Source organism: Mustelus asterias, chromosome 21 (genome assembly GCF_964213995.1).
Source record: "Mustelus asterias chromosome 21, sMusAst1.hap1.1, whole genome shotgun sequence".
In the NCBI taxonomy this organism is placed as follows: Eukaryota; Metazoa; Chordata; class Chondrichthyes; order Carcharhiniformes; family Triakidae; genus Mustelus; species Mustelus asterias.
This window is the reverse complement of record NC_135821.1, coordinates 56675421-56747509: the sequence shown is the minus strand read 5'-3', so window position 1 is coordinate 56747509 and position 72089 is coordinate 56675421. Positions and strand designations below refer to the sequence as shown.

General features: G+C 43.3%; 1 protein-coding gene across 1 annotated transcript; it reads right to left on the bottom strand.

The window, feature by feature from the left end:
- Positions 1-30145: 30145 nt before the first annotated feature.
- Positions 30146-50123, bottom strand: syf2 (SYF2 pre-mRNA-splicing factor). The gene is made up of 7 exons (XM_078237928.1): positions 50056-50123; positions 47524-47616; positions 45393-45518; positions 42645-42762; positions 40274-40364; positions 32358-32456; positions 30146-30955 (listed from the first exon to the last, which is right to left on the bottom strand). Exons 1-7 carry the CDS (start codon positions 50071-50073, stop codon positions 30790-30792), a joined length of 711 nt encoding a protein of 236 aa, XP_078094054.1. The 5' UTR covers positions 50074-50123; the 3' UTR covers positions 30146-30789.
- Between the last annotated feature and the right edge of the window lie 21966 nt (positions 50124-72089).

Sequence of the window (72089 nt, the reverse complement as noted above, 5' to 3'; positions counted from 1 at the left end):
CTGTTGGGGCGGTGGCACAATGGTTAGCACTGCTGCCTCACAGCGCCAGGGACCCAGGTTCAATTCTGGCCTCGGGTCACTGTCTGTGTGGAGTTTGCACTTTCTCCCTGTGTCTGCGTGGGTTTCCTCCGGGTGCTCCAGTTTCTTCCCACACTCCAAAGATATGTGGGTTAGGTGCATTGGCCATGCCAAAAATTGACCCTAGTTTCAGGGGGATTAGCAGGGTAAATGTGTGGGATTACAGGAATAGGGCCTGGGTAGGATGTGGTTGGTACAGACTCGATGGGCTGAATGGCCTTCTGTACTGTATGAGGTACATGGACTTTCAGAAGGCATTTAATACCATGGGAATAAAAGGGATATAAAATTGGCTGAATAATAGGAAGCAGAGTGTAATTATCGGTGGATATTTTTTGGGCTGGTTGGTAGTGGTGTTCCCCAGGTGTTGGTATTGAGACTCTTGTTTTTCCTGATCAGTATCAATGATCTCGATCTTGGTGTGCAGTCGGCAATTTCAAAGTTTGCAGATGGTGCAAAACTTGGAAATATTGTAAACTGTGAGGAGAACTTGAAAAGGACATAGACAAGTTGGTGTGGGCAGAAAGGTTGCAGATAAAGTTCAATGCGGAGAAGTAAGAGGTGATGCATTTTGTTAGGAAGAACATGGAGAGACAATGCAAAATAAGGGGTAAAATTCTTAAAGGGGGTGCTGGACAGAGGGATATGTACATAGATATATGAAGGTGGCAGGACAGCGGAGGGAGCAGTTAATACATCATATAATATTCTGGGCTTTATTAATGGGGCATAGAGTACAAGGGCAAGGAGGTTATGCTGAACATATACAATGCACTAATTGGACTTTAGATGGAATATTATGCACAGTTCTGGGCGCCACAATATAGCAAAGATGTGAAGGCATTGGAGAGTGTGCAGAAGAGGGTTTATCAGAATGTTTCCAGAGATGAGAAACTTTAGTTATGAGGATAGACTGGAGAGATTGGGACTGTTCTCCTTGGAGAGAAGAAGGCTAAGAGATGTTCAAGATCAGGAGGGGGCTGGCCTGAGTAGATAGGGAGAAACTGCTCTTTCTCATAATAGGATCAAGAACGAGAGGGCGCAGATTTAAAATGATTTGCAAAATAAGCAAGAAAAATAAAATAAAGAAAACTTTTTCACACGAGTGGTTGGAGTCTGGAATGCACTGCCTGGAATTGCAGTGGTGGCAGGTTCAATTGAAGCATTCAAGAGGGCATTAGATGATCGTTTCACTTGAAACAATATGCGGGGGCACAGGGAAAGGATGTTCGTTTGGAGAGCTAGTGCAGATTCGATGGGCCAAATGGCCACCCTTTGGTGTAACAATTCTGTGATCTGTTGCTAATCAGTGACTGCTTTGTAATACTGTTTTAGGTTAGTTTGTTGTAAAAGGTTAACAATGACGAAAATCTTTCTTATCTCAGTGTTAGCACAAAATGACATTTTAGCCATTCATTACAATTAATATAACTTAAATTAACCTGAAAATGGTTGGGTTACTTTAAAACCTAGTATCCAGACTTGGGCCAGGATTTTTCAGCCCTTCATAACGATGGGATCTTTTGATTCCGCCGATGTGAATGGAGATTTCAATGACTCTCCAGCCCCACCGCAGGGAAACCTGCCTTACTTGAAATACAGTAAGGAGTCTAACAACACCAGGTTAAAGTCCAACAGGTTTATTTGGTAGCAAACACCACTCGTGGCGTTTGCTACCAAATAAACCTGTTGGACTTTAACCTGGTGTTGTTAGACGCCTTATTGTGTTTACCCCAGTCCAACGCCGGCATCTCCACATCATTACTTGAAATACCCAGGCTTATTTGCACTTTATCTATGCCTTTATTACCTCTGGGCTTGATTATTCCAATGCTCTTTTGGCTGGCTTCCCATCTTCTACCCTACGTAAACTTGTGCTCATCCAATATACCTGTTCTGCATTATCTTAGCGCATTCCAATTCTCTTTTACCCAGCCTCACCAACTACCTGTCTGACATTGCGTCAATCCTCATCCTTCTTTTCAAAACTCCTCACTGCTTTATCTGTCCCCATCGGCATTGTCTTTTCCAGCCCTACAAGCCTTTACGCTCCACATTCCATTGATTCCAGCCTCCTGAGCATCCCTGATTGAATGGCTCATTGGCACCCATGCTTTTAGCCTCATTGACCTGAAGGACTCAATTGTCCCACCCTAAACCCCCTTACTGTTCTCTTCTTTTGAGACCTCCTTCTTTGATCAAACATTTGGCCATTTTGCCCGATTCCTCCGGTGTCACAAAATATCCAAATTGTATTCTTCTTGATAATGTTCTTGTTCAGTTGCTTGGACCATTTCACTACTTTAAATGCACTTTATAAATGTATAAGAGGTCTGTGCAATATCTTTAACTTGACCATTAATCAAGATCTTAATAGGCTAGGTAATAGCAAATGAGTTTGACTTGCTACCTTTCTGAGAAATACAAGCCTCTTTACCCTAATACATCTTGTAGCTGACATATACATGCCAAAAAAATCATTAACTTTATCCATCTACTCTCACAGCTTCTAATGAGGAACAAGGATCAAAACTCCCTGGTCACTGATGAAAAACCTTCCCTTGAGCATTTTCCTATTTATTACAATCCAATTGCACACTGGGGTGGCACAGTGGTTAGCACTGCTGCCTCACAGCGCCAGGGACCCGGGCTCAATTCCAGCCTCGGGTGACTGTTTGTGTGAAGTTTGCACATTCTCCCCATGTCTACGTGGGTTTTCTCTGGGTGCTCTGGTTTCCTCCTAAATTCCAAAGATGTGCGTGTTATGTTGATTGGCCATGCTAAATTGCCCCTTAAGGTCAGGAGGATTAGAAGGATAAATATCTGGGGTTATGGGAATAATGTCGGATTATTGTCAATGCGGGCTCGATGGGCCAAATGGCCTCTTTCTGCACTTGTAGGGATTCTATGATTCACATTCACATTATGCAGCATGCAGACTGATTATTTTTGGTATTCCTTCACTTTGCAAAGGGTTTGATCTGTATACTACAGAGCTGCACCTGTCAGTGACATTGCCCAGTGGTTTTCAGGCTCTTTAAGGATTCCCACTCTGCTCCTGGGCAGAAAGTACAACTCCATTCAAATATCATTGGCCTCAATTAGAATCCCATTCACCTGCCTCATGAGAACAGCGTTAGGCTGCTTGAGATTCCTGCCACTATTCTCTTACTCCACTGCTTTTCCTCACCCCTCACTCAGAACAGTTTTTAGTAATTTAACACAAATACCATCCACCCTGTCATTAGATTGGCAAAGCTGTGCGGAATCCATTATAAGTTGCATCTTTGTACAGTACACTGCAATCTATGCAGATGGTCCTAACAGCAGGTAACTAGGTCAATTACCAGATTAGCACAGTGGTCTCTGTAGATTTTTGGACATGGCACCAAGTTTGTCAGCTATTGATATAAGCCCAAGGGAACTCTTTTGGCTTTGATTTGATAACAGAACCTGCCTCATGGAAAAGCAATTTTAAATATCTCTGTGTTAGTTGCAAGGCTTTGTGGATGACCTTATCCAGCAGCACCCCTTTGTCTCCCCAATGGCTCTTCTAGCTTCATCATAATCTATTTTTATAATATATCCTTATTTCCCTGACAGGGTTTCAAGTGCTGTTTTAATGGTTCTTTGCTTTTGCCTGACAGCTTGCCTTCACTTTGCAGTGCGTTAGATAGGTTATTAAACTAACTTCAGTTGTAAAGACAAGTTAATAATTTGCCTTTGAATTTGTTCTTTCCGCAGTGACAAAGACCCAGATCCTGATATCAGGGTTGGCAAGAAATAGCTCCTTGTAGTTGATTAGCCCAATTGGACGGTGACCATCAGCTTATCTCACTTGGCAGCCTTTGTCATGAGGCTGCCATTGACTTGATTTGGTTTGATTTTATTGTCATGTACTGGGATAGTGAAAAGTATTGTTTCTTACGCACTATGCGGGCAAAATATACTACTCATGAAGTACATAGGGGAAAAGAAAAAGGAGAGGGTGCAGAATATAGTATTGCAGTTACAGGTAGGGTGAAGAGAAAGATTAGCTTTTCCTACTGTTCAAAATCTGGTGACAGCAGGGAAGGAGCTGTTCTTGAGTTAGTTGGTACATGTTTTCAGACTTCTGTATCTTTTTCCCGATGGAAGAAGGTGGAAGAGAGTCTGTCCGGGGTGCGTGGGGTCCTTGATTATGCTGGCTGCTTTTCCAAGGCAATGGGAAGTGGAGATGGAGTCAATGGATGGGAGGCTGGTTTGCGTGCTGGTCTGGGCTTCATTCACAACATTTTGTAGTTTCTTGCGGTCTTGGTCAGAGCAGGAGCCATACCAAGCTGTGATACAACCAGATATGAAATTCTGCCCTCTTGACGAAGCAGATAACCACAGTGGTGTGAAGTTTACAAACTGGATGTCAAATTGATGCAAATTTTACTGAAAAGGAGGTTGTGCAACATTACCACTAGGTGGCAGCAATACAACATTATAATATAACTATCAAAGCACAGCATCTGCAGCCACCTATCCCTCATAAACCTGCAGTCAGGCTGGGCTACCCTCTCCCTCCCATCCTATGTGTGTGTCATATACAACCCTTTCCATTGGGAAGGATTCGGGAATATGAGGAGTGACGATCCCAGGTCTGACCAAGACCGCAAGAAACTACAAAATGTTTGGCACGTAGGGCATAGGGGAGCAGTCTGGTTTTAAACCTGACAATTTGGTAAGTCTCTGTGGGGATTATAAATTGATGATCAACAGAGCCTCCCCCTTGGACAGATACCCTACGCCACGCATAGAAGACTTGTATTGTGAAGTTGGCTCTGGGGTCACATATTTTCCAAAGTAGACATGAGCCAAGCCTACCTCCAACTGGAGCTTGAAGTTTCATCCAGGTGGTATGTCACTGTAAACACTCACAAAGGACAGTGTGAATATACTCATTTGCTCTTCGGGGTGTCATTGGCTTGTGCCATTTTCCAAAGGGTGATGGAGAACATCCTTCAAGGGGTGCCCAGAGTGGAAGTCTATCTGGATGATGTTTTAATCTCAGCAGCTACTGCAAAGTTTCATTTGGAGAGAGTTTGGAGGAAGTCCAGAAGCTTCTTTCTGGCGTCCGACTAAAACGGGAAAATGTGTGTTCCAGGTTAACGAGGTAATGCATCTCGGGTACAGAGTCAACAAGGATGGATTACAACCTGTCCAAGAGAAGGTGAAGGCCATAAAAGGGGCTGCGACCCAACGAACACAACAGTGTTGAAATCTTTCCTAGGTCTCATATATTACTCTGGAAAATTCCTATCAAACTTGGTGACCTTGCTGGCACCTCTCCATGTACTGTCATAAAAACAAAATCAGAAATGGTCCTGGCAAATGCCACAAGAAAAAGCAGAAAGCCTTTGCAAATGTCAAACAACAGTTAGCAAATATACAAACCCATTGTGAGCCACTGAGACTATTCATTGTAACCTGCAACACCTCCCCCTATGGGATAGGAATGGTATTATCACACTGTTAGGATGATGGGGCAGAGCGTACACGTACACATCACAAACTCTGACGGATGCAGAGAGGAAGTATGCCCAGATCGAAAAAGAGGGTTTGGCCATGGTGTTCGTGGTGAAAAAGTTCCACTGGTACGTCCACGGTCGGCATTTCACTGTAGTAACCGATCACAAACTTCTGTTGGACCTCCTCAAGGAAGACAGGGCGATTCCTCTCATCGCATCAGCCTGGATCCAACATTGGGCACTGCTATTATGTGCCCATGAATACATATTAGAACATCGTCCAGGGAGACATGGAGTCAACGCAGACGCCTTGAGTCGCCTGCCACTACTCACCAGCCTATCTTCTCCTCTGAAGGTGGATGAAGTCTTCATGACTCTGAACTTCATGGACACTCTGGCAGTATCTGCCAAGCAAATCCAGGCATGGACCCAAAAGGACTCTATGTTGGCAAAACTAAGCCAACATCATGTCATCCTAAGTGGTCGACCACAAGTGTGTCCGACGGAGGATTTGGAACTTATCTCTCTAAATATTAGGAGTTGAGTATAGAAGATGGCATCATCTCATGGGGAGCCCAGGTGGTTGTCCTGCATCCAGGCCAGTGACCAATACTTCAAGAATTGCACAATGGCTACCCAGGAATTTCTAAGAGGAAGATGCTCGCAAGGAGCTAGGTCTGGTGACTTGGCATAGACAGTGATATCGAAAACCTGGCCAAGTGGTGCAAAAGTTGCCAGGAAAACCAGGAGGTCCCACCAACAGCCTGGTTGCAGACTTCCAGGGCCATTTAAATCACGGATAGATGGATTCCTGATCGGTAAGGGAATTAGGGGTTATAGGGATCAGGTGGGTAAGTGGAACTGATCCACTTCAGATCAGCCATGATCTTATTGAATGGCGGGGCAGGCTCGAGGGGCTCCTATTTCTTATGTTCTTATTTATGGACTCCATGTTCTTAATTCTCAATGACTCCCATTCAAAATGGATCGAAGTGCACTGGATGGCGATGGCGCGTCTGCAGAAACAGTTGCCTCTGTGGAAGAAATCTTTTAGTACATATGGTATAGCCGAGGTTCTTGTGACAGACAGCGAGACCCTGTTTACCAGCAGGGAGTTCCAGACCTTCATGAGTACAAATGGAATATGGCACATCCTCAAACGGCCTGGCTGAACAGGTGGTCTAGACATTCAAAGTTGTCGTGAAGAAACAAATCATATGTTCTTTGGAACAAAGCTCGCACTTCTCCTTTTTAACTATAGGACTATAGGAAATAGCCTCAGTGGAGTTATTGATGGGTCGCCTTCTTTGAACTAGGCTTAGCCTGTCATTACCAAAGTTGGCCGGCAACTTTGAGTTAAAACAAGAAGCCCAGAAAAGGGGCCTGATGGTCAGATATCAGATAGAGACTTCAAACCTGGAGATATGATCCACATGAGGAACTTCAGCGATGGCTCTCCATGGATTCCGGGAGTTATTCTCGAGAAAACAGGACCGGCGTCTTATAAGGTAAAAACCAGGGAGAGGACCTTAAAGAAGCACAAAGATCATCTCCATCACAGGGAACCCTCCGCAGAGGTAACTGTTTCTACGGACATGCCACTGTCAGCGTCCTTCATGCCGACCTGTGGATGGGAAACTTCACCCTCTAAAAACTCAAGAGCCAGTCATCTGGACGATAAAGATTCTGGCTCGGACATGGAGACAGAGGCGGCAGACACCTAGTCAGAGGTCGCTATGGATGATGGTCCCTATAGTGGCTCTTCGACGCTCTTCACAGAAGAGGCATTCACCTATCTGTTACATACCTCCCTCCCCCACCTCATTTCCTCCCCACGCCTACCAGACCCTAGAAGCAATGGAGATGAGGCAACTGGCAAAGAGACAAAGGGTCCATTGTCGTGGTGGGGGGGGGGATCCCTCGAAATCAGGGGGGAGGGGTATGATAACCCCCATGATGTTGATGGAGAATCGCTGATTTATCTCCCTGTGGGGCTCATTGAGTATGAGTTCCCCTGGTAACAGGCAATGGCCGGCTCTTCTAACTGAAACTCTTTACCTGAGCCTTTTATAAGGCAGGCCCTCCGTATTAAGCATCCCCTAGGTGTTGGGCAGAGGCAAATTGTGTGGGAGAATGGCACAGATCCTGTCCAATTTTCCTTCATTAATTTGCATGGAAGGAAAATCCGACGACATTTTTATGATAAATGTGGAATTCCCATGTGGGATTTCTGTGCTCGCTCAGGTGATGCTTAACATTTAGGCTATAAGCAAATCCCATTGTAACAGCTTTGAGCCTGCAATAACTCTTCAGAAGCAGAAGTCCCTTCACCAAAATCCTTTATTTACAATTCCAACAGCAGTATACAGAGTGCTATCTGTCAGCAGCCTACCTTCAGGGGTGCCAGAGGAACTGACACTCCTAGTTAAATACAAGGAAAAGACTCGCTGATTGGCCCATCAATTGACTCCTTAATCAGGGAGTTCATATTCCAATAAGCCAACCTCAATGGCCTGATTGAAGTCATTACAGACCCCATGCAGTTGTCTGACTCTTCTGTACAGCACGGAGGGAGAGCTGCACTGTTAGTGGAGCCATCTTTTGAGTGAGCCATTAAATTGGAAATGGTCTGTCCACAGAGAATCTCATGGCATTGTTTGAAAGTTGAGGGGGTTCTCCTGATGTCCTGGCTTATGTTGATCCCTCAGCCAAAGTTACTCAGAAAAAATAGATTATCGGGTTATTATTTTGTCTTTGTTTGTGGGATCTTGCTGTGCACACTTGGTTGCAGTGTTTGCTGCAACAGTCACTACATTTCATAGAAAATTCTGAGATCATGAAAGGTGAGATGAAAATGCCAAAACTCCACTTACTGCAGCGCGACTGGAGAATCCCAGCCACGGACGAGGTCGGAGAATTCCAGCTAATCTCAGCCATAATCACCAACAAATGATGACAGATCTCAACTTTTTTAAGATAAAGATTTAACTTCTGTTGTAGAGCGTTGCTTATCGTTCGGTAGGCCTTAATGAAGTTGTTGTAGTCTTAAGTAGGTTAACTGCACGTATTATCTAAAGCCATAGGAAAATTACAGCACGGAAAAAGGCCACTCTGCCCATTGAGTCTATGCCGGCCCAAAACAAAATAAACTAGCCATTCATTTTAATCTCACTTTCCAGCAACTGGCCCGTGGCCTTGCAGATTGTAACACTTCAGCTGCAGATCCAGGTACCTTCCCAATGAGTTAGTGCTTCAGCCTCAATTCCAGAGGGCCATCACCCTCTGGGTGGAAAAGTTTTTCTTCATGACTCTTCTAATCCTTCTCCCAATCACCTTAGATCTATGCCCCCTGCTAATTGAACCTCGCAGCTAGGTGAAGCAGGTCTTTCCTGTCTACTTTATCTAGGCCCTCATCATTTTGTGTACCTCAATTAGATCACCCATCAGCCTCTTCTGTTCTGAGGAACTATAGGGACTGTGTACATTTGATTTGATTTGATTTATTATTATCACATGTATTAGTATGCAGTGAAAAGTATTACTTCTTGCATGCTATACAGCCAAAGCATACCGTTCATAGAGAAGGAAAGGAGAGGGTGCAGAATGTAGTGTTATAGCTAGGGTGTAGAGAAAGATCAACTTAATGCGAGGGAGGTCCATTCAAAAGTCTGATGGCAGCAGGGAAGAAGCTGTTCTTGCGTCAGTTGGTATGTGTCCTCAGACTGTTGTATCTTTTTCCTGACAGAAGAAGGTGGAAGAGAGAATGTCCAGGGTGTGTGAGGTCCTTGATTATGCTGGTTGCTTTTCTGAGGCAGCAGGAAGTTTAGACAGAGTCAATGGATGGGAGGCTGGTTTGCGTTCATGACCCTTTGTAGTTTCATACGGTCTTGGGCAGAGCAGGAGCCATACCAAGCTGTGATACAACCAGAAAAAATTCTTTCTATGGTGCATCTGTAAATGTTGGTGAGATTCGTAGCAGACATGCCAAATTTCCTTAGCCTCCTGAGGAAGTAGAGGTGTTGGTGGGCTTTCTTAACTATAGCTTGGAGGGACCAAGACAGGTTGTTGGTGATCCGGACACCTAGAAACTTGAAACTCTCGATCATTTCCACTTCATCCCTATTGATGTAGACAGGGGCATGTCCTCCAGCACACTTCCTGAAGTCGATGACTGTCTTCTTCGTTTCACTGACATTGAGGTCGAGATTATTGTCATTGCACCAGTTCACCAGATTCTCTACGGGTGGGGAGTTGGTTGGCTGGATTGCTGGTTAAGTGATTCAGAGCAATGCCAACAGCGTGGGTTCAGTTCCTGTACCCATTATTCATGAAGCGTTCTCAACCTTTCCCCTCACCTGAGGGGTGGTGATCATAAGAACATAAGAAATAGGAGCAGGAGTAGGCCATCTAGCCCCTCGAGCCTGCCCCGCCATTCAATAAGATCATGGCTGATCTGACGTGGATCAGTACCACTTACCCGCCTGATCCCCATAACCCTTAATTCCCTTACCGATCAGGAATCCATCCATCCGCGTTTTAAACATATTCAGCGAGGTAGCCTCCACCACCTCAGTGGGCAGAGAATTCCAGAGATTCACCACCCTCTGGGAGAAGAAGTTCCTCCTCAACTCTGTCTTAAACCGACCCCCCTTTATTTTGAGGCTGTGTCCTCTAGTTTTAACTTCCTTACTAAGTGGAAAGAATCTCTCCGCCTCCACCCTATCCAGCCCCCGCATTATCTTATAAGTCTCCATAAGATCCCCCCTCATCCTTCTAAACTCCAACGAGTACAAACCCAATCTCCTCAGCCTCTCCTCATAATCCAAACCCCTCATCTCCGGTATCAACCTGGTGAACCTTCTCTGCACTCCCTCCAATGCCAATATATCCTTCCTCATATAAGGGGACCAATACTGCACACAGTATTCCAGCTGCGGCCTCACCAATGCCCTGTACAGGTGCATCAAGACATCCCTGCTTTTATATTCTATCCCCTTCGCAATATAGGCCAACATCCCATTTGCCTTCTTGATCACCTGTTGTACCTGCAGACTGGGCTTTTGCGTCTCATGCACAAGGACCCCCAGGTCCCTTTGCACGGTAGCATGTTTTAATTTGTTTCCATTGAGATAGTAATCCCATTTGTTATTATTTCCTCCAAAGTGTATAACCTCGCATTTATCAACGTTATACTCCATTTGCCATATCCTCGCCCACTCACTCAGCCTGTCCAAATCTCTCTGCAGATCTTCTCCGTCCTCCACACGATTCACTTTTCCACTTATCTTTGTGTCGTCTGCAAATTTCGTTACCCTACACTCCGTCCCCTCCTCCAGATCATCTATATAAATGGTAAATAGTTGCGGCCCGAGTACCGATCCCTGCGGCACGCCACTAGTCACCTTCCTCCAACCGGAAAAACACCCATTTATTCCGACTCTTTGCTTCCTGTCGGATAGCCAGTCCCCAATCCACTTTAACACACTACCCCCAACTCCGTGTGCCCTAATCTTCTTCAGTAGCCTTTTATGGGGCACCTTATCAAACGCCTTTTGGAAATCCAAAAACACCGCATCCACCGGTTCTCCTCCATCAACCGCCCTAGTCACATCTTCATAAAAATCCAACATGTTCGTCAAGCACGACTTTCCCCTCATGAATCCATGCTGCGTCTGATTGATCGAACCATTTCTATCCAGATGCCCTGCTATCTCCTCTTTAATAATGGATTCCAGCATTTTCCCTACTACAGACGTTAAGCTGACCGGCCTATAGTTACCCGCCTTTTGTCTCCTTCCTTTTTTAAACAGCGGCGTAACATTAGCCGTTTTCCAATCAACCGGCACTACCCCAGAATGCAACGAGTTTTGATAAATAATCACTAACGCATCCACTATTACCTCTGACATTTCTTTCAATACCCTGGGATGCATTCCATCCGGACCCGGGGACTTATCCACCTTCAGTCCCATTAGTCTACCCAGCACTGCCTCTCTGGTAACATTAATGGTATTAAGTATTTCTCCTGCTGCCAACCCTCTATCGTTAATATTTGGCAAACTATTTGTGTCCTCCACCGTGAAGACCGACACAAAAAACTTATTTAAAGACTCAGCCATATCCTCATTTCCCACTATTAACTCCCCCCTCTCGTCCTCCAAGGGTCCAACATTCACTCTAGCCACTCTATTCCTTTTTATATATTTATAAAAACTTTTACTATCATTTTTTATATTAATTGCTAGCCGAGCTTCATAGTCTATCCTTCCTTTCTTTATCGCTTTCTTAGTCTCTCTTTGTTGTTTCTTAAATTTTTCCCAATCACTTGTTTCTCCACTATTTTTGGCCACTCTGTACGCAGCTGTTTTTATTTTAATACTCTCCTTTATTTCCTTCGTTATCCACGGCTGGTTCTCCCTTTTCTTACAATCCTTGTTTTTTGCTGGAATATATTTTTGCTGAGAACTGAAAAGGATCTCCTTAAAAATCCTCCACTGTTCCTCAGCTATCCTACCTGCCAGCCTGCTCTCCCAGTCTACCTTAGCCAATTCATCCCTCATCCTATCATATTTCCCTCTGTTCAAACAGAGGACACTGGTTTGGGACCAAACTTTCTCCTCTTCCATCTGAATCAGAAATTCGACCATATTGTGGTCACTAGACCCAAGAGGGTCCTTCACAATAAGATCCTTAATTCTACCTACCTCGTTACACAATACCAGATCCAAAATAGCTCGTTCCCTCGTCGGTTCCGTAACATGCTGTTCAAGGAAACTATCCCGACAGCATTCTAAGAACTCTTCCTCCATTCCACCCTTACCGACTTGAGTCTGCCAGTCAATGTGCATGTTGAAGTCCCCCATGATTATTGCCGTTCCGTTTTTACACGCATCCCTTATCTGCTTGTTTATAGCCCTCCCTACCTCAACATTATTATTTGGGGGCCTATATACCACACCTACTAGTGTCTTTCTCCCTCTACTATTCCTCATCTCTACCCATAATGATTCCACGTTTTGTTCCTCAGAGCCTATGTCATCCCTCAGTACTACCCTGATATTATCTCTTATTAATAGCGCGACCCCACCACCTTTTCCTTCCTGTCTATTCTTCCTAAACGCCTGATACCCCTGGATATTCATCTCCCAGTCCTGGTCACCTTTCAGCCACGTTTCTGTAATGGCCACTAGATCGTACCCACTTGTGCTGATTTGCACCATCAACTCATTTACCTTGTTCCGAATGCTTCGTGCATTCAGGCAAAGTGTCCTTATTCCAGCTTTTATCTGGACCCGCTTTGATGAGTCGCGAACACCCTCTCCCTCTACTCCCTTATCTAAATTACCGCCTTCATTCACTTGCACCCTCTCCTCTACCATTAATTTTGTAATTCCCCTTACCCCTGCATCCTCCACCCCATCAATTAGTTCCTTGATCCTAGTCAACTCTTCTAGCTCCCCTCCCCCCAACCTATCTAGTTTAAATTCTCCCCAGTAACCTTAGCCAACCTACCGGCCAGGATATTGGTCCCCGTGTGATTCAAGTTCCACCCGTTTTTTGTATACAGATCACCCCTGCCCCTAAAGAGGTCCCAATGGTCCAGGAACCTGAATCCCTGCCCCCTGCACCAGTCCCTCAGCCACACATTCATCTTCCACCTCACTCCATTCCTGCCCTCACCTTCCCGTGGCACAGGCAGTAATCCTGAGATTACTACCTTTGCTTTCCTCTTTCTCAGCTGTCTCCCTAATTCCCTGTACTCCCTTTTCATGACCCCTTCTCCCTTCCTACCCACATCAGCGGTACCAATATGTACCGCTACCTCAGGCTCCTCTCCCTCCCACCTCAGGATTTCCGGGACGCGACTAGCGACATCCTGGATCCCGGCCCCAGGGAGGCAGACCACCATGCGAGAATCCCGCCTACCTCCGCAGAAACGCCTGTCACTCCCCTTCACCATCGAGTCCCCGATTAATACCGCCTTCCTCCTCTTTTCCTTAGCCCTCTGAGTTACAGGGCTGGACTCCACTGCGGAGACACGGCCACTGCTGCTTCCCCCAGGCGGGCTGTCCCCCCCCAGCAGTACTCAAGCAGGAGTACTTGTTGTGCAGGGGCAAATCCACTGGGGTGCTCTCAACCACCCTAGCCTTACCCTTCCTGGCCATCACCCACTTGGCCTCCTCCCGTTGCCCTGGTGTGACCACCTGATGATAGCTCTTGTCTATCACCTCCTCATTCTCCCTCATCAGCCTAAGATCCTCGAGCTGCAGTTCCAGCTCCCTAATACGGTCCCTCAGGAACCGCAGCTCGACACACCCCTCACAGATGTGGATGTCCGGGAGGCCAGATGCCTCCAGGACCTCCCACATCCTACACTGGGAACAACACACTGGTTTCACACTCATACTGGACACTTTATGTCAAGTAAGACAGTGAAAAGTTAATAAGAGTGTAAGGAAACAAAAACTCACCCCTGCTCGTCCAAGCCCTGTGAGCCAAAGCCCTGACAGCTCACTCAACTTCCCACTCACTCTGCTGCCCGCTACGATGCTGCCCGCTGTATACTTTGGTGCGCTTTTAAACCCTCCAAAAACTTCCCCAGGCCTCTCCTGGCCCGACTTCCGGTTTTGAAAAAAACCTCCGATTTTAAACCCAAAATTAACTGAAAAAATAAATAATTAATTAAAGTCAGAAAACCCACTCTCTTACCCTCAGCCTGCTCCTGGGAACAAATCCCTGATATTAACAACTGATATTAAACCCAAACAACTGAGATTAAACCCAAACAACTGGGATTAAACCCGAACAACTGAGATTAAACCCAGAACAACTGAGATTAAACCCAGAACAACTGAGATTAAACCCAGAACAACTGAGATTAAACCCAAACAACTGAGATTAAACCCAAACAACTGAGATTAAACCCAGAACAACTGATATTAAACCCAAACAACTGATATTAAACCCAAACAACTGAGATTAAATCCAAACAACTGAGATTAAATCCAAACAACTGAGATTAAACCCAAACAACTGAGATTAAACCCAAACAACTGAGATTAAACCCAAACAACTGAGATTAAATCCAAACAACTGAGATTAAATCCAAACAACTGATATTAAACCCAAACCACTGAGATTAAACCCAAACAACTGAGATTAAACCCAAATAACGGAGAGTAAACCCAAACAACTGAGATTAAATCCAAACCACTGAGATTAAATCCAAACAACTGAGATTAAACCCACAACAACTGGGATTAAACCCAAACAACTGAGATTCAACCCAAACAACTGAGATTAAACCCAAACAACTGAGATTAAACCCAAACAACTGAGATTAAACCCAAACAACTGAGATTAAACCCAAACAACTGAGATTAAATCCAAACAACTGACATTAAATCCAAACAACTGACATTAAATCCAAACAACTGAGATTAAACCCAAACAACTGAGATTAAACCCAAACAACTGAGATTAAACCCAAACAACTGAGATTAAACCCAAACAACTGAGATTAAACCCAAACAACTGAGATTAAACCCAAAACAACTGAGATTAAACCTAAACAACTGATATTAAACCCAAACAACTGAGATTAAACCCAGAACAACTGATATTAAACCCAAACAACTGAGATTAAACCCAAACAACTGAGATTAAACCTAAACAACTGAGATTAAACCCAAACAACTGAGATTAAACCAAAACAACTGAGATTAAACCCAAAACAACTGAGATTAAACCTAAACAACTGATATTAAACCCAAACAACTGAGATTAAACCCAGAACAACTGATATTAAACCCAAACAACTGAGATTAAACCCAAACAACTGAGATTAAACCTAAACAACTGAGATTAAACCCAAACAACTGAGATTAAACCCAGAACAACTGATATTAAACCCAAACAACTGAGATTAAACCCAAACAACTGAGATTAAACCCAAACAACTGATATTAAACCCAAACAACTGAGATTAAACCCAAACAACTGAGATTAAACCCAAACAACTGAGATTAAACCCAAACAACTGATATTAAATCCAAACAACTGATATTAAACCCAAACAACTGAGATTAAACCCAAACAACTGAGATTAAATCCACAACAACTGAGATTAAATCCACAACAACTGAGATTAAACCCAAACAACTGACATTAAACCCAAACAACTGATATTAAACCCAAACAACTGAGATTAAACCCAAACAACTGAGATTAAATCCACAACAACTGATATTAAATCCAAACAACTGAGATTAAATCCAAACAACTGATATTAAATCCAAACAACTGAGATTAAACCCAAACGACTGATATTAAATCCACAACAACTGAGATTAAACCCAAACAACTGACATTAAACCCAAACAACTGATATTAAACCCAAACAACTGAGATTAAACCCAAACAACTGAGATTAAATCCACAACAACTGATATTAAATCCAAACAACTGAGATTAAATCCAAACAACTGATATTAAATCCAAACAACAAAGATCCTCAGGTTAAATCACCACCAGTCATCTGGAACTATGCCAACTTTACCTTTACATGTATACAGTAAAGGGTTCAAGCTAGGAACTGCTTGCTTGCTTGTGCACATGGCTCTGATCAACAGCAGGCTGACACCCTAGGTGCGGGTCATCTATTCTCTTACATCACTCTGTGGGCAGTACTGTGTTCAGTCCCATGTTAACTATGTGTGTGCCAGGTCCTTGTGCTACAAATTCGGATACCAACCTGTCCTGTTTTTACTTAAATGGAATCGACTGAAGAACCTGTTTTGATGTCTTAGTTACATGCTCTTGATTTAAATCCAGACATTAAAGGAAATGATTCTGGATTGAGTTAAACCTGATCAGAGTTCTCACAGTTGGACAAAGATCTGCTGCTCTTTTACCAAATAATGTGACGATGGTTTGATGTTGGTTTTGGCTCCTGCACAAGAATCTGTCACAAGAGCCGTTTTTATGTCTGTTCAACAACAGCAATTCGTTCCTTTGAACAAGTCCCTTCCTGATCTCTTGGTGAACAGGTGTGATGTGGAACAGCCAAGATCGGTCTTTATATGAAAGTGCTAATCTCATGTAATTTCTACTGATAAAAAAACCCCTAAAATCAGCTTAAGACCAAATAGATATTTCATATCATTGGACTGAATGTTTTGCTTATATGTGAGGCCAAGTTGCAGTTTGGTAATTGAACACTTAATACTATCCTTCTCTTCTTAAAGAGCTTTGGCTGAGAAAGGTATGATATTGAAATTGAAGAACGCTGATGCAATTCACATTAATTTTTCAGAGCTTTCGCTATTTCCCTACAAATTAAACCAACAACTATAGTAAGTAATGGAAATGCCTAAAGTACTTAGGCGTAAGAGTTGTAGTAATGCAGTCCTCAAAGGATTATACAGGCTATTAGTTATAACCCTCTTTATCTTAACCTTATCTAAAGGTTAACCCTCATTGCCAATTCTTCTGTATTACAGCAGTAACGCTGTTCTCAAAGCGAGCGACACTACATCTTTGAGATATTGTTTTACATGATTATCTGACATCAGTCATTTATTTATTAAAAATTATAAATCAGGATACTACGCGTAATTATTTTGTGCAGTTTAATTCCAACTCTTGACGTCTAAAAGGCACCACCCAAAAAAGACCACGGTATACCACTAAGCAGGCAATTACTCCCGGAGACGGCATAGAGTGGAGTGGTTTAACAAGGTTAAGGTTTAATGAATGTTGACAAAGAATTGGACAGAGTGAGCAAACTCTGAATTGCATCCAACTCATATTACAGCAATCCCTGTAACTGATACTTGGTGACTCTCCGTCTGAAATGATGTGAAGGTGCAGACTAAAAGTTACTGAATGTAGGAATAAACATATTCAGAGAACATCATGTTTTTGGGAAATGTACCAACCAGCATCTAATCATTTAGATCATTTTCACCTGCTTGTAGCTTATTTGTATTAATATTGTTTGTATTCATCAGTGTCTTGGCTTGATGGTATTATTGGATCCGAATTGGATGGTCATGATGTGAAATGCCACCCTGGTAGGACTATCTCATATAGTCAAAGCAGGATGCCATGTGGCGCAGTGGTAGTGTCCCTACCTCTGGATCGACCAGAAGCTCTGGGTTCAAGTCCAACTCCAGGACTTGTTGGCCACGGAAGGAGGGTTCAACATGGTTCAATGGGATGATAATCAGCTCAGGAATCCTTCCACTGCCGCCCCCCCCCCCCCCCCCCCCCCCGCCCCCGCCGCCCCCCCCCCCACCTACCACCACCCCATTATTCCCCAAAGGGTAAAAAAACAACATGGGGTGTGAAGATGCACGGCAAAAAAGTAGGCCAACACTATGTTATGCATTGGGAGGAGCTGCCATTTGGATGAAATGTCCTGTCTACGGTGGTGACTGCCGGAGGCCGCTAATACTAGAAATTTAGAACATAGAACATAGAACAGTAAAGCACAGAACAGGCCCTTCGGCCCACGATGTTGTGCCGAGCTTTATCTGAAACCAAGATCAAGCTATCCCACTCCCTATCATCCTGGTGTGCTCCATGTGCCTATCCAATAACCGCTTAAATGTTCCTAAAGTGTCTGACTCCACTATCACTGCAGGCAGTCCATTCCACACCCCAACCACTCTCTGCGTAAAGAACCTACCTCTGATATCCTTCCTGTATCTCCCACCACGAACCCTATAGTTATGCCCCCTTGTAATAGCTCCATCCACCTGAGGAAATAGTCTTTGAACGTTCACTCTATCTATCCCCTTCATCATTTTATAAACCTCTATTAAGTCTCCCCTCAGCCTCCTCCGCTCCAGAGAGAACAGCCCTAGCTCCCTCAACCTTTCCTCATAAGACCTACCCTCCAAACCAGGCAGCATCCTGGTAAATCTCTGTGATGTGTGGGCATAACATCATTCCGTATGGAAATCTGTTGCGGTTTGAGATAGAAAAGACCTAATTAGTCACTTACTTAAGTGAGAAACAACAAGTCTGGAGCTGGTGAGAAAAAAAAATATGAAAACCAAGGACTGTTTTCTGTGCCCAGTCAGTTTGAGAAATGTCTTTTGTAAAAAAAGCAATTGAGAGGTTATATACTATATTTAAATTATGAAGAGAGGTTGAATAGGCTTGGGTTGTTTTCGCTGGAGTAGAGAAGACTGAGGGGCGACCTGATCGAGATGTACAAGATTATGAGGAATCTTGACAGAGCGGATAAAGAGCAGCTATTCCCCTTTATTGCAGGCTCAGTCATGATGGGGCATAGGCTCAAGGTGAGGGGCAGGAGGTCTAGGGAGGATGTGAGGGAGAATTATTTTATCCAGAGATGGTGACCGTGTGGAATGCGCTGCCTCGGAGGATGGTAGAGAAATCTTTTAAAAAGTATCTGGATGAGCACTTGGCACATCATACGGATCTTACGGATGTATGTTTTAATTAGGTTTTCAAAGTACGACATGGCACAGTGGTTAGCACTGCTGCCTCATGGTGCCAGGGACCCGGGTTCAATTCCGGCCTTGGCTCATTCAGGGCTATGGCCCAAGTGCTGGCAGATGGGATTAGGTGTGGGGTCAGGTGTTTCTTGCGTGTTGGTGCAGACTCAAAGGGCCGAAGGGCCTCTTCTGCACTGTGTGCTTCTATGATTCTATGATTCTATGTCATTTTAAAGTGTAGTCAATCTGAAACTCTCAAATGCTATGACAAAACGCAACTTGACAAAGTAATTGAAATCAAAGTGCAACTTTTGAAAACAGATTAGCCAAGGCATTGTATATGAATGTGTTTTGTTTGAATTTTTGTGTTTCTGGGTATTTTCCATTATTCCAGGTAAGCGTTACCTCTTGCACACTGATACACCCACAGCCGAAAGTGTGAAGAGTTGACAGGCTCCCAGTCCATTGCCAGCTCACCCCTCATCCACCTACTAGGTGAGGTTGACTGAGGATGACTCTCCCTTCCTATTTTCTCTACTGCCCTGGCAGTCACGCACCTCAGCTTTTGCTCAGTAGGTCCTCAGTTAATTTAGCTGAGATCAAAGACAGAATCTGATCCGGGCCAATAATGTTCGGTTGTTCTACCCCACCCCATGCATGGTTTATACTTTGAAAGCATAAGCGCAAGAAATTCAAAGTGCTCTTGGCAACTGTCTTACATGTTATTGGGTCATGTTCCCTTTCAGAAGTTCTACATGAAGCTTGATTGATTGATTGCAGTTTAGTAATTACACTTGCAAAGAAATCAAAGTACTGCAGGCAATTTATGCAGTTTTGAATAATACGATGCCGATGGAAGATATTTTTCCTGAAATTTGCTTTCGGCAAGCGTGCTTACTTTGCAAGTGCTATCTTACACGTTTTCTCTTTATCTCCTCTCGTTCTTCTCCTCCACTTCCTTGCTGAGCGGCAATTCTGAATGTTTGAGACGAGGCAGGCTATTTTATAAACATGTTATTAAATTCAATACATCCATTACTATATCCATTACAAAGTTCCATTGAAAACACAGATGTTATGGCTTTTTGCCATGTTAAATGTGTCTACAGCTACCTTGTATCATCTGAATATTATCCTTTTCCTCGTGACACCTGTAGGCAGCGCAGGTTGTACTTGTGGCGTGTTTTGGATATTGTAAAAATCTCTGACGGCAGTACAATTAATTTCTGTGAATTTGTACCTTGAAGATTTCCAGTTGCTGTTTAGCTTTACATTTAAGTATCCGAGTTTCAGTTATAAACTTTAATTTATTCAGATGCTGTAGAGAAATACACAGAACTTCATCCAAATGTTGTTGCTTTTCTATACTCATGCTTTGCATGTGTGGCACTGGTATTTTTAAGTTTAATTTTAAGCCTATTTATTAGTGTCACAAGTAGGCTTACATTAACAATGCAATGAAGTTATGTGAAAACCCCCTAGCCACCACACTCCGGAGCCTGTTTAGGTACACTGAGGGAGAATTTAGCATGGCCAATGCATCTAACCAATGCACCTTTCCTGAGCTTTACACTGAAATACAAAATATTCTGGTGTACTCCTGTACTATTTCTAAGGCTTTAGCTTGTCCTAACTCACTCTCGCAATTGTACTTCCCTCCCTACAGTTTTCTGCTGCTGATATTTTTGTGGTGACTTACGGATGTATGTTTTAATTAGGTTTTCAAAGTACGACATGGCACAGTGGTTAGCACTGCTGCCTCATGGTGCCAGGGACCCGGGTTCAATTCTGGCCTTGGCTCATTGTCTGCGTGGAGTTTGCACATTCCCCCTGTGTCTGTGTGGGTTTCCTTTGGGTGCTCCGGTTTCCTCCCACAGTCCAAAGATGTGTGGGTTAGGTTGATTGCCCCCAGTGTCAGGGGGATTAGCAGGATAAATATATGGGGTTACGGGAATAGGGCCTGGGTGGGATTGTGGCCTCCTTCTTCACTGTAAGGATTCTATGATTCTAATTCTATGACATGCTGCTGGTAGTCTGTCTCTGTTGGCTGTTGAATAGACTGATTCAGAAGTTACAAACTGGCTTTACCTCTCGACTTAGCCATCTCCCATTTTCTGCTTTAAATATTCTATCCACTCCTTTAGCTGCTCTCCAGTGCTTCTGTGTTTCTTGCTTCCTGCTGTTTAAGAGATGGCATTAGCATTGAGATCCAAATTGGCAGCACTGACATTTTGGCTCTCACCAAAATAGCATTTAACTCAGTGGTGGCAACCTGCATTCTGGGGGCCACATGGAGTTTAGAAGGTTGAGGGGAGATCTTATAGAGACATATAAGATAATGAAGGGGCTAGACAGGGTAGAAGCAGTGAGGTTATTTCCACTTACAATGGAAACAAGAACTAAGGGGCACAGCCTCAAAATACGGGGGAGTCAATTTAGAACAGAGTTGAAGAGGAACTTCTTCTCCCAGAGGGTAGTGAATCTTTGGAATTCTCTGCCCAATGAAGCAGTAGAGGCTACCTCGTTAAATGTGTTTAAGTCACAGATAGATAGATTTTTAACCATTAAGGGAATTAAGGGTTATGGGGAGCGGGCGGGTAAGTGGAACTGAACCCACTATCAGATCAGCCATGATCTTATTGAATGGTGGAGCAGGCTTGAGGGGCTAGATGGCCTACTCCTGCTCCTATTTCTTATGTTCTTATGGCCCATCTGGGTTCTGAATGTGGCCAGAAGAAATCCTGTTGACTGTTGCCCATGTGAGAGTTGCCACATTCCACTGATTTCCATCCGCGTAGTTTGCTCCGAGCGGTATGATTGAAGTGATACGCATGTAAAGCAAGGGCAAGTGAAGTGAGATGCGGACTGATTGCTCATAGCATTGACTGTGAGAGCTGTACGCTCCATCCGCGTCCAAAGTGTAAATATTTCTTTTGTTTTTACCATTTGAAGTTGACAGCTCTGTTAATATATGAATGATTAATCATTTTCTATAATTTGTAATAAAATATCTGACATCTATTAAATGTATTCAATCTTATTCATGGGGTCATAGTTAATCAACACGTCTGATTACAATCTTGCGGCCCACTGAGATGACGGAGGGCTATTCATGCGACCCACTCACTAGCCTAGCTTGCCTATCACTGACCTAGCTCCTTCGTGTTGTTGTTGTCCATTGCACTCCCTTCCAGACCCACGACCATTTCCATCTAGAAGGACAAGGGTAGTAGATACATGGGAACACCACCACTTGCAAGTACCCCTCCAAGCTACTCACCGTCCTGACTTGGAAATATATCGCCGTTCCTTCGCAGTTGTTGGGTCAAAATCCTGGAATTCCCTCCCTAACGGCATTGTGGGTCAACCCACAGCATGTGGACTGCAGCGATTCAAGAAGGCAGCTCACCACTACCTTCTCAAGGGCAACTAGAGATGGGCAATTAATGCTGCCCAGCCAGTGACGCCCATGTCCCACGAATGAATTATAAAAACAGTAACTACACTTCAAAAAGCACTTCATTGACTTCATGACTGTAAAGCATCTTGAGACATCTGGTATTCATGAAAAGTGCCATATGAATGTACTTCATTCTTTTAATTTTATGCAACATTTGTGTAGTGTCATGACATTTCTAATCAGCTATCACATTGTACGTCTTTACAATAAGAAATTATTGTCTAGCATTACAATTACTTCAGTCCCTAATATGTGCAAGAGGTGGAAACATAACAGTCACCTCCCTGTCCAAGGGCTGGGGAAATCATTGGGGATTGCTTAGTGATTCCATAATGCACGTCTGGTGATAAAGGGCACAATTACTCTCCAAGATCATCAAAGAACCTACCAACACTCACTGTGCGGGCTCATGCACGAACAGTTCCCTGGGTAAGGATCCATAAATCCATGCTCCTACGCAACTCATTCCCTTCAGAAAATGCAGCGAGAAACTTAGGGTGCAAAAAAAAAACCTAGAAAGAAAGCTATTTTTCTGGGCAATGTCTTCTGTGAGGTGCATTCCTGTTAAACAGGTTGATGATTCTGTGGCACATACTGAGGTGGATATTTCTCTTTGCTTTTATAGCCAAACCATGAGAAAACTGGCTATATGTACCAGTTGTCGGGTGTTCCTGGAATTACAGGACTGTGAATCAAACCATTTCCCCTGAAACAAATTAGAAGATACTTTTAGTTAATCATTTGCCTGAAGCAACTAACAACTAATTTTGCAGATCATAATTTATTGGATGGTGTACGAGGATAGAATTGGGGTAGTGGCATGGGCTATTAATATTATGCTTTAATTTGTCCCCAGATGTACCTGTAGATAGAGATGAAAACAACTGGCCAGGAAATGGTTGTCTTAAAAATTTCATTTGCGGTCTCAGGGCATCTTGACTGTTCAGTGAAGAATCATAGTGAGCAGTGTTAGGTAACAGGAGGAGTCATAATTTTCAAGTTTGGTGTGATGAGTACTGCTAGGTAGATAGATATTCAACAGCAAAATGTTGCTTAACAGAAACAAAAATATTTAACTGTGATCACTTGTGCCAAATTATATAGTTTTACTGCAATTGTATAGGGTGTTGGTAAGGCCACACCTGGAGTATTGTGTGCAGCTTTGGTGTCCTTATCTGAGGGTGGATGTCCTTGCTATAGAGGGAGTGCAGTGAAGGTTTACCAGGCTGATCCCTGGGATGGCAGGTCTGTCATATGAGGAGAGACTAAATCGGTTAGGATTGTATTCATTGGAGTTTAGAAGAGTAAGAGGCGATCTCATAGAAACTTATTGAAGGAGTGCAGCGAAGGTTTACCAGGCTGAGCCCTGGGATGGTAGGTCTGTCATATGAGAAGAGTTAAGGGTTAGGATTATATTCACTGGAGTTTAGAAGAGTCAGAGGGAATCTCATAGAAACTTATAAAATTCTAACAGGGTTAGACAGGGTAGATTCAGAAAAAACGTTCCCAATGGTGGGGAGTCCAGAACTAGGGGTCATAGTTTGAGGATAAGGGGTAAACCTTTTAGAACTGAGGTGAGGAGAAATTTCTTCACCCAGAGAATGGTGAATGTGTGGAATTCACTACCACAGGAAGTAGTAGAGGCCAAAACGTTGTCTGATTTCAAGAAGAAATTAGATATAGCTCTTGGGGCTAAAGGGGTCAAGGGATATGGGGGTAAGGGGGGGATCAAAATATTGAATTTGATAATCAGCCATGATCATAATGAACGGCAGAGCAGGCTTGAAGGGCCGAATGGCCTACTCCTGCTTCTAGTTTCTATGTTTTTATATAGAGGTTGGTGTGCCATGCCCAGTGACATCATGTACCATTTGTAACTTTGCAGATGGAGTGCGTTCAATAAATAATTTTCTGGAACTATCTTTCATTTTAAAATGGGCACTAACAATAGCTATCAGAGGTTAGATGATGTTTCCATTTCTACCTTAAGCCTCCAGAAAGTTCCAGATTAAATAACCATGGGCGGGAGTCTCCGCCCTTGAATGGACATACTGAGACAAAACCCATCTGTGGGATTTACACCTGCTTTTGCCTGCGATCCACCTGAAACTCAGAACTCAATTCACTCGGAGACCCATTTGATATTGAACAGAAAGATACAGGAACCAATAATCATAAGTAAATGAGCATAACTATAATTCATCCCACATTGTATAGCAATGGCTTCTGACTCCCAAACCATTCTGGGTGCATATTAGCAGTTGATCATATAACCAAAATTGAATTTAGCTCCCAAATTATTTTATTCCAAAAATACAGAGAAAAACTGGCCTGTCCGCAAAGAACACAGCAAGAAACAGTAGCTACAGGAAAAAATCATTAGCATCCATGCCCTTTAACAAACTTGTGACTTCTTCATCTTAAACTCTCCCAGCCATTCCTTTTCAGTGTCCACTGGCACAGAAACATGACCTCCTGGTAAGGTAACTAGAAATAACTAATTTTGTCATCTGCTGAAAGAAGCCATCTCCTTTAGGGAACTCTGCACAAAGTTGATATCTGTACAACTCCAGCTATTGAAGCCACCTAGATTACCTTTTCAGAATGAACCATCTACTTCAATGGGCCCGCAACGACTGGTTTTCCAAATGCAAGTCGAACGTGAATTATGAAACTATTCTTTTGTTTGCAACTTGTAAAAGTGCACTATCCTCTTGAACTGTAACTTTCACAAGTGTGCGAGTGAGTGATCTAGCATTTAAACTGTCAGGGTGAGTGCATGATTATATACCCCTCTTTATTTAAACCCACAAAAGCTTGCTGCTGAATATTTTGAAATTGACCACGTACTCAGGGGTTGAAAATCGAACCGATTTCCCTTTCCAAGAACACACTGATTACGGACAATAAGGGAAAAGGGGAAAAGGTTTCAGTTCTCTCCTGCCCTTGTCTGTAATAGTACTCAAAAAACAATTTGACTAGTTGTTCACCTCATTTGCTGTTTTGAGGAACTTGTTGGTGTTCAATTTGTTACATTAGTCTTGTGAAACACTCGGCAGCATTCTAAAGAATATGATACAGTGAATTCAGTGCAATACTGAAGGAGTCCTGCACTGTTGGAGGTTTCGTCTTCAGATGAAATGTAAAAATCAAAGTGTTTTTTGGCCTCTCAAGTGAACTAGAGATCACAATGGCACTTTTTGAAGATGGGCAGGGGATTCCCCTCATGTCCTGATTAACATCACCAAAACAGACTATCTGGTCATTTACTCCTTTTCTGTTTCTGCGACTTTGCTGTGTGTAAATTGCCTGCCATGTTTTCTATATTACAGCACTTCAACAAAGTACTTGGGATCTGAAAGGTGCTGGACACACTCAAGTTTGTTCTTCCTCAGTAGTTGTCCGTAAAGTACTTCCTAATTGATATTAGCAGAATATGACCTGGATGTTTGCAGCTAAATGACAGCAAAAGCTGTCAGTATATGCCGACATTATGACTGTGGAATTGACAGCAACTTCTAATGTCCACACCTGTGCATTTAAACACAGAAATTAATAAATTGCTGTCTGTAATTCCCTCCTCCCCAACAGAGTGTGCTGTTGCAGTTTACAGATGGAGATCTGAGAAATCACTTGATTTGACGTGACCTTCCACTTTTTACGCTATTAGCCTCCCTGTCTTCTTTTTGTCACGTCGCTACACGTTCCCTAGTCACTGACCCATGCAGGTTCTGGCTTGAGACAGAAGGTCGGGTATAGTGTTGCAGGCCAAACAAAGCCTGATAGAAACTGTGGCATGAATGCACCCTCTGTGGCCCTGCAGTCTCCCTGTGAAAGTCCTCAGAAAATGTTTTTAACCGTGTACTAATTCATAAAAAATTGGAAAACGTTTTGGAAAAATTGAAAAAAACTATTTCTATTCTTGTGGAATATCAAGTTTCTACATTATGATACAATGGCCGGAATTTTACCGGCCCGCCTGCCACGGGAACGTAGCAGGCGAGGGGCAGAACATGGAAAGGTCTGTTGACCTCAGGTGGGATTCCACAGTTTTGGGATGAGCAAAGCCGTAAAGTCCAGCCTAATATTTCACTATTTAGAAATAATCAAAATTTTCTCAAAGTTTATGATATTTCATTTTCTACCTTAGTGTCTGGTATAAAATGGTGAAAAAATGCAGGAAAATCTATGGGACTGTTTCATTGTGATTGACGGCTTTGCCTGCTTCATAAGATTAATGTTGCTCGTGTTATGGACATGAGCGGGATTCATTTAAACAATGCTGATTTCTCCTTTTTTTCATTCATTCGTTGGACACGGGCGTCTGGCCAGAATTTATGACCCATCCCAATTGCTCTCATTCAGTGGGCAGTTGAGAGTCAACCACATTGCTGTGGCTCTGAAGTCAGATATAGGTCAAACCAGGTAAGGAGGGTAGATTTCCTTCCCTAAAGACATTGGCGCGCCAGATGGGTTTTTACAACATTTGACAATAGTTTCATGGTCATCATTAGATTCTTCATTCCGGATATTTTTTATTGAATTCAAATTCCACCACCTGTAATGGTGAGATTCCAAACCCGGGTCCCCAGAACATTAGCTGAGTTTTTGGATTAATAGTCAAGCGATAATACCACTCAGCCATTGTCTCCTCACGACTTGTCCATTTCATTAGCTAGCCCGGGGAAGTATTCTCCGGGCTTGCTAATGTCTCCCCTGATGCTGAGAGAGGTTCCCACCAGCGGGCATTAAAGCTGGTTCCCATTAACAGGGACCAGGCATGATCACCTCGCTGGTGGGGACGGAGGCCATTGAGGCCTCCCCGTGAGGTCAGCGACAGGGGGGGTGCCCCGTGGACAGTGCCAGCCAGAGAGCCTGGCAATGCCCACTGGGCACCCTGGCTATGCCCACTGGGCACACTGGCATTGCCCACCAGGCAGTGGCAAGGGGTTGGGGCCAGAGAGTGGTGGGGCATACTGGGGGGGCTGATTGGTGTTAATGGGGGGGGGGGGGGGTCCTGCTGCATACCTTGCATTAGGGATCAGTGGGAAAGGGAGGGTGGAAGGTGATCGAGGCTGCACATGGGAAGGGGGCAATTGGGGCTGGACATGGTGGGGGATCGGGACTGCACATGGGGGTGGATTGGGGCTGGCCATGGGTGGGGAAGTGGGTCAGGTCTGGCTAAGGTGGGATGATGATTGGGACTGACCTGGTGGGCGGGCTCAGGGAGGCCAGTGATCTGGGGGGTGGGGGTGGGGTTGGTGTTGGGAAGCTGAAGATCAGGAGGGGGGTCTGGGAAGCAATTGGAAGACCAGTGATTGGGAGGCCAGCAATGGGGAGTGGGGTGAGAGGAGGAGGAAGGGGGGGGGGAGCAGTGCGCATGCATTGGTCTCCCCATTGACAGATTGGCGTGTGCATAGTGGCCTGCTCAGCGGTTTGATTCCAGCCTAGCAGGTTCAGGCCCTGTCCCCCCACTTAGGGCATGGATTCCCCTGTGGCACTTATGATGCACAAAGTGTCGGAGATTCATTAAACTAATGAAAACAGGTACCCACCCGTTTAGGCACTTTGATTTTGTTTGGGAGAATCACACCCTTATTTTTCCAGGTCTGGAATTTTGAGATGTTTAATAGAGGAGTCAGGGTTCCTTTCATCCTTACAGATAAACTGTCTCCATAGCCAGAGCTCTGCCGTAGAAATGTAAAGGGCGATGGGATAATCCTTTGGAATTTGATTGTCTGTAGTCACAGAGGCCATTAGCATCTTTTTAAATGTAATGAGTTCCCTCCTGGTTTCTGAATGTTAGATATTCCTCTGCTATAAGTCATGGCTAGTCAGGCATGTTAGGGTAAAGCTTTTGTCATTTGAAAAATAAATAATCTTGTAAAGTAGGTAAGTTAACGTAGTTATGTATTTTTTTCTTGTCTTTTCGATGAACAGCAGACACCAGAGATTCCCTATAGCAGACGCAGAATAAAATTATCACTGAGAAAGATCAAATACACATCACAGATCACTATTTCTGTAGGCAGCTTTTTCAACAATCACTGTTGGACCACCACTTCACTACTGACCACAATCTGGGACCAGTTTTTACTACTTAGAAATTTCTCTGGGACATATTTTTAACATGGGCATATGAAGATGGTTGGGGTTTTTGGAGGCGAATGATCTCAGCCCTAGAACATCACTATAAGAATCCCTCAGGGCTGTTTCCTAGTGTAGATCATTTTGAGTTTCCCTCCAACACAAGTTCAGGGGTGTTTATTGATGAATGCACAATGTTCAATACTATTTGCAAATACTTTCACACATTCATATAATTCTGTTCATAAACAGTCCATATCAGCATGCCTCAGGATCAGGACAACATTCCAGTTCACACCACACAATGCCAGGCAATGACCCTCTTCAAAAAGAGACAATCTGGCCATCTGCCCATGACATTCAACTGCTTTACCGTTACAGAATTGCCCATCAGAGTTGTTAACCAGAAATGTGCCATATACTGTGGCTACAACAGGTCAGACATTGGGAATTTAACACTCAAGCTTGACATCATGCAGGACAAAGCAGCCTGCTTAATCAACATCCCATGTGGCACCTTAAACTTTCACTTCAGTCACCTCTAGGGCACAGAAACAGCAGTGTGCATCTACAAAATGCACTGCAGCAACTTGCCAAGACTCCTTTGACAGCCCCTTGCAAAGACTCTTTGACCCCCACCACCTAGAACAAAGGTTGACAACCTGTAGTTCAGGAGTTGCATGTGTCTCTTTAACATCTCAGTTGTAGCTCCCAACCTTTATCAGCCAGTTTTCATTTCACGTAATTTATAGAGAATGCCAAATGAAAAGAACTAGAAGATAATCTTTGATTCCCACAGGGAAAATAGTATTAAATAATTTCGATGAATTTCATGGTCTCTTAACAAAAATAATACCCTAATTGAAATAATGGGTTGTATGCCTACATAATAGTTACAGATAAATCCTTGTGTTCAAGGATGAGGTTTTATGGTTGCAATATTAATGTTTCTAATGTAGCTGAAAACAATGAATTATTTTGAATGTTATTAGACACCACTTTTGTACAAGAATCTATAGGCTGGGAAATTGTCTTCTGAATGCTTTAGAGAGAAGTTCTGCTTCAAATATGATTTTATTGACAATTTAAAAAAAAATTCATTAATACACACATGAAAGCAAAAAGCATTCTATCATTTTTATAAGTATATTTTTTACTGATGCTTTATTCAGAGTAGAAAACTGATGCATTGTTGAATTTAATCTTTTTTTGTTGTGGTCCTGAACAGTTTGTCCTTTCAGCAGATTTCTTTAAAGAAAGGCTCTTTATGATTTAAAAAAAACTGACCTCCAATTTAGGACAAGGGAAGCACACACACGGTGACACTACGTCATGCAAGTTACATATCATCCTGACTTGGAATTATATCACTGCTCGTTCAGTGTTGCTGGTGGGTACCAATATGGGTATACCCATACCGCATAGACTAGACTACTTTTTGAAGGATGATTAAGGATATACCATGAACGAATGAAAGAAAAAGTCTCCTTCAAGGAATTATAGATAGGAAATTCATTACAACCTTTCTCAAAATGTGAAAAAAGCTTGGAACAGAAAAACATTTAATATGAAGTTTATTTTATTTTTACAACTAGCCATACTTTGGGTACAAGATATTTACATAGGATCAATCTTACAGAAAAACAACTCTCCAACAGCAGCAGAGATCAGTATCCAATAATGATTGTTTGCTTTAGGATGAAAATATTCACAGAAACTATACATTAAGTACCAACTTGAAATATTAACAAGATATCAGCACCTTGTATTTGTATTCATGTACATATTGTAAAAGTTTGGAATTAAAAATAGTTTGACCAATAGAGGCAAGCTTTGTTCCACAGTTTATCTTAAATCTTAAGAAACCAAAATATGACCATAAGACATTAACCAAAAAAACTTAGACATTATACAAAACTTCCTTTGGAATAATGAATACATAACAATATTAATTGCTCAATACTCCGAGCCAGAAAGCAGGGACATGATGATCCAGACAAATACTTTATAAACCTTAGTAGTCACCAGCAAATTATGTGATGTACGATTTTTCTGTTAGATGTCCATAAGTGATGCTCAATGCATTAAATATTTTGCAATATTGGTTAAAAAGGTTGAATTTATACAGCAGTGCAAGTTACAAAGCTTATCACAACCTCTACACAGCACAGGCAGATAAGCCATTTGCATGTTATAGAAGTTAGACAGCAGTTCCTCTTTCCAAATTCTGCTTGATCTCTGCAGTATACTTTCCATAGAATCGTTCTGCCTTCTTGTTGAAATTGGCATTTCTCTCATTAATGTAGTCAATGTCAGCATCATCATTGTAACGGCGACGCCTGCTGTATTTGGCACGCTTCTCAATTCTGCAAAAGGAAATTAAACTTTGTGCTACTACAAGTAACAAAGCAAAATGATGTGCCAAAATTTGTCCAGAAGAGACTTCTGTTACTTAAGCTAATTTGAAAGGTATATGTACGAATATACAAATCAACAGAAGAAGGCCACTTGGCCCCTTGAGTCTGCTCCACCATTTAATAAGATCATGGCTGATCTGTTTGTGTTTCGAATTCCACATTCCTATCTACCCCCAATAACCAATGATTCCCTTGCCTAACAAGAATCTATCCACCTCCGCCTTAAAATATTCAACCATCCCACCTCCACCACCTTCGGAGGCAGAGCGTTCCAAAGTGCACAACCCTCTGAGAAAGAAATGGTCTTTGTTTCTATCTAACTGATGCTAACATGGCTAAGACTGTGTCTTGGTTGAAAGATGTATATTTACAGACAGCACTACTTCATTAATTGCTAATTTCACTAAATACATTTGACATATATAGGAACTGCAGCTTACTTAGCACCTCACTGGAATGCACTCTCCCCAATGGCTCCCAAGGGAGACATTAAAAGTGAGGCCCCGATGCTCAGAAACATTGGAATTGTGCAACATGTCTGACTGCTTTGTATTCTGGCAGCTCCTGAAGCGTTTTCATTCAATGGTTGTAATTAGAACTTTACAGGGGAAAATTCATTAGGGTGGGGGATGGGGGTGAGGAGTACTTTCAGAAAAGTACTCCTCTCAAAAAGACTGTAAAAGAACAACCTTATTTGTTCCAGTTCAGCAACACCCTTGCGGAGACCCACTGTGTTGGGTTTCCTGGCCGGAAAAGACTTGCTTGCATAATGTATTCAACGGATTTGTTTCCTGACAGCTGTCACTGAAACGAGATGGGGAATTAGCTCCTTCCAGAGTTCTGGATGCCAATCCTGGCACTGGGAAACAACTCGAACATTCAGAACCAGCCAGCATCCCCATAGGGCCTGTCCAGAAATTTGATGCACATTCCTCACCAATCGACAGATCAGAACAACTTGGGAATTGGGAATCTTCCAGCAAATCAGGGGCACATCAGGTATGCTAACTAATTATAAAAACAACAGACGTTAATCCCTGGCAGCACCTCAGAAAACATTTTAAAAGTGCAAACTATTACAGGACACACCTGGAATTATCTAGTAATTGCTCTAGTGTACAATCACACGTGTTTATTGCTGCAATAAGGCACCACAAACTGATTAAAGCTTGAGATAATAGCTGAACACTTTAAGCAGCACTCACCATCAGTTCCCAGCACAACAACCATTAGTCTACAACAGTCGTGTGTGCTGATTTTCTATCCGTTCAGTTCTACAAAATGAACTCCTGCTGCAATATGTATACTTACAAACACATAATAGGCAATAAGGCATTAAAAACACACTCACTGCTTCTCAACATCTGCCACCAGCTTGTCCACGCCGGCTTTGGATGGAACATGGGTGCCATGCATCAGACTGTTTGCAGTTGCGTAGAACTCCTCTCCACTGTTGGTAAGAAATACAAAAACATGCCTCCTTAGCAGAGTTTTTAACCCCAATAATAATCATAGAAAAATTGCTCTCAGTAACTCACTGGGACATCAATAGAGGTTATTTTGAAAGCCAAATGGTCCAAATGCAATGTGAAGAACCGCACGTAAGAAAAGGCAAGTACATTCTAAAAAGAAAATCTGAACCATTATCAGATTTATTCACTAATAGCAGAAACCCGCAAAACATCTGCAATCAAATTTGTACCTTTATTGCAACATTACTTCTCCACATACAGGATTTTGAGTTGTTCTTTCATCAAAGACTTAAACAGAATCAAAACTTCCCATTCTGGGAAAAACTATATTAAACTGTCCATAAGAACAGGCCTAGGAATATTCATCAAACTTTGTCAGAAGTCTGGCCGCATGGTCTCTTTATAATCAAAGAATATCAAAGTCTAATTGGAAACTGTTTTCTTCTACAAGAGATGGGCCCAATATTACCTGAAGAATAAAACTCTACTACTTTGAAATCTGCTTGTTATAATTGTAGTATCCAGCTTTCTAATTACCAATGCTGTTCCATGACAAAGGCCTGGTTTACTATTCAGGTTTCGTAGCAATGTTATAACTGCGCCTCCCTTGAGTCTAAACTTACGTGGTAGCATGTTGGTTGGAATTAGACTGTAAAGATACTGTAAAGGTACAGACTATTATCACAGTCCTTATTTATAGAATCAATGCTGATGTATTCTTTTTATTCAACTGACAGTTTTTCTAAAACCTTTTCTTTCAATTTGAGTCTCCATTTTAAACACAAGGAATAGCTTTTGAATAATATGCCGTATCAAAGAATCCTCCCTGCCATTTTACCACACTTAACCAATCTCAACTAATATTTTCCCCCCCTCCTATCTCCACCCCATGCGATGCCTTTCTTTCCATCCCTATCCCATTCCTTCTCCTATGTCATTCTACCCATCCCATGCCATCCCCTCCTTCCCAAGCCATTCCATTCCTCTCCCGGCATCCCCATTTCACCCATCAATCCTATCACATCACTGAAGGAAACCAGCTCTTCAGCGAGGCAATTTTGTCGTTGGATTCTCTTTACCATTTACTTTATTTTCCCCATCAACACCCTACCCCACTACTGCTGGCAGCCTGCATGTGTGCCATGTGTTCCAGTTCTTTGCGTGTGCAAGAAGGATTGACAAATGCACACCTTAAACTGATCACTGAAAACAGTTTGAACAGACAAAAACTGATGATTATGATAGATGAGGTTTTCTGACATTTGAAGTGGCATCATGAATTAGGCTTTCATGTGATGCACTTGGAATAGGCCTATCACATTCACTTTCAAGGTGCAAGTTATGATGAGCCATTGAGAAAAGTACAGAGGGTCGCTGGTACCTATGGATGGTTCTCCAAACAGGAGACAGCACCTTCCAGATTGTTTGCAATCTCAATGGAAGAATGTAATAGCTTTAATATCAATCTGAAGAACTATAGAGCCAGGGCTAAGACCACCAATTTTGAGGGTCTTCTGGGAAGAATTTCATGAATTATAGTGGAATCCTTTGAAGAGTTTTTGAAGTCCTGTCTGGCTGCAGATTTGTCTGCTTTGTGTACAGTGTTTAGACAACAACAAATATTAGTGACTTTGAGTTACTTTGAAATGTATTTTGAAAAAAAGTAAATCTTCATGTCTGTTTGGGGAAACATCGTATTTGTTCGTTTCCTGGGTAAGTTATCACTTTAAAAAAATACTCATGCTATTTAAAGATTCTTAGAAGGAATCTATTTGTTGCATTACTGAGACCATCTGCAATACCATATTTCTCCACACATTCCTCAGTCCACCTGCAGCTGAGACCCTCACCAATGCTATTCTCACCTCCAAGTTCGACTATTTTAATGCTCTCTTATACCATAGAATCCCTATAGTGCAGAAGAGACCATTCGGACCATCCAGTCTACACCAACTCTCTGACAGAATATCTTACCCAGGCCCTCTCCCTCACCCTATCCCCGTAACCCCATACATTTACCGTGGCTAATCCGCCTAATCTATACATTTAAGGGGCAATTTAGCATGGCCAATCCACCTAACCTACACATCTTTGGACTGTGAGAGGAAACCAAAATACCTGGAGGAAACCCACGCAGACACAGAGAGAACGTGCAAACTCCACATGGACAGTTATCCAAGGTTGGAATTGCTGCCCTCTTTACTGACTTCTAACCTTCGTAAAGTTCAGCTCATTGTACCTTTGCTGCCTGCATCATAACTTATACCAAGTTCCCTTCACCCATCAACCCTGTGCTTGCTGACCCATGCTGCCTCATGACTTGGAAATGCCTCAAACTTAATGCTCTCATTTTGGACAATTCGCTCCATGGACTTACCCCTCACTTCTGTAATTGCCTAAAGCCCTGCGTTCCTCCAGGTCTGGTCCCTGTGCATCCCTGATTTTAATCAATCCATCATTGCCAACTTAGGTCCTAATTCCCTCCCTAAATTGCTTTTAAGACATTCCATGAAAACCTATCACTGTGACCAAGTATCTGTCTTAATAGTGTGATCAGGATGTTGTGTTCAGTGGTGATGCATGGTTGTTTGCTGCTGATGTTGAAGAGAGCTGTCTACAACAGTGTTTGTGATCTCTGTGCCGTGGAATCCCCCACTCCTGATGACAGTTCAAATCTGGTGTCAAGCTCAGGAAATCTCCAGGCGTGCAGCAGAAGTGATATCAGCCAATAAGCTAAGCTGGCAATCGCATTGAATTATTTCTACAGACAGCAAACCAGAAGTTAAAAGTACTTACGGGGCAGGAAATGTAAACAAAAATATGCAACACAGAGCAAATCCAGAGTTATAAACTAAACAAGACTACTACTACAAAAAAAATCAAAGGTAAATGTACTATCTGAATGCTCAAAGCATTTACAACAAGATGGGTGAGTTGATAGCACAGTATGATGTATTAGCTATTACAGAAATGTGGTTGCAGGGTGACCTAGATTGGGTACTCAACATTCCAGGATGTATGATATTCCAAAACAACAGGCCAAAGGGGAAAGGAGGTGGGGTAGCGTTGTTAATAAGGTTTCAGAGCAGTGCTGAGTTGTGATATAAATGATGTGGAGATGCCGGCGTTGGACTGGGGTAAACACAGTAAGAAGTTTAACAACACCAGGTTAAAGTCCAACAGGTTTATTTGGTAGCAAAAGCCACACAAGCTTTTGGAGCTCTAAGCCCCTTCTTATAAGCTCTGTTTGTGAACAGAATTCCCACTCACCTGAAGAAGGGGCTTAGAGCTCCGAAAGCTTGTGTGGCTTTTGCTACCAAATAAACCTGTTGGACTTTAACCTGGTGTTGTTAAACTTCTTATTGTGATATAAAGGCAGGGGATAGTGATGTACAATCGGTTTGGATGGAAATCATGAATAGCAGGGGAGGAAAGACATGGGTAGGAGTAGTCTATAAACCCTCAAAATGTGACCCCTCAAGAAGTCAGAGCATAAATGGGGAAATATCAAGGGAACTGCAATTATCATGGGAGATTTTCATCTGCATATTGATTGGACAAACCAAACCGGCAAGGGTAGCATAGGAGAAAATTTTTTGGAGCATACCAGGGATCGTTTTTTAGAGCAGTACCATGTGGAACCTATCCGGGAACGGGCTATTTTAGATTCGGTTTTGTGTAATGAAGAAGGATTAACAAGGGATCTTGTGGTTAATTCAATTTAAATAAGGGCAATTATAATGGTATGAGGGAGGAGTTGTCCAAGGTGAATTGGGTAAACAAGCTAAGGTACAGGTCAGTAGATGAGCAGTGAGAGATATTCAAACAGCTAGTCCAAAATGCTCAGCAGTTCATCCAAATCAAAAAGAGGGATTCCATGAGAGAGGCAAAAGCCAAGGTTAACAAAGGCAGTCAAGGATAATGTTAAATTGAAAAGCAGGATATACAAAAAAGCTCATAAGAAGGGAGAAAATTAATTTTGAGAGAAAACTTGCATGCAGCATTAAAACAAACAGCAAGAGTTTCTTTGGATATAAAACTAGGAAGCGGGCAACTAAGGTAAATGTGGGACTGCTACTGAATGAGGTGGGTGAATTGATAACAGCAAACAAAGAAAAGGCGGATATGCGAAATAATTCTTTTTGCATCAGTTTTCACCGTGGAAGACATTGCAAATATCCCTAAGTTATCAGGTGAGCTGATTTCAAATAACATGGTAGAACTTACAAAAATCCCAATCACAAGGGATAGAGCATTAGAGAAATTCAAGGGGCTAAAGGTGAACAAGTCACCAGGACCTGATGAACTGCAATAGACTTTTAATGGAAGTGGCTGCAGAGATAGTGGACCCATTGGTTGCAATATTTTGTAACTTGCTAAATTCCGGAGGACACCAGAAGATTGGAAAACGGCCAATGTGACACCCTTGTTCAAAAAGGGAGAAAGGCAGAAGGCAGGGAACTATAGGCCAGTTAGTTTAACATCAATTGTTGGCAAGATACAGGAGTCAATAATCAAAAAGGAAATAGCTAATCATTTAGGAAAGTTGAATGTAATTAAACATAGTCAACATGGTTTTATGAAAGTTGAATCATGTTTGATAAATTTGCTTGAATTCTTTGAGGAAGTAACAGAGAGAATGTAGAGGGGAACCTGTAGATGTAGTGCATTTAGATTTCCAAAAGGCATCTGACAAGGTGCCACGTAAAAAAGGCTGGTGCATAAAGTAAAAGCCCATGGAATTGGAGGAGCATTTTGGCATGGATTGAAAACTAGCTGTCTGATAGAAGACAGAGAGTTGGAATAAATGGGCCCTTTTCAGAGGGATCAGTTCTGCAATTGTTCGCTATTTACATTAATGACCTGGAGGAAGGAACAGAATGTAAGGTTTCCAAATTTGCCGATGATACGAAGATAGGTGGAAGGGCAGGTTGTGATGAGATATTGTGATTCTGCAATGGGATATAGATAGATTGGGTGTCTGGGTGAAAACATGGCAAATGGAGTTTAATGTGGGGAAGTGTGAGATCATGCACTTCGAAAATCTGAAGCACAAGCGGACTTGGGAGTCCTACTTCAGCACTCTCTTAAGGTTAACAAGCAGGTTCAGTTGGCAGTTAGGAAGGCAAATTCAATGTTAGCATTCATTTCTAGAGGGTTAGAATACAAGCGCAGGGATGTACTGCTGAGGCTGTATTAGGCTCTGGTCAGACCCCATTTGGAATACTGTGAGCAGTTTTGGGTCCCATACCCAAGAATGTGCTGGCCTTGGAAGGGGTCCAGAGGAGGTTCACAAGAATGATCCCAGGAATGAAGGGTTTGTCATATGAGGAGTGGTTGAGGAGTCTGGGTTGATACTCGATGCAGTTTAGACGGATGGGGGGGGGGGGGGGGGGGGGGCGTGGAATCTAAATGAAACTTACAGAATACTAAAAAGTCTGCATAAAGCAGACGTGGAGAGAATGTTTCCACAAGTGGGAGAGACTAGAACTCGAGGGCACAACCTCAGAGTGAAGGGATACTCCTTTAAAACTGAGATGAGAAGAAGTTTCTTCAACCAGAGGGGGCTGAATCTGTGGAACACATTGCTGCAGAGGGCTGTGGAGGCCAGGCCATTGAATATCTTTAAGAGAGAGATAGATAGGTTCTTGATCAATAAGGGGATCAAGGATAGGTTCTTGATCAGTAAGGGGGTCAAGGGTTATGGGGAGAAGCCAGGAGAATGGGGATGAGAATCATATCAGCCATGCTTGAATGGCGGAGCAGACTCGATGGGCCGAATGGCCTAATTCTGCTCCTATTTCTTATGGTCTTATGATAGGAGGAATCAAAGGCAGATTATTATCTACATGGAGAGAAACTGCAGGTGAGTGAAGTACAGAGGGACTTAGGTGTTCTAATGCATAAATCACAAGAAGTTAGCAAGCAGGCTCAACAAGCAGTCAAGAAGGCAAACAGCATTTTGGCCTTTATTGCAAAGAGGTTGGAGTTTAAAAATAGGAAGGTTTTGTTGCATTTGTATTGGGTGTTGGTGAGGCCTCACCTGGAATACTGTATACAGTTTTGGTCCTCTTACCTTAAAAGGGACATAGTAACATTGGAGGCAGTCCAAAGTAGATTCACCAGGTTAATTCCTGGGATGGGAGAGTTGTCCTATCAAGAGAGACTAAATCATGTGGGTCTATATTGCTTGGAGTTTAGAAGAGTGAAGAGTGACCTTATTCAAACATGTAAGATCCTGAGGGGGCTTGACAGGGTAGATGGTGAGATGTTCTCACTGGTGGGAGAGTTTCAAACAAAGGGACATAGCTACAAAATAAAGGACCGGTCATTTAAAACTGAGGTTCATAGAAATTTCTTCTCGCAGAGGGTGGTGAATATCTGGAATTCTCTGCCCCAAAGGATAGTGGAGGCTGCATCATTAGAAGTAGTTAAAGTGTAGGCGGATAAATATTGGATAGATCAAGGACTAGAGGGCCATCGGGAATTGGCAAAGAAAAGGAGTTGAGGCCGGCATAAATCAGCCAAGATTGTATTGAATGGCGGGGCAGGCTGGAAGGACCTGGTGACCCTTTCCTGCTTCTATTTCTTGTGTACTATCCTTCATTTTAACTGAAGTTGTAGACAGCAAAATAAAAAAAGAATCGATATAGATGGCCAAAATATTAATATACACAAAATGTAAAATTATTTTTAAAATGTGTTTTTTCCCTCCACGTAACAGAAATTTGTCATTCAAGAAATTTCAGATTAGTTTTACAGAGTCAGTGACAGTCTTTAGCAGTAATATGAAGTTAGCACACCATTAGGGGAGGCAATGGCATAGTGGTATTGTTACCCAACTATGAATCCAAAAAGTCAGCTAATGTTCTGGGGACCTAGGTTCAAATCCCGCCACGGCAGATGGTGAAACTTGAATTTAATTTTAAAAAATCTGGAATTAAGGCTTTGACAAAGGGTCATCTGGACTCAGAATGTCAGCTCTTTGGGGCAGCATGGTGGCACAGTGGTTAGCACTGCTGCCTCACAGCACCAGGGACCTGGGTTTGATTCCTGGCTTGGGTCACTGTCTGTGTGGAGTTTGCACATTCTCCCTGTGTCTGCGTGGGTTTCCTCCGGATGCTCTGGTTTCCTCCCACAGTCCAAAGATGTGCGGGTTAAGTGGATTGGCCAAGCTAAAATTGCCCCTTAGTGTCAGGGGAACTAGCATGAGGTTATGGGGATAGGGGCTGGGTGGGATTATGGTCTTGATGGGCTGAAAAGCCTCCTTCTGCACTGTGGGGATTCTATTCATTACAATCCCAGTTACAAATCATTCAACAAGCTGTGCCGTTTTTGAGTTTTGTTTTACAGCAAGAATAATAGTGTACGAAGTTCTGGTCACAGATTTCCCAGACTGTAGTCTGATGTGCCTCAATTGTGCATCCTCTGAAGAAGCACAGAATTTGCTGTCAGTTTCAGTGGAGTAATGATAGTGGACTTCAATAGTTTGCTGCCATGACCACCACAAAACCTGGGTCATTATCTTTCTGTGTGGCTTGGTGACTATCTTCTCCTGATAACATTCATGTGAAGCACCTTGGAATGTTACAAGATGCTATGTAAAGGCAAGTCATCATCTTAAAAAGTGAAATGGATAGACTGGATGGCCATTGACTAAAATTCCCCATGGAATACTTCTGTGGTCTTTTTCTGATAGGCCTTTTCTTTATAACACCACCTTCACATGCAGTTTTCTCCCCTGATCAGTGAAGAGGACGAAGATCAGAAGGTACAGTTTTAAAAAGTAACTCACGCATCATCCTTCTGCTTCTCATATTCCTCCATGTCTGGTTTAATCTGCTTCACTAATCTCTGATACTGGCGGAACTGAGCAGCTGCAAAGTCTGAAACAAAGAAATCAAACAAGCAGCTTAACATTAAAGTCACAAACCTAGCTCAGAACTGAACCAAGTCCATGATAATGTAATCAAAACATTACAGAATATCACGTGTTTGTTTTCAAATGAAAATGTTCTGTCCTGGTAAGAAGCCTCAAAATGTTCAAATTGTGACTTTAAAATTCTATGTTTTACAGTAAAGAGAACACAAGAAGGTAGGGCACAATTAAGATGGATTCAACAAATCATTTTTTTTGTGAGTTTGAAAATATAAGTTTTAAGGCCCTTTTTGCACATAGAAATTAGAAGCAGAAGTAGGCCATTCGGCCCTTCGAGCCTGCTCCGCCATTCATTTTGATCATGGCTGATCATCAAATTCAATATCTTGATTCGATCTTCCCCCCATATCCCTTTAGCCCCAAGAGCTATAGAAATTGCACTGCGTTTTGGTCTCAACTACTTTCTGTGGTACTGAAATCCACAGATTCACCGCTCTCTGGGTGAAGAAATTTCCCCTCCCTTCAGTCCTAAAAGGTTTATTGCTTATCCGCAAACTATGACCCCTAGTTCTGGACTCCCCCCACCATGGGGACATTCTTTCTCAATGTCCCTATGTGGTTGAATGTCAGATCTGCTGACATAGCCTTGAACATCATTAACCTGTTGCCTCCTAGACCATTTCAGATGACACACACAATGTTGATATGTCAATATAGCGTGCCATGAGGTGCAAGATATACTTGTAATTTTAAACAAAGTAAATTCTTGATGTCAGAGAAAGATGCTTAGTTGATGCTAAGAATATTCCGAGAAGGAAAAATCTAGGAGGAAGGGAGCTCTACCATTGGTGGCCGTCCCTTCAGCAACCTAGGCCCTATGATCTGTTATTTCTTTCTTAAACCTTTCCATGTCACTTTTCTCCTTGAAGACACTGCTTAACTTATAATTCTTTGACCAAGCTTTTGGTCATCTCCCCGAATATTTCCTTGTGTAGTTCAGTGTCATATTTTGCTTTATAATGTCCAGTGCGAAGCGCCATGGGACATTTTATAACATTAAAGATTCTTTGTAAGTAGAAGTTGTTGTTGAAGTTACTCTAGATCCTTACACAGATCATGGCAGTTGTTTACAAGGTAGCAAAGGCACAGAACTAGGTATGGGTTTGCTGCCTGCACTTTTAGTTTTAGTGAATGATGCTTGGAGAATTTTCAGTAGCACAATAAATCTAATATAGGTAACAAATCAGACCTTTGATAGAAACAGATCTTCCCATTCTTATATGGAATTACAGCAAAAAAAATAATTTCAATAACTAGGATGCTCAATGACTTTCTCTAGAAAGAGTGGTTGAGCCATATGAACCAGAAATATCCAGGTCTCAGTCTGTGCTGAATTAACTTGATCTCAATCAATATACCAGTTGGGGTGTTACAATTAGCCTCAGCATCTCAAAGGAGGTGGAGTAGCAGGAGAAATAAAAAAAAACAGCCAGAGTTTATACTTCTAATTGCTATCCAGTGCCCCCTATTCGATGCACACATGATTGTGTTGGTGGATGGATAGGATCATACTCACTACTAAGGTGACTAATGACCACATGGGTGAGGTACCAAAGGGCAGTCATGAAAGCCACATGCCAGTGAAGTGTCAAAGCCTCAGGAGACAACAACTAGAATGATTTTTTTAAAAAAAACCTCCTGCCTTCGAAGTGTAATTAATCAATTTTAAAAAGTAAAACAACTTACAACTGCAGGAGTCACTAACCTCCTTCTGGGCTTCAACAATGCTCAGAGTTCTAACTGCTCACCATACAACTCCATAAGAGACTCAGGACAAGCTTAGATAAAATCGGATGATGTTAATAATAGACAGCAGGCTTCATAATTTAAATTTTCTTTATTTCAAGCAGGGAACAGCCTTTAAAGTGACAGCCTTTAAAGGGCGGCACGGTAGCACAGTGGTTAGCACTGCTGCTTCACAGCTCCAGGGTCCCGGGTTCGATTCCCGGCTCAGGTCACTGTCTGTGTGGAGTTTGCACATTCTCCTCGTGTCTGCGTGGGTTTCCTCCGGGTGCTCCGGTTTCCTCCCACAGTCCAAAGATGTGCGGGTTAGGTTGATTGGCCAGGTTTAAAAAAAAAATTGCCCCTTAGAGTCCTGGGATGCGTAGGTTAGAGGGATTAGTGGGTAAAATATGTGGGGATAGGGCCTGGGTGGGATTGTGGTCGGTGCAGACTCGATGGGCCGAATGGCCTCCTTCTGCACTGTAGGGTTTCTATTTCTAAGTACCTGAAAATCCTGGATCTGAGTTTTTCTTTTTTTTCTTTCGCTCCCATCGCTCTGCATCATCAGCACTGACTTCCAATAGCTTAACCCGTTCATAATCTTCCCCCTTCTCCAGACACTCCTAAAGGTTAAGCAGGAAATACAGATAGGAATCACTGTTCCAGAGCTATAATTTCAGGCACAGACACTTTTCACTATATCAAGAACCAAACAAATATGTTTCAACAAAACCGCAAGCACAAAAAAACATTGAATTTTACATAAGAATTAAACAATGGATGGATTTACCATTTTTGTTATGAAAGTAAAGGACAATGGGGCCCTCTGTTAGTGATAATTGATTCTACGATTCTAATTTTATACCCCATTTTTAATACAATCTTATTTGCTGAATCATATGGTATCAAACCAGGAGTAAGGTTGCATTCTTAGAACAAGCTCAACTGTGGTATTTCAGTAGTTACATACAACCTCTGCACTCATTATTATTGTTATGGCATAACTGATGGTAAGTGCTGAGCTGCCCAAATCCCAAAGCGAAACTTGAAACAGCTACCAGAACAGTTTTGCAATTTGTGTATTATGAGGTTTTTCAAAATCAAGGAGTAATTTATAAGAACAACTGTGATGATTTATACGACAGCAAAACATTTACTCATAGAAAATACAAAAATAATTACATTTAAAAACAAGAATATCTTGAATAGTACTTTTAAACCTTTCCAAACCAATCTTGGCTTAAATAACTTGGAGCTAAACCTCCCTTTAAAAGGCCTTATAAATTTTGTAATCGATACAGTTCTGTAACTTAACCACTCCATGCCCTGCGGTTTTTAGGATGTTCTCTGAGGGTGACAGCAAACTGGCTCTCCACATCTGGCCTTTCCCCCACACTGTCTTCATTGAGATCTTACCAGTCACCACCACACAGTCTTCAGTGTTTTCTTAAATCTGCTTTTCTCCTTTGATCTTACCCTCTATTGTTTCCTACAAAGCCCTAGAAGTTCTCTTCCCAGAATTGATTAACGTTTTTCTGATACTTTATGGCTACTATATTTTAAAAGTAGACCTACTCTATCTTTCCTTGTCTATTTACATTCTTCCAATTGCATGTTCCCTTTGAAATACAACAGCTAACTTCAAACTACTTTTTTCCCTTTGCATTATGTAAATTATTCTGGTACCCAGTGGTTAACAGCGCTGCCTCACAGCGCCTGGGACCTGGGTTTGATTCCTGGCTTGGGTCACTGTACGGAGTCTGCATGTCCCCCCTTGTCTGTGTGGGTTTCCTCCGGGTGCTCCGGTTTCCTCCCACAGTCTGAAAGACGTGCTGGTTAGTTTTTTTTAAGTTTTAAAGTTTATTTATTTGTCACAAGTAAGGCTTACATTAACATTGCAACGAAGTTACTGTGAAATTCCCATCGCCTGTTCAGGTCAATGCACCTAACCAGGTTAGGTGTATTAGCCATGCTAAAATTCTCCCTCAGTGTACCCCAACAGGTGCCGGAGTGTGGCAACCAGGGGATTTTTACAGTAACTTCATTGCAGTGTTAATGTAAGCGTACTTGTGACACTAATAAATAAATTTTCTCATGAACATATCAAACCACTTGCCTTCACACCTTTCTTATTGATATTTTACTTTTGCAAGCTTTCTGTCTCTGATCCCATTAAACCAGTCACGCCCCATGAACTTGTTTTCCAGTATATACAATAGGACATACAATAGTGGAAGTCCAAAAATGAGAAATCATAGAATTCCTACAGTGCAGATGAAGGCCATTTGGCCCAGAGTCTGCACCGACTCTCCAAAAGAGCAACTTACCGAGATCCTATCCCCATAACTCCACATATTTACCCCACTAATCCCCTCTAAACAACATATCTTTGAAGACGAAGGAGCAATGTAGCATGGCCAATCCACCTAACCTGCACATCTTTGGACTGTGGGAGGAAACCGGAGCACCGGGGAGGAAATCCACGCAGACATGGGGAGAACGTGCAAATTCCACACATTCACCCAAGGCCAGAATTGAACCCGGGTCCTTGGCGCTGTGAGGCAGCAGTGCTAACCACTGTGCCGCCCTTTTTCCTGACACTATTGCAAACACCTTGGTGTCTTATTCCATAAGAGACCCGGAGCAGATTAAAAGGCACAACTGCACTTCATATTTTGATCACTTCATGATGGAATAATTAAAAGGCCTAATATTTGGTGAGCTAGTAAGTAAACAGGGCAGTATCAATCCAATTCCTACCCCACAAACACACAATTTGCTATTTTCATGAGTCGAGAGTTCCCCTAAGCCACATAGAAAACAAAGGAGTTCTGTGTTACTGAGTTCTCTGATATGTTCCTCAGAAATGGCACCAACACTTTTACATACATGAATTTCTTTGAATTACACAGACTATGTAGGCAAATTTGGAAGACATCGTGCGACATAGCCCTGTGTTTTTCCTGCGTATTGTCACTAAGTTGTCAACTTCAAGCTGTGAACAATGGTGATTTACTTTAGTGACTTGTAAAACTGAAGATGGGATAAAATTTCATAACTTAATGTTAAAATTTTGAGAAAATTGCATTGTGTGAAGCTGGAGATGGGGAGTTGTTTTATATCACAAAATCAAAGGGAACTGATGTTTGGGGTTTTTAAAAACTTAAATTCCTAGCCTCCTATTTACAATTGCACCAAAGGATTCAACAGTTCAGATTTTCAGTAAATCATGGGCTAAAAATATTATGAATACCTTTTTTTTCTCTTCCACCTTTAGTTCCCACTCCAATCGTGCTTTTTTGGACTCCCAGTTAGCTGGTAGTTTCAAGATCCTGTCCTCCTCTGCTACTGCCTGGTGATTCAATTTCCGAGACTCATTCTGTGAATAAGGAACAATGCCTTTTATTGTTCGCTGTCACAATTCCAAGAATTCTCAAAGAACTTTGCATAGTGGTGGAAACTTACCACCTTTAGAATTTATAACAGGATAACTTCACATCAGCAGCCACAATTTGATGAGACTATTTGAGCTCAGTCACAGAAGAAGCCTCCCAAGAGAACAACAGAAACACTTTAGTGACATAATCAAAGTGCCCCTGAAGAGGTCAAACATTCCCATGAACGCATGAGAGACCCAGGCTTGTGACTGACCAAAATTAAGATGGTTCATTTGGGAAGGTACTGAACATGTCAAGAGACTTCATGGGAACATGCAGAGGCAAAGCTGAAACCTCCAAATGGCTCATCTACCCGACCGTCCAACCATCATCTATACTGCATGTGTAGATCATGCAGTGGACTTATCAACAGCTTAGACCTCACCAAACTGGAGTGGAAGCAAGTCATCCTCAATTCCCCAGGGACTGCCTAAGAAAATTAGACACAGGATAACTTGGAATGTGGGATATTCCATAGCAACAGACTGCTACCATTTATACCGCCTAATATCAAAAAGTAAAATTAATAAAACTGTTCAGCACTAAATGCTGGTCTGTTTGACTCTTGTTGTGCACAATGAAATGCAATGGTGGGGAATTAGATTAAATAAATAAATTGGACCCACGATTTGATATTCAGGATCTAATAATAGTTATGGAATTTAAATTTGGGTAATTAATACTCTTTTGGAGCCAACAATCCACTTTATTTATTAGTGTCACAAGGAGGCTTACATTAACACTGCAATGAAGTTACTGTGAAAATCCCCTAGTTGCCACACTCCAGTGCCTGTTCGGCTACACTGAGGGAGAATTAAGCATGGCCTATGCACCTAACCAGCACGTCTTTAGGACTGTGGGAGGAAACCGGAGCAGCTGGAGGAAACCCACGCAGACACAGGGAGAACGTGCAGATTCTGCACAAACAACCACCCAAGGCAGCAATCCAACCCACGTCCCTGGCACTGTGAGGCAGCAGTGCTAACCACTGTGCCACCCAATGTTGTATGATCTCAGTTTTTCTCATGGGAGCTCTCGATTTAAAAAGGTCAGAGTCTGATTAATCCAGTATCATCTGAATTCTCACAACAGCGTTGTTCTGAAGCACAGAAATAACCAGAATCAAGAGAAGTCTAAACAACCTAATACAACTTTTAAGCCTATGTAACTTGTATTACCCACCAATGGCTCAAATCCTTTGCTGACCACCCAAAGGTTTTAGACCAGCCGTCATATTACCAAAAGAAACTGGACACATTTAGATTACAGACAAAGTCTCATACCCATCCCAAGTAAAACAAAAATCCACTACGAGCATGCGATCTGCAATACTGATGCTAAGCATAAATCATTACCAGTGGCACATAGACTGTATTAGAATGGTTGACTAAAATGAAGTATCATTTATTTTAACAAGTTAACCAGGAATAGTTAAAATGGTCCCAATGGGACTTTCAGAATAAAACATGAACTTTATATAAAATTGAATACCACTGAAAAGAGAGACAAGTTGCCGAAGCTTTTCGTCCTGCACTCATCAGAAAAAATATAGGAATGTCAAATTGAAAACAATCATAATAATTTATATCACACAGAAAAGAGTGCTAATTGATTGGAACATCGACTCAGATTGGCTGAGAAATTGCCCTGGAGAAAGCAACAGGGAACAATGGGTTCTTTGCAAACAAAAGGAATATGTTCAACATTTGCACCTTTTTTGAATTACCAAGGACCTTGGTGAGCCAATAGTTCCTCATTGTTGTCTATACTACCAAGTGACTGAGTATATGAAATTGACTTAATTCATGAGGGTGCTTCTCTTATTTATTGGTTGCATTGGTTTGAAATGTTTGCCAACTACTGTCATTTCACCCATTAAGAAAGTACCACCCTCATCCAAGTAAAATAAACAAGGTATTCAAAAGTACATAACCATTCATTCCTCACTCGTTTAAGATGGAGATCTCGGAATCTCTTCAGTCTTTCTTCCCGTTTTTGTGCTGCTGAGGTCCCAGCCTCTCCACTGCTGCAAGGGATGTCCTGTCATATAAATATCAAAAAGAAAACTAAATTCTGGCAGAAATTTAGATTTATTTCTAAAACAAGATAGTTTCCAAATGCTGGTCGAAAGTCACCAAAAAATTCAGCAGGGAGTTCAGAAGAACGTTCCTTACCCAGAGAATGAGGAAAATGTGAAATTCACTCCCTTAGGGAATGGCTGAAGCAAATAGTATCGATACGTTCAAGGGGAACTAGGCAAGCATATAAGGGGGAAGGAAACAGAGGATTATGATGGTAGATGAGGAAAGATGGGAGGACGCTCATGTGCAGCATGAACATTGGCTTTGAACTACTTGGTCGACTGGTCTGTTTATGTACTTTATATCTAACGTGGTTTGAAGTATTAGAAAATCTATTGAAGAAATGGAACCCAGGCTAGGGAAGGCACCTCAGTAGATGTGGTTAGAGGCCAGTGCAAGGAGCAGAGGTTTACAGAAAATATTAGAAAAAGGCTTATGTGGCCTGAGACACCATCAGGGGTGAATCCAGAATGCTAGAGCGGAAGGACTAAAGGTTACAAAAGGACATAACTAGGAGGAATAAGTCATATGGACCATCGACTCTGCTCCACTGCTGAATGGGATCAGGGCTAATCTTCAACCTCAGCTCCACTTTCCTATCTGATCCCTCTCTTCCTTAGATAAAAACAAAATATTGCAGATGCTGGAATCTGAAACAAAAGCAGAAAATGCTGCAAAATCTCAGCAGGTCTGACAGCATTTGTGGGGGAGAGAATAGAGCCAACGTTTCGAGTCTAGATGACCCTTAGTCAGAGCTAATGTAGTTTGAAGGATTAGAAAATCTGCTGAAGAAATGGACACCAGGTACTGAGCAAGGGAAGGTAGCTCAGTTGATGTGACTAAGATGTGAATTCGTCTGACAAAGGGTCATCTAGACTCGAAACGTTGGCTCTATTCTCTCCCCACAGATGCTGTCAGAACTGCTGAGGTTTTCCAGCCCTCTATTCCTTGATTCCCTTAGAGTGCAAGAAATTTATTAATCTCAGCACGGGGGTGGCACAGTGGTTAGCACTGCTGCCAGGGACCCTGGTTAGATTCCTGGCTTGGGTCACTGTCTGTGTGGAGTTTGCACATTCTCTCCGTGTCTGCATGGGCTTCCTCCGGGTGCTCCGGTTTCCTCCCACAGTCCAAAAATGTGCGGATTAGGAGATTTGGCTATGCTAAATTGCCCCTTAGTATCAGGTGGACTAACTAGGGTAAATGCGTGGGTTTATGGGGATAGGGCCTGGCTGGGATTGTGGTTAGTGCAGACGCGATGGGCCGAATGGCCTCCCTCTGTACTGTATGATTCAGCCTTGAAAATAATAAACTGAGCAACCAGAGCCCTCTGAGGTAGATACAAAATCATCTGAGTAAACAAATTTCTCTTCATCTCAACCTAGATGGCTAACTCCTTAACCTGAAGCTAGACATCTGGCATTCAACTCTGCTTTGTTAAAGTTTATTTATTAGTGTCACAAGTAGGCTTACATTAACACTGCAATGAAGTTACTGTGAAAATCCCCTAATTAGAGCTGCTATACAAATGGAAGTTGTTGCTCAGCAGGAATCTAAAGGTTGATGAAACAAAAACAGAAAACTCTGGAAAGTCTCAGCAGGTCTGACAGCATTTGTGGAGAGAGAATACAGCCAACGTTTCAGACTCTAATCCGTCTCCACAGATACTGTCAGACCTGCTGAGATTTTCTAATATTTTCTGTTCTTGTTTCAGATTCCAGCAGTATTTTGCTTTTACGGAATCAGTGAATCTTATTCATTTGTTACAGAAACTCCTGAGGCCTGAAGTAAGCAGGTGAGTTGTTGTAAACTGATGAAAATCGATAATATGTTTAAGTTTATTTGTTAGTGTCACAAGTAGGCCTACATTAACACTACAATGAAGTTAGTGAAAATCCCCTAGTCGCCACGCTCCAGCGCCTGTTAGGGTATACTAAGGGGCAATTTTAGCATGGCCAATCAGCCTAACTTGTACATCTTTGGACTGTGGGAAGAAACCGGAGCACCCAGAGGAAACCCACGCAGACACGGGGAGAATGTGCAAACTCCACACAGACAGTGACCCAACTGGGAATCGAACCCAGGTCCTGACTGGGGAAAAAAATAATTTATTCTGTATTCAAAAACAGCCTGGCTACTTTAATGAATACTCCAGTTAATTGAAACTTCTTCTCCCCCATTCTGAGCAACGCTCGGTATTCCCTCACTATAATAAACAATGTACAAAGTGGCCAATTTATTAGGCCTGAAAATGGCACGCCGCTATTTTTTATATATATATATGTGTGTGATACCCCCTCCCGCTGCTCAGGCCCAGCACATTCCGGGTTTTATGTCTAAGCGCTGACCCAGCCCGGGCTCGGTCGAGCTGTACACTCCATCCACTTCTCGGGCCTCTCACCTCACAAGCCGCCGCCATCTTAGTTCCTCCCGGAGCAGGGCCGCGCGGAAATGACGCAATAATCGGGCGCTGTCAGCGGGCCGCGATGACGTAACTGGCACGACGACTGAGCACGCATGTGACCGTTGCCAAGGCAGCGAGGCTCTTACCGCTTCAGGTAGGCCCCGCTCTGGGCTCAAAGTGAGGGAGGGGACAGGGAGACTCCTGGGTGGGCACAGTGGTTAGCACTGCTGCCTCACAACCATGATGTGGAGATGTCGGTGTTGGACTGGGGTAAACACAGTAAGAAGTCTAACAACACCAGGTTAAAGTCCAACAGGTTTATTTGGTAGCAAAAGCCACTGGCTTTCGGAGCGCTGCTCCTTCATCAGGTGAGTGGGAATTCCGTTCACAAACGGGGCATATAAAGACACAAACTCAATTTACAGAATAATGGTTGGAATGCGAGTCTTTACAGGTAACCAAGTCTTAAAGGTACAGACAATGTGAGTGGAGAGAGCATTAAGCACAGGTTAAAGAGATGTGTATTGTCTCCAGCCAGGACAGTTAGTGAGATTTTGCAAGCCCAGGCAAGCCGTGGGGGTTACAGATAGTGTGACATGAACCCAAGATCCCGCTTGTGGCCGTCCTCATGTGTGTGTGGAACTTGGCATCAGTTTCTACTCAGCGACTCTGCGCTGTCGTGTGTCGTGAAGGCCGCCTTGGAGAACGCTTACCCGAAGATCAGATGCCCGTGACCGCTGAAGTGTTCCTGAACAGGAAGAGAACACTCCTGCCTGGTGATTGTCGAGTGGTGTCCAACCATCCGTTGTCGTAGCGTCTGCATAGCCTCCCCAATGTACCATGCCTCAGGACATCACCCCCCCCCCCCCCACCCCCACAGCGTATCAGGTAGACAACGTTGGCTGAGTTGCAAGTGTATGTACTGTGTACCTGGTGGATGGTGTTCTCACGTGAGATGATGGCATCCGTGTCAATGATCCGGCACGTCTTGCAGAGGTTGCTGTGGTAGGGCTGTGTGGTGTCGTGGTCACTGTTCTCCTGAAGGCTGGGTAGTTTGCAGCGGACAATGGTCTGTTTGAGGTTGTGCGGTTGTTTGAAGGCAAGAAGTGGGGGTGTGGGGATGGCCTTGGCGAGATGTTTGTCCTCATCAATGACATGTTGAAGGCTCCGGAAAAGATGTCGTAGCTTTTCCGCTCCGGGAAAGTACTGGACGACGAAGGGTACTCTGTCCGCCATGTCCTGTGTTTGTCTTCTGAGGAGGTTGGTGCGGTTTTTCGCTGTAGCGTGTCGGAACTGTCGATCGATGAATCGAGCACCATATCCTGTTCTTATGAGCGCCAGGGACCCGGGTTTAATTCCAGCCATGGGTCATTGTCTGTGCGGAGTCTGCACATTCTCCCCATGTCGGCATGGGTTTCCTCCAGGTGCTCCGGTTTTCTCCGACAGTCCGAAAGACGTGCTGGTTAGGTGCATTGGCCATGCTAAATTCTCCCTCAGTGTACCCGAACAGGCACCGGAGTGTGGCAACTAGGGGATTCTCCACAGTAACTTCATTGCAGTGTTAAGGTAAGCCTACTTGTGACACTAATAAATAAGCTTTAATCTAATAAATAAACTTTAAACCCTTCCGAGATAAAAGCAAATTACTGCGGGTGCTGGAATCTGAAACAAAAACAGAAAATGCTGGAAAATCTCAGCCAGTCTGACTGCATCTGTGGAGATAGAACCCCTAAAAGGGTTCTAAAGAAGTCCCGGGGAAGTTGGTGCCAGCACCGGGCCACCTTAGGGTAAAGTATCTGCTCCCCCCACTTGGTTTCCCTCCAAACCACTGTGACAGCTCCTGTTGAGAGCCAGGAGGAGGTCTCTAACAGTTGACAATCTGTTCAATTGGGCTAATATATAAAAGAACAAAGAACAGTACAGCACAGGAACAGGCCCTTCAGCCCACCACGAGTTCATAACCAATAGCTCTAAATGCACCCCAATATGATTTCTTTGCTACTCCTTTCCTACCCGCCCCACCCCCCCCCCCCCCCCAGCAACAATTTGATGTGAACAATCTTCCACAGGCCTTAATCCCATGCTGTAAGAATTCATTTATGGAAAACCTGTTGAACCTTTTAATTAATATGACCATTGACTGCATTAATTGTGCAATTCCTGTGAAAATTCCCTGGTGGCAGGAGTAGGTTTGACGGGCACAATGGTTCCTATTACTGTTCCTATGTTCCACATAGTATCCACCGCTCTTTGGGGTAGCGAATTCCACAGATTCACAATCCTTTGGGAGAAGTAGTTTCTTCTCAACACTGTTTTAAATTTGCTGCCCCTTATCCTAAGACTATGACCTCTCGTCCTAGAACGCCCCATAAGAGGAAGCATCTGCTCCACGTCTACTTTATCCATACCTTTTGTCATCTTGTATACCTCAATTTGATCTCCCTTCATTGTTCTAAATTCCAGAGAGTATAGGCCTAAACGGTTCAATCTCTCTGGAATTTAGAGTAGTTGTGATTCGTGGTCACTGCTTCATTCTGTTCCCCAAAATTCAGCAACAGTAGATTTAAAGGCCGGAATTCTCTGGCCCTTCACGCCGGCAGGATTATCTGGGCCCGCTGGCAGGATTATCTGGTCCCGCTAGCAGCACACACCTGGCCACGGCATGGGGTAATGTCAATGAGAATTCCCATTGTCAGCGGTGGGACCAGAGAATCCCACAGCTAGCAAACAACGTGCCATCTCCTGCCGCCAGGAAACACGCGGCTGGGAGGCCGGAGAATCTCGCCCACAGTCTTGTGCTCCTAAAAATAAAGTCAATAATTGAAAAACTGCCCTGAATACTTTTACTTTACTTTAATATAGGCCCATAAAGTAAAATAACTTTTAGTTAGATTTGGAAAACAACTTAAAACTGCAGCTGTAAACAAAGTTACATTCCAATACTTGTTTTGTACCAGTGATGATTTGAGAAATATTTGAAGGAGTTTACTTCTCCTTTTTGAGGTTTAGTCCACTGTAATTCTGCCTTTCAAGCCAAAAAATATTATTGAAGGACGATAGCAGTCGTAAATCTGAAGATAAAGTCGGTATTCAGGCTTGTACTGCTAACTTCATTTAAATAAAACAGAAAATACTGGAAAAACTCAGCACGTCTGGCAGCATCTATGGAGAAACAGGGTTAATGTTTCAAGTCCGCATGACTCACTTTCAGAGCTTTGACTCTTTCACCTTTTCCAGTGATATACCAGGATTTACCAGAAAATAAGGAACCTGACTCTTTTTGCAAAGAAAACCCTGAAGTACTGCCACCCAGAGAGTCGGCGTGTAATGTGTTCTCGCCCACTCTGAGGCCCACTGCCATTTCATGCTCAATTAAGGTCTGATTAGCAGTGGGCAGGACTTGGAAGGAAGTTCCACCATGGAGAGCCTTGGCAGGAGGGTAGGGGGTGCCCTGGTGTGTGAGAGGCGGGCAATTGTAGTGTTGTGGGGTAGGCCGGCTTTGTCGGGGTGGGGGGAAGGTGGGGATGCTGGACCGCTCAGGTCTTGGAAGGGAGAGTGCCCCAGATGCTAAAGGATGAGGCCCTACCACCTCTTGCCCAAGATGGAGAATTGTTTTTTTTTGGTTTCCCACCGTGCTCTAACCCATGCTCATCAGCCTGCAATTGAGGCAGGGCAGGAAAAGGGGAGAGTGTGGGTTTCCTGTCTGAGCCCCTGCCCGTCCCACCGTGAAATTGTGTCTGGGTTGGGGCAGGTGGGATTTTGACCTGGAAATGATGGACAACAGGACCGAAATTCTGACTACGTGGAAGAGGAATGACTGACGTGTTTGTTGTATTTTTTGCCCTTCGATACTGTTCAATAAAATGTTTAATTATCACAGGTCATTGGCGCCTCTTTTTTTTTTGCTCAACAGAAATATGAAAAATTAACAGGAAAGAAAAATTTGTTATTCCTGCAAGCAGAGTTTTCAAGGAAGGAGCTGTGAAATTACCTCGGTTCGCTTGACAACGTTGATAGCATAGACAAAGACTCAAGTTTATGGACAATGTAGCTTAGACTTTTAAACTGAAATAGAATTGGAGCTCATCTTTGGAGTAAGCAGACACCCTCCTGTCCCAAAGATACATTTCTGATCTCAGATATCTCTGGCCTCAGGGACTGTGACACCAGGAATAGTCTTTTGTGTGTATTGAGTTTACAGCTTCTACTTTGTATAGGTGGAAACAGCCTGCAGAAAATTAACAACTGAGTTCTTACAGAATATTTTGCAACTGAAAGGCCATCAACTCAGTTCAGACAGGATAGCCTATTACATGCCAGCACAAACATCTTTTTCATTGTTAAAGATTGCCGACTGATTCAATATTAATAAATGGCTGTTTGAGCTAATGTAATTATGGGAGATGCAATTCTCAAATGCCCTCTGTCCCAAAATAGCTACAGATGTGGTCTCGTGCACCTTGACACAGAACAAGAAAACAGCAACTGTCTGGCATGGTGTGTTTGATTGGCAGGTACTTCTGAGACCTCTGAGAAGGACTGAGAATCATTGATTGGCTAGTTTCATTTGCTTGAGAGGTTGCTGATCAAATATCTAGATTTGGTCATCCCAGTGTAGAAGTGCCTGAACACACAATACCAGATTGGAGGAAGTCAAAGAATGAGCCTTTTCTTTTTGCCAGTTTGATCCCATTCTACCCTCTCCTGAAGATGCTAATATTTCGCTGGGGTACAGTTCCACTGCCATTGGGTGCTCTAGTGCCTTGCTGAAACAGTCACCAATTAACATATGAACTTTGGTTCTCAGTGTTGGTCGGCCATTCGAATATGGGAGCACAGTAGGCAACATCAACTGGGATCGCCAGAAAACACTGGCTGATTTTCTTCTCTAACTCAGAGGCACTGAGGCCCAAGAAAAGTGTCCTTTCTGAGATGAAAACCTTTTATAATCTTGTAAACTTCTATTAGGTTTCCTCTTAACCTTCTGTGTTCCAAGGAGAACAGTCCTAACTTTCTGATGTCCTTCATCCCTGGTAAGACACCTTGGCCAGAACTTTCCGGCTGTTCACGCCGGTGGCATCTTTCAGTCCCGCTGATGACGCACCCCCGCCATGGGTTCCATGACGGTGAGGAGTGCATTCAATGGGAAACCCCATTACCAATGGCAGGACCAGAAGATCCCGCCATGGGCCAATGGCGGGTTGCCACCGTGAAACCAGGGGCAGTTTGCGCAGTGAATTCTGCCCCCAGTCTTTCTGACCTTTACATTCTTGCAGAAGTGTGGTAACCATAATTATCCACAATTCTCCAGCTGCAGCCTAATCAGTGATTTATAGAGATTTTTTATTCAATTCCTCTATTTAGAACCTTAAGCAACACATGACTTTTTAATATGTCTTATTAATTTGCTCTGCCACCTTTAAGGATTTGTGTATGTACTTTCATTGAGTTATGATACAGAAGGAGGCCAATCAGCCTAATGCGTCCATGCCAATTCTCTGCAAAGCAACCCAGTCAGTTCCACTCCGTCATTCTATCTCTGTAACCCTGTACATTTATTTCCCTCAAGTGCCTATCCAATTTAATTTGAAAATATTGATTATCTCTGCTTTCACCTTGTTGGCAGCAAGTTCCAGGTTATTACCACTTGCTGCTTAAAAAAGTCATCCTCATATGCCTCCCATATCTTTTGTCCAAAACCTTAAATCTGTGTCCCCCAAGTCCTTGTACCATCAGCTAATGGGAACAGCTTTTCTTTGTCTATATAAACGTGTCCTAATCTTGTACACCCCTATCAAATTCCCCCTCAACCTCTATTGCTCCAGGGAGAACCTCCAACAGCCTAACCTCGCAACTAAATTTCCTCATCCCTGGAACTTCTGGCAAATCTCCTGTGCAACCTCTCAAGGAGCTTCATATTCTTCTAAAATGGGTTCACCAGAACTGGACACAATAATCTAGCTGTGGCTTAGCCTGTGCCTGATAAGGATTTAACATAACTTACTGCTTTTATACTCAATAATTCTATTTATGAAGCCGAAGAGGCTGTAGATTCAATGGGTGTGATCATACTGGCTCACTGCTCCGATCAATCAGCGCGGCGAGCAGGGAAGATGGTGTGAGAGGCCACAAATTGCTATCTTCCTGGCCCCTCTTTATCGGCGAGAAAGGCTTCATGCCCAGAAAGAGTGCAAAGCCTATTAACATCGGTCTGTCTATATTTACATCCACTTACCAGGTTCAACACAGCTGCTTCCGCCCTCCCAGATGCTTCCACTCTCACTATCACGCCGACAAGAATCACTACCTCTCTGCATTAGCAGGGACTAAGTGCCATGCCCACGCGGGGGGATTGGAGGCAATTGAAGCCTGCAGATGGTCATGGGCATCGCTGGGCAGTGGCCATTGGGCAGTGCTAGCCTGGCAGTGCCCACCTTGCACCCTGGCAGTGCCCAGTTGAGGAACGTAAATGTGCAAAGGGCAATGCTAAGAGGGCAGGGCCTGAGTGGGGCTGGGGCTATGACGGGGGGACATGCACAATGATAGGGGGAATATGCAGGGGGATGCCTACACCAAGGTGGGTGCTCTGCAGGGGGGTGGTCTTGTGAGGTGGGGAGCTCTTCAAGGAGAGGAGCTCTGCAAGGGGGGAGGGTCATGCGGTGAGATCACGGAAGAACGGAGGAGTAGTGATGGTGGGGGGTGGGGTGGGGGAGGTGGTGGGTGGCGGCAAGTCAGGGGTCCACCCAGGGACTCATCGGGAGTGATTCATGCCCCAATGCCGATGGCCCATGTTGGTGTAAGGTGGTAGCAATGCAGACAATGATAGGGATGGGGGGTGTCTGATGTCTGTGATGAGGTGGGTGGGAGGAGGTCTTCTGGTTCACTGTCAGATTGGGGCGCCCTGCGAAATGGCACCCGAGCGCTGTAAAGCCGGCTTTACTGGTGCACTTAGGCTTTGCTGCCCCCTTCCCCCCTTGCCAGAGTAAAACTGTCAAATAAATTGACAGTGCTGGAAATTTACAGTGCCAAGCTTGCCCAAAAGATCGGCGCGGAGGACTCCTGTTTTCACACTGTTATGACACTCAGAAACCTTTTGGGAAAATCACCCCCAATATGTCCTGCCACTATCAAAATTCAATGCACGTGAATCCCGATGTCCCTCTGTTCCTGTGTACTCTTTCGAACTATGCCATTAATTAGCACCTCACATTTCTCTGTATTAAATACCACATGCTACTTGTTTGCCCTTTCTGCAAGCCTATCTATTTCATTCTCACTGCCACTCCTCCAAGTTTGGTAAAATCTACAAGTTTTGAATTTTTACTCTTTATTCCAATATCCAAGCATTTATATATATCACAAAAAACTAGCACTGATCCTTGGGGAACTGTCAACTATCTTCCAGTCTGAAAAAAGACATTTACCATGACTCAGTTTTCTGCTCTCAATTTTCTTCATCCAACCTGACACTGACCCCTCCTATTCCCTGAGTCAGCTTCGTTAACCGGCCTTTTAGTTCCTTAGAATTGATATAAACAACATCCACTGCATTTCCTTCATAATCTTTTACATCAGTCAAACATGAGCTGCCATTTACAAATGACGAGCTGTGGCCTCAGCATAGGAACCTGGCTGCCATTGGAAAGATACTGGTGGAGCCAGCATCTCTCCATCAATTGGCCCAGCAATGGGCCTAGGGTAGCCTCTGCCATACTCACCCTATCTCCAGCAAGATTGCTCAAAGAAAATTCAGGAACTCGTATAGCTGCCTAAGCTGCTTTTCCAGTTTTGCTCCGTCAATCCTTAAATTCTCATTGTCACAGACGATGATGTATTCTACTGGGTGTCTGAAGTGAACATTCATTTTTTTACAAATTGAGATTAGCATAACTTTGTACGATGTCTGAGGTTTTGTTTCGAAAGGTTATTTATTATTGTCACAAGTAGGCTTACAGTTACTGTGAAAATCCCCTAGCCGCCACACACCGGCGTTGTTCGGGTACACTGACGGAGAATTTAGCATGGCACCTAACCAGCCTGTCTTTCGGACTGTGGGAGGAAACCGGAGCACTTGGAGGAAACCCACGTAGACACGGGGAGAATGTGCAGACTCCGCACAGACAGTGACCCAAGGCTGGAATTGAACCCAGGTCCCTGGCGCTGTGAGGCAGCAGTGCTAACCACTGTGCCACCGTACATGAAATCATCCTCTTGAAATGATCTTTGTAGGATCATAACTCTGTAAGAAGATTCTGAATAATGGAAAGTGAAATTGGGTAGAATGATTTTATCTCCACTTTCCTCATTATTTGGAGGAACAGCAAAAACAATGAAAATGATTGGACTGCAAAACCTGAAAAATAGAGGATTATGATTGGATAAGTAGCTGAAGAAGACAAAATGCAGAGCTGAGAGGAAAGAACACAGGGTGGGGGAGTAATTGGATAGTTCTTTCAAACAGGTACGATGGGCTGAATGATCTCCTTCCATGCTGTATTACTCCAAGTTTCTGTTGCTCCACAGGTTTGTCTGGTCTCATGTCTCAACCTCCGAATTGAAGAAATCTTTGTGACCCATTAGTGCCTGTTCATACTCACACCTCCCTGATATTCAAATGTGCGTTTTTGAATCTGAAAGACAATGTCGCTTCCCAGAAACTAGCTCCAATTCTTATTGTCTAAGTGGAAGCAAATCCCACTGAGAGAGCAAAATTAATCCCATTAAACCAATCTTCTGCAGAATTCCCCAGTGGGCAGCTTTGGCTGCATTCACAGACAGTAAGGCCCTGATAAAGTAGTGCCATGGGTAGGAGCTGCTGATGGATTCTCTGACAGCTTTAAAAGCTATCACTCACACACTTAAAACCCATTCAAGAGATCAGGTTGACAAATATTGATAAATGATTTCCCGGCATTACGTTGAATGGCATACCAGTGTATCGACACAACTTCCACATTTAACACTTCCATCTCTCTTTGTTTAAACTCCAGAGTTCAAGGGCACAACTTGCTTCTCTATACAATCAAAGTTGTTTGGGTTTAATCTCAGTTGTTTGGGTTTAATCTCAGTTGTTTGGGTTTAATATCAGTTGTTTGGGTTTAATCTCAGTTGTTCTGGGTTTAATATCAGTTGTTTGGGTTTAATCTCAGTTGTTTGGGTTTAATCTCAGTTGTTCTGGGTTTAATATCAGTTGTTCTGGATTTAATCTCAGTTGTTTGGGTTTAATCTCAGTTGTTTGTGTTTAATCTCAGTTGTTCTGGGTTTAATATCAGTTGTTTGGGTTTAATCTCAGTTGTTCTGGGTTTAATATCAGTTGTTTGGGTTTAATATCAGTTGTTTGGGTTTAATCTCAGTTGTTTGGGTTTAATCTCAGTTGTTTGGGTTTAATCTCAGTTGTTTGGGTTTAATATCAGTTGTTTGGGTTTAATCTCAGTTGTTCTGGGTTTAATATCAGTTGTTTGGGTTTAATCTCAGTTGTTTGGGTTTAATCTCAGTTGTTCTGGGTTTAATATCAGTTGTTCTGGATTTAATCTCAGTTGTTTGGGTTTAATCTCAGTTGTTTGTGTTTAATCTCAGTTGTTCTGGGTTTAATATCAGTTGTTTGGGTTTAACCTCAGTTGTTCTGGGTTTAATATCAGTTGTTTGGGTTTAATCTCAGTTGTTCTGGGTTTAATCTCAGTTGTTTGGGTTTAATATCAGTTGTTTGGGTTTAATCTCAGTTGTTTGGGTTTAATCTCAGTTGTTTGGGTTTAATCTCAGTTGTTTGGGTTTAATATCAGTTGTTAATATCAGGGATTTGTTCCCAGGAGCAGGCTGAGGGTAAGAGAGTGGGTTTTCTGACTTTAATTAATTATTTATTTTTTTTGTTTCCTTACACTCTTATTAACTTTTCACTGTCTTACTTGACATAAAGTGTCCAGTATGAGTGTGAAACCAGTGTGTTGTTCCCAGTGTAGGATGTGGGAGGTCCTGGAGGCATCTGGCCTCCCGGACATCCACATCTGTGAGGGGTGTGTCGAGCTGCGGTTCCTGAGGGACCGTGTTAGGGAGCTGGAACTGCAGCTCGAGGATCTTAGGCTGATGAGGGAGAATGAGGAGGTGATAGACAAGAGCTATCATCAGGTGGTCACACCAGGGCAACGGGAGGAGGCCAAGTGGGTGATGGCCAGGAAGGGTAAGGCTAGGGTGGTTGAGAGCACCCCAGTGGATTTGCCCCTGCACAACAAGTACTCCTGCTTGAGTACTGCTGGGGGGGACAGCCCGCCTGGGGGAAGCAGCAGTGGCCGTGTCTCCGCAGTGGAGTCCAGCCCTGTAACTCAGAGGGCTAAGGAAAAGAGGAGGAAGACGGTATTAATCGGGGACTCGATGGTGAAGGGGACAGACAGGCGTTTCTGCGGAGGTAGGCGGGATTCTCGCATGGTGGTCTGCCTCCCTGGGGCCGGGATCCAGGATGTCGCTAGTCGCGTCCCGGAAATCCTGAGGTGGGAGGGAGAGGAGCCTGAGGTAGCGGTACATATTGGTACCGCTGATGTGGGTAGGAAGGGAGAAGGGGTCATGAAAAGGGAGTACAGGGAATTAGGGAGACAGCTGAGAAAGAGGAAAGCAAAGGTAGTAATCTCAGGATTACTGCCTGTGCCACGGGAAGGTGAGGGCAGGAATGGAGTGAGGTGGAAGATGAATGTGTGGCTGAGGGACTGGTGCAGGGGGCAGGGATTCAGGTTCCTGGACCATTGGGACCTCTTTAGGGGCAGGGGTGATCTGTATACAAAAAACGGGTGGAACTTGAATCACACGGGGACCAATATCCTGGCCGGTAGGTTGGCTAAAGTTACTGGGGAGAATTTAAACTAGATAGGTTGGGGGGAGGGGAGCTAGAAGAGTTGACTAGGATCAAGGAACTAATTGATGGGGTGGAGGATGCAGGGGTAAGGGGAATTACAAAATTAATGGTAGAGGAGAGGGTGCAAGTGAATGAAGGCGGTAATTTAGATAAGGGAGTAGAGGGAGAGGGTGTTCGCGACTCATCAAAGCGGGTCCAGATAAAAGCTGGAATAAGGACACTTTGCCTGAATGCACGAAGCATTCGGAACAAGGTATATGAGTTGATGGTGCAAATCAGCACGAGTGGGTACGATCTAGTGGCCATTACAGAAACGTGGCTGAAAGGTGACCAGGACTGGGAGATGAATATCCAGGGGTATCAGGCGTTTAGGAAGAATAGACAGGAAGGAAAAGGTGGTGGGGTCGCGCTATTAATAAGAGATAATATCAGGGTAGTACTGAGGGATGACATAGGCTCTGAGGAACAAAACGTGGAATCGTTATGGGTAGAGATGAGGAATAGTAGAGGGAGAAAGACACTAGTAGGTGTGGTATATAGGCCCCCAAATAATAATGTTGAGGTGGGGAGGGCTATAAACAAGCAGATAAGGGATGCGTGTAAAAACGGAACGGCAATAATCATGGGGGACTTCAACATGCACATTGACTGGCAGACTCAAGTCGGTAAGGGTGGAATGGAGGAAGAGTTCTTAGAATGCTGTCGGGATAGTTTCCTTGAACAGCATGTTACGGAACCGACGAGGGAACGAGCTATTTTGGATCTGGTATTGTGTAACGAGGTAGGTAGAATTAAGGATCTTATTGTGAAGGACCCTCTTGGGTCTAGTGACCACAATATGGTCGAATTTCTGATTCAGATGGAAGAGGAGAAAGTTTGGTCCCAAACCAGTGTCCTCTGTTTGAACAGAGGGAAATATGATAGGATGAGGGATGAATTGGCTAAGGTAGACTGGGAGAGCAGGCTGGCAGGTAGGATAGCTGAGGAACAGTGGAGGATTTTTAAGGAGATCCTTTTCAGTTCTCAGCAAAAATATATTCCAGCAAAAAACAAGGATTGTAAGAAAAGGGAGAACCAGCCGTGGATAACGAAGGAAATAAAGGAGAGTATTAAAATAAAAACAGCTGCGTACAGAGTGGCCAAAAATAGTGGAGAAACAAGTGATTGGGAAAAATTTAAGAAACAACAAAGAGAGACTAAGAAAGCGATAAAGAAAGGAAGGATAGACTATGAAGCTAGGCTAGCAATTAATATAAAAAATGATAGTAAAAGTTTTTATAAATATATAAAAAGGAATAGAGTGGCTAGAGTGAATGTTGGACCCTTGGAGGACGAGAGGGGGGAGTTAATAGTGGGAAATGAGGATATGGCTGAGTCTTTAAATAAGTTTTTTGTGTCGGTCTTCACGGTGGAGGACACAAATAGTTTGCCAAATATTAACGATAGAGGGTTGGCAGCAGGAGAAATACTTAATACAATTAATGTAACCAGAGAGGCAGTGCTGGGTAGACTAATGGGACTGAAGGTGGACAAGTCCCCGGGTCCGGATGGAATGCATCCCAGGGTATTGAAAGAAATGTCAGAGGTAATAGTGGATGCGTTAGTGATTATTTATCAAAACTCGTTGCATTCTGGGGTAGTGCCGGTTGATTGGAAAACGGCTAATGTTACGCCGCTGTTTAAAAAAGGAAGGAGACAAAAGGCGGGTAACTATAGGCCGGTCAGCTTAACGTCTGTAGTAGGGAAAATGCTGGAATCCATTATTAAAGAGGAGATAGCAGGGCATCTGGATAGAAATGGTTCGATCAATCAGACGCAGCATGGATTCATGAGGGGAAAGTCGTGCTTGACGAACATGTTGGATTTTTATGAAGATGTGACTAGGGCGGTTGATGGAGGAGAACCGGTGGATGCGGTGTTTTTGGATTTCCAAAAGGCGTTTGATAAGGTGCCCCATAAAAGGCTACTGAAGAAGATTAGGGCACGCGGAGTTGGGGGTAGTGTGTTAAAGTGGATTGGGGACTGGCTATCCGACAGGAAGCAAAGAGTCGGAATAAATGGGTGTTTTTCCGGTTGGAGGAAGGTAACTAGTGGCGTGCCGCAGGGATCGGTACTCGGGCCGCAACTATTTACCATTTATATAGATGATCTGGAGGAGGGGACGGAGTGTAGGGTAACGAAGTTTGCAGACGACACAAAGATAAGTGGAAAAGTGAATCGTGTGGAGGACGGAGAAGATCTGCAGAGAGATTTGGACAGGCTGAGTGAGTGGGCGAGGATATGGCAAATGGAGTATAACGTTGATAAATGCGAGGTTATACACTTTGGAGGAAATAATAACAAATGGGATTACTATCTCAATGGAAACAAATTAAAACATGCTACCGTGCAAAGGGACCTGGGGGTCCTTGTGCATGAGACGCAAAAGCCCAGTCTGCAGGTACAACAGGTGATCAAGAAGGCAAATGGGATGTTGGCCTATATTGCGAAGGGGATAGAATATAAAAGCAGGGATGTCTTGATGCACCTGTACAGGGCATTGGTGAGGCCGCAGCTGGAATACTGTGTGCAGTATTGGTCCCCTTATATGAGGAAGGATATATTGGCATTGGAGGGAGTGCAGAGAAGGTTCACCAGGTTGATACCGGAGATGAGGGGTTTGGATTATGAGGAGAGGCTGAGGAGATTGGGTTTGTACTCGTTGGAGTTTAGAAGGATGAGGGGGGATCTTATGGAGACTTATAAGATAATGCGGGGGCTGGATAGGGTGGAGGCGGAGAGATTCTTTCCACTTAGTAAGGAAGTTAAAACTAGAGGACACAGCCTCAAAATAAAGGGGGGTCGGTTTAAGACAGAGTTGAGGAGGAACTTCTTCTCCCAGAGGGTGGTGAATCTCTGGAATTCTCTGCCCACTGAGGTGGTGGAGGCTACCTCGCTGAATATGTTTAAAGCGCGGATGGATGGATTCCTGATCGGTAAGGGAATTAAGGGTTATGGGGATCAGGCGGGTAAGTGGTACTGATCCACGTCAGATCAGCCATGATCTTATTGAATGGCGGGGCAGGCTCGAGGGGCTAGATGGCCTACTCCTGCTCCTATTTCTTATGTTCTTATGTTCTTATGTTCTTAAACATACGCGCTGTTCTATCCTCTCCACTTCCTGTGAAATTATGACGTTTTCGGTGATAGAATCATACAACAGTTATAACACATTCACAGTAAGATAAAGCACGAGCATAGATGAAAGAGTAGGAGAAGCTGAAATGGTTTGTAGAGACTTTGTTTAACAATAAATTGTGTCTTACAATTCAGTCAATTTTTATTAATGGGTAAGAGCAGTACAAGTTATAGGATTATTTGGATTTTCATAAGATTATAGGAGATCTGACATAAATTGCTTTAGGAATGGGTTATATCTTGTGGAATTAAAGGGAATATGAAATAGGATACACATATTGATAGGCAACTGATAGAAAGGATGGTTATAAAGTAACACTTCTGACATTATGGGGCAGGGATTAGAGAAGTTAGGAATTGGTCTTTAAGTGAAATAGTGTGAGTGGTACACTTCCTAATAGTATCTGGAAGATAGATGTTCTTTGAGAATGATTTATAGAGGCCACACACATTGGCAAATGCCATGTTAATGTTTGTTAATACCAAAAGTATTAATTATTGGCACACAAAAGAGAAATGTAACTTTGCAGGAGTTAGGGCAGAAGGAACAAAAATGCAAAGTCTCAAAATTATGAAAGCAAAACACTGCAGATGTCAGAAATCTGACATAAAAAATGAAAATGCTGAGAATACTCAGCAGACCAGATAGCATCTGCAGAGAGAATTAATTGCCAGGATTTTAGGCCCCATTGTGCCATGTCTTCCACCAGCGGACATGACAAGCCATTTAAATTTCCATTTGCTTTGGTCAGGCTGCAATATCTCCACTGGGTGGAAGAGGCCATAAAATCCTGGCTAACGTTACAGTTTACTGGCCTTCTCCACTGGCTACCTGACCTGCTGAGTATTTCCAGTATTTTCTGTTTTTATATCCCAAAATATGAGATTGAAAGTAGCTGGATAGAACTTTTTCATCCAAAGATCTGGATTATAGAGGAATGATCCAGATGGATCGAAGGGCATTGTCTGAATGTGCAATGGTCTTCGCCCTCTCTCTTGTTAGGCAGTCCCTCTAAGCAAGGAGGGCACTTGCCACAGAGCCCATGGCAAGAGCTTATGCATGAAGTCTTTGAACATGGGGAGGCTGTTGTGCTACAACCATGGTTTTAGCTATTCCCTCACAATCTGAAATGAGGCCTGGATGAATGGATACAGGAGATATTGGTAATAGAGTGAAATGACCAAAATAAACTAGAAAATGACTAGTTCTGTGACTTTTAAGATGTAAATTTTGTTAATGTTTTCTCTTGACATAGCAGTATATTGAATACTGTTAACTACGTGAAACTCCAGATGTGGAACTGAAGGAAAGCAGATGTCACACTTGTACTGTGAGAAGTGCCCGAAGGAAATTGAGGATGAGCTATAAACAGGAAATCCTGTTCTTTTATATTCTGTACATATTCTAATCTGGGAATCCATTTCAGCTGATTGCCTATTTTTATGATAGTACAGGTAATGTACATTCAAGGTGAAATATTTTGCTACTGCGTACCCACAGTTACCTTGCCAGAGGACTTACTAGACATTACCTTGAATATCATGCTTGGTCAGTTAGAAATTATAAGTATGGCAAAGATTATGCTTCATGATTTTTTTCTATCACATAAAATGCTAGAATTAAATATCTTCTCTGCATTACAGATATGTACTGTCCTATATTGTTACTTAATTCAAGAATTGTTCAATAAAGCACAGCAGTCATTGTGGAACAACCCACCTACCATATCAGAAAATCAAACAACTAACCAAACAAGCTGGAAAACCCTAAAACAGCTGACAATTCAAATCAGTTCTAAAATGCTTGCCACCGCTATGTTGCAGGTAGGGGTGGGGAGACTTAAAGTACACACAAAAGATATTTTGAGCAGTGATGCATTCAAGAATATTGAAAGGTGTATGTGATTTTGTGTTTGGCGGGGTTGGGGCATGTATCTGTTCATAAAAGGTCTTGATTAAAGACTTATTAGGTGGAATTTTCCTGTCGTGCCTGCCACGGGAATCGTAGGACACGGACCATGCAAAGGTATGTTGACCTCGGGCGGGATTTTCCGGTCTTGGGGCGAGAGCGGCCGGAAAATCCCACCCATGATTTAGTGTATTATCTCAAATTGTGGACACTATTTTAGTCCTGAATTCAAGCCAAAAGAATTCCTGCAAGAGTTTGATATTTTAGATATGAAATTCCTTGTAACAATTTAAACACAACTTTACAGGGTATATTTTCTCTATTGCGTCAAGTTAGCTTGTAAATTCAAAACTATTATAACACGCAATATTGATAATCCAACCAGCAGTGCATTATAGATTCACAAGGTGAAGTAGGCTCATTGACACATCTTCTCCTGTCCCAGGTCCCCATGACAGCCCAGAGACTGGCAGGAGTGAGTAGCATTTAGAGTATATTAATTAAATGAAATCATTCATATTTTTAAATTCAGAAGCATATGTGTTTTCCTGAGACAAAATTATAAATGTGTTTTCTGATAAGAAGCAGACCCAAATATTGACCTGCCTTTTTCTCTTTTAGATAATTATCAACATAGAGTGTAGTTCAAACATTTTCAATTCGTAAAATGATAGGACGCACTAACTTAGAAATGATTCTTGACAATGATTGTGAATTAATTGCCCTGAATAATCCCTTACCTTTCAGTGCACAGAAAAATAAAGGAATCTTAATGGGAAGTGTGTAGAAGTGGAAACTTTCCTGCTTCTTGACTGTGATAGAAAAACTCAACAAAGTTCGTTCCGACAAAACAACAAGTATTTATTTACGAAAGACTGCATGCAGTTTTGGCTGAAAACTTGAGTTCAGAGAGCAGTTGGTACAACTTGCTAATTCCTCCTCAAGTTCGCGCTTACACAAAGAATCAGTTCAGCATTTATGCATAATCATTATCAGTCTGCATGACTAGAGCTTATTCAGGAATTCGATTAGTAATAGAATCATAAGCAATGTCCTAAATCATGGCAGAACCTGCTGACCTCCGAGAACTCTTTGTCTCATCATTCATACCCTTATCTTGTCCTTTGATAGAACAGAAAAGGTCGGTGACTCCGTCATCCCTGACCTTATCTTGTTTTATTTACTCATACAGCCCTAGGTTATGAGGATTCAATCTTATCAGGTCTTACAGAGGTCAGGCATGTCTTAAAGTTATGCGGAGTCAACCTTGCTTATATTGTACCAAATAGCTGACCAATTTTCCCATCATGCTATTCCTTAGTTCATACAACTTCACAAGTGGGTAAAGGCATTGACAGTGTACATCACAACCATTGTGGTACACAGATATAAAATCCAAAATACGGAATATCAATATAATATCTTAAATGCAGCACCAAACCTTGTAAATTCCACGCACACTGATGCAAATAAAACCAGTTAATGCATTTAAACAAAGGAACATACTCTTCAATAAACTATCCTCTTTTCCCTCCATACAAAAGAACCAGCTGCACCAGCCACGCAGAAAATAATAGAACTGCCAAAGAAAGCTCTTCTGGGGATTTTTTTTTTCAAAAGCTGGATTTTAGTAGTCTATTTATTGGACATAACATCCACGGAAACAAATACTAAATTCACATTCTCCAACAAATTTTTACGCCTGAATTTTATGTCCAGGGTGTGCCTTAAGTTGGTGTGGGTGGGAAAGGATGTGAAACCTGCTCTCGCCTGAGATTGCGATGTGAATGCAATATTGCAATGGGTGGCCAATGAAGGCCTGCCCAGCATGCAGTGTGTCTGCTGGTTGGGTCTCTGTGATGACGGGGATGGGAACATGAAAGATGTCAGGTCTGACAATGAGGACCAGTGAAGGAGTTTAAAACCAGAGGATGCAGCTCCCTGAAGGCTAGCAGGAGTTTTAGGGAAGGGTGAGGGTGCTGTTTGGCTTAGGAACAATAACTTTACTGCTGTCCAGATTGTCAGCAATGCCAGGAGGTTATGGAAGGAGGGAGGGCAAGTTGGGTGGGCTAAGTGCCTCCGTTTCTCAGATGAGTGCCTATCTGTGCTAGTGCAAGAGGTCAGTGCCAGGATCAATCCTGATGCCCAAGGACAGGAAGAGAAGCCCGTCCCACCTGACCAAGAAGACCTGGACCAAGGTAGCTGCCAAGGTCAGTGGGCACAAAATTACTGCAGTGCCAGAAAGGTTCAATGATCATCTATGGTCAGCAAGGGTAAGTGCAGAGATGGCATGGACCTGTTCGGAGAGGTGTAGTTGGTGTCCATTCCCCTGTGTGTTCAGGGGCTGAGTGTTTATGCTAACTGACACTGAAGTCTACAGTCCTAAAGCTGGACTGTCAGCACAATAGGCCATAGTGCATTGGAGCAGGGAGAAGTGCCACAGTGAAATTGCCCGCTAAATGATTCTCTGACATTGTCTGAAGTAAGGATTATTATTCTGAATAGTGTTAGAAGTTCTACAGAGGCTTAGAATTATATGTTTTTGGCAGGTAACGCTGCATTTTGATCATCTACATTATGTGAAGATCTGAACATTGAGCAACTGATTTGTTCGAACACGTTTTCCTTCATAGATGGCTGAGAAAAGAGTAAGAGGAGAGGGCAAGAAGAAGGTCTCAAGCTGCCCTGTGTTTTGACAGTGACTCATTTCGAGTCCTCCTCCAGGTTGTGTCCAGGAAGTGTGAGGTCCTGATGCCAGCAGATGGAAAGAGGAGATCTCCTTCAATCACCTGAACTGCCTAGATGGAGATGGCCACTGAGGTCAGCAGTGTTGGTGTGGTGACTTGAAACTGGAGGCAATGCAGGAAGAGGAATGACCTTCTGAGATCCGCAAGGGTAAGTCCTCACTCCATGTATTAGTGCACATGGAAGGGACACAGAAAGCGCAAAAATGCTTGAGACTTGTGAGTATCTCTGAAGTCCCAGGCAGCATTTTTCACCAATGACACTGCTCATAGCCTGATACCTCTGTGGAGGTGTTATTGTTGTTCTGGATAGGTGGGAGAGGGTTGGTAGTTGGCCTTTGACATGAGGAAGGTACAAAGCTTATTGCCTGTCACTCATTGTGCAGACTATGCATTCCTCACAGAACTTGGAGGTGTGCTGAATTTAAGGTGCCTGAAAGTAAACATCGTTGCATCACATCTCGTTTCAGGAAAAGCGGGTCGATAATACCTGAGAGAGAAATAGGACTGGAGGTGGTGTGCCTGATCTACCAATCCTCACGTCGCAAAGGAGGAGATTCTGCTGTTGTCTATTATAGAATGGAGCAGCCTGATTGGCAGAGGCAAAATTGGAGGAAGGCCTCTTGGTGATGAGATTGTGAAGGGGCTTTATCCAGAACTGGGACACAGATAGGAGAGAGCTAGGGGGAGTCTGACTGGGGTCTGGCATGGTGTCTGAATTGTACATGTGTGGTTTATACATATGAAAGGCCAGGAAGCTTCCTGCTAGGAACCTTGTGAGTTTGTTATAAGGGTTTAATGTTTCATAGAATCCCTACAGTGCAGAAGGAGGCCATTTGGCCCATCGAGTCTGCACCAACCACAATTCCACCCAGACGCTATCCCTGTAACACCACATATCTACCCTTCCGGCCCCCCTGACACTAAGGTGCAATTTTCCATTGCCAATAAATCTAGCCCGCACATCTTTGGAGTGTGGGAGGAAACTGGAGCACCTGGAGGAAACCCACACAGACACGGGGAGAACCTGCAGACTCCACACAGACACTCACCTGAGCCCGGAATTGAACCCGGGTCCCTGGCACTGTGAGCCAGCAGTGCTAACCAGGTTTGCAGGATGCTGTTTCTCATTGTCCATATCATGCTAATGAAATTGAATCTTGTGTTCTCTCATGCCCCATGTGAAAGGCCAATTAGCACCCCTTGTTCGTTGTGTCCTGCACAAGTGAACCATTGTCTGTTGACCCTGCCAGCCCTGAGGGTCCCACACTAGTCCCTGAGGAGGAAGAAAAAGCTTTGGAGGGTGTAGCATTCTCTCCCTCCACCAAGCACCAGCGCAGATACTGGCACCATGGCAGGGATTAGCGTGGCAAGTTGAGGGCAAGCAGAGTCTGGTGAGGGCACTTCACAATCGCACATGCAGCTGCAGAGAGTGCGGTGGAGCAAGCGGTCAGTTGGAGGAGTGTTCAAGGTGATTCAGAGTGTGAATTGGATGATGAACCTCTGGAGTTGTCTGTTAGGTGGCAGATGCAAGATATCCAGTGTGAAATGTGTGGAGATTTGCTGGATATACCAGAGGACTTGCATGCTCTGGCCCATACTGTAGAGGTGTCCATATAGGCCATGTACACTGCCATCACCCATTCTTCAGAGTGCTAAGCTTCCTCCATGGACAGACAGGTGACAGGCGAGCCCACTGATAGCAGAAACAATCATGGGTATGTCTCTGACATAAACACCATCACCCAGGCTCTGAGTTCAAAGGCTGAGAACCAGGGTGACAAGCAAATTGGGAGCCTCGACACTGAGCCATCTCCTGGGACCTCACAGGAAGGCAGGGAACATCTATCGTTCCTCGTGGCAGAGAATGAACAGCAGGTGCCACCATCTGGAAGCACCTCTCAGGGCACTTCTGGTGGAGCAGCCATTCTGCCCTTGGCACAGTCACCCTCGATTGCCAGGGTGAAAGAAAGTCCTTCTAACATTGCAGGGCCCTCAAAGTCTCAGCCACACAGAGGATGCCCACCAAAGTCATCCAAGGCAAATGGCAGTAGCCTTTCTCCATGCAGTAGCAAGTGAAGAGGGAGCACTACACCACAACACATGGAAAAGAATTAAGAAGATTCCACAGTCATCACAAACTGGGTCACATAGGTGTGTTATGTAAGTGTTTTCATTAGATGGACTATTGTCCATTGGTTAATAAATCTTCAATGTATTATCGCTTCAGTTGAGTTAATTAAGCAATTTATGAAATGTGTGGGGGAAAAAGTCCATGCATTTTCAGAATTTAACATTGGTCAGGATTCAACAATGCCTAAGGTACTGAGTTTGCTGACAGGACATTCTCAGTGAGTTAGCATTGTAGATAGATGTTGAGACACAGACAGTACATGCATCTCAGTACATACAATGCCTGACCTACTGAAACCACTGCCTTATTAAGGCTTCCCGTGTGTCATGGCCATCGGTGATTTTCCATGCAGACCCTTGCACTTCTCCATCTGGGTGTTCCGTCACCTCTTCATCAACCTCATTATCAGAGGAATATCTGCCATCTTATCTATCCCCATCCTCCAGGGCATTCCCTCTGAATGGTGAGGTTATGCAGGGCAAAGCACACTGCAATGCTCCGTCTAATCTATCCTGATATCAGAACTTCATCCCAGCAGCTTAGCGGCCCAATTGTCAGCTTGGCGATGGCCCTGGTGATGCCTTGGCTGTTGTTAGAACTCCTCTCACGGCTGTTGTTAGAACTCCTCTCACGTCTGTTCTAGGGGCCTCTCATAGGTTTTATGAGACATCTCTTCAAAAGGTAGACCTTGTCATCCAGAAGCCAACCATTTAGTGCATCAGATCCACTAAATATGACTGGTAGCTAGGAGTTTGGAAAATGTAGGAATTATGGCTGCTGCCTGGGTTCTTAGTATCTGCATCATTCTTCAGTTGTGATCACATATAGCAAATGGACATTTCAGGAGGGGGGGCCTCCTTGTTACAAATGTACAAGGCTGCCCTACTGGAGCCCATATGGTGATGGTGTGAGTGCACGCTATTGCTCCCTGAATCCTGGGGAAACCTGCCATCACCGCAAAGCCTTTGGCTCATTCTAATTAACTGTGGCAGTCCATGGAAAATGCAATATACTGATCTGCCCTTCAGAACATTGCATCTGTAGAAACCTCAATGTAGTGGTGTGCGGCAGACTGTAATGCCACTGAGGTCCCCGCAGGTTGCCTGAAAGATCCAATGGCAAAGAAATCTAGTGGCACAGTGACCTTGATGACAACTGGTATTGGGCAACCACTCTCGCAGTTGGAATCTACCTCCCCTGTCAACATCTCACAGAGAAAGATCACTG

Coding starts and splice junctions, on each gene's coding strand:
- syf2 (XM_078237928.1), bottom strand. Junction 45,519..47,523: donor GAGATCTCCATCTTAAACGA/GTGAGGAATGAA, acceptor CCTTATTCACAG/AATGAGTCTCGGAAATTGAA. Junction 30,956..32,357: donor GTGGCAGATGTTGAGAAGCA/GTGAGTGTGTTT, acceptor TTCCTTTTGCAG/AATTGAGAAGCGTGCCAAAT.